Below are 58,553 nucleotides of genomic sequence, written 5' to 3' on the forward strand. Positions count from 1 at the left end.
CAGCAATCCAGTACTGTCTCTACCCCCAAAGAGATCAAAGGAAAAGGACCTATATTTATAAAAAATGTTTATTGCTACTCTTTATGAAGTGGCAAAGAATTAGAAAGTGAGAGGACGCCCTCAATTGGAGAATGGCTGAACAAGTAGTCGTATATGAATGTATAAGCTACTATTGTGACATAAGAAATGTTGAGCAGTGTACTTTCAGAAAAATCTAGAAAGACTTATACAAATTGATATAAAGTAAAGTGAGTAGAACTAGGAGAACCTTGTGCAGAGTAATGAAAAGCATACTTTTTAAACTTATTTTTCTTGTTTTTCTGTATTTTCTTTCTCAACATGATTAACATAGAACTATGTTTTGCATGATTATACCTTTATAACCTATAAAAAATTGCTTTCTCAATGAAGAGGAAGGAAAAAAGAGGAAGAGAGAGAATTTGGAAGTCAAAATTTTTAGAAAATGAATGTTAAAAATTATTTTTACAAGTAATTGGGAAAATAAGATATTTAAAAGTTATAAAAAATTACTTTGCAATGACACTGAACCATAAACATGAGGGTTCTTAACATATGTGTGTGTGTGTGTGTGTGTGTGTGTGTGTGTGTGTGTGTCTTTGATGGGTCTCTTTGGAAGTCCAATGAAGCCTTAGACTCCTCACAATAATATTTATAAATGCATAAAACAAGGCACAGTTTAACAAAGGGAAAACCATTTTATTGAAACAATTATCAAAATATATTTTTAAAGAAAATATATGGATTCTTAGGTTAAAAATGCCTGTGAAAAGATCTAATTAGTTTAGCTCATCTTTTTCTTAAAATCCTTCTCATCTTTATCTACTAAACTATGCCAATAGTTTATAACAATACGTCAATTTATGTGTAAGTACTTTTCATTTTCATTATCTTCTCCTATGTAATTTCTGTCAAATTATTTGACAATATTTCTTGGAGTGAATTGTGAAAATATACAATATTTGGAAATGTCAGCTCGAAGGTAGAGTTGTTTCATTTTTGTTTTTGCATCCCAGTGCCCAGTATAATATTTAGCACAGAGAATGTGCTAAATCAAAGCTTGCTGTGTTAATTGAATCTAAATATATGATGTGTTTTTCTTAAAAGATAAATTATATACATACATAGAAGCATGTGTGTTTATGTAATTAGAGTAGTCATATCTTTCACAATTGATCATGATTACAACATTATTGTTATTATACATAATGATCTCATGGTTCTTCTCACTTCACTTTGTATCAGCTCAAAGAGGTTTTGACATGTTTTTGTGAAGTCATTCCCATCCTCTTGTCATTCTTGTAGCACAATCTAAAAACAATCATATGCCAAAACCTGTCTAGTCATTCTCCAGTTGATGAACATCCCCTTGCTTTTCAATTCTTTGCTACCTCAGAAAGAGTTAGCATAAATATTTCTTTAGTGTAAGTCCTTTTATTCCTTTAAAATACAAACTCAATACTAGTATCAAGCCAAAGGGTATGCGCAATTTTATAGTCTTTTGAGTATAGTTCCAGATTGTTCTTCAGAATGTTTGGGTCAATTCACAACTCCAAAAGACAGTTTATTAGTGCGCTTATTTTCCCTCATCCCATTCAACATTTGATATTTCTGATAAGTTTGAGATGGCACCTCAGAGTTGTTTTAATTTTGCCTTTCTCTAATCAGTAGCAATTCAGACCATTTAAAAATATAAGTATAAAATAACTTTATTTCTTTTTCTGAAAATAGCCTGTTTATATCCTTTGATCACTTATGAGTTGGGGAATAATTTGACTCATTTCCTCACATATTTGACAAATGAAACTTTCATTAGAGAATCTTACTATAAACAGTTTTGATATTATTTCATTGTCTATAGTACCTTTTAGCAAAATGTAGCTTCCCTAATGATTTCTTCTAATTAGGAGCATTTTTGTTTTTTTGCTTTGTTTGAGATCATGATTGCTATCCCTTCCTTTTTTACTTCAGCTGAAGTCTATTAGTTTGCCTTCCAGCCATTTATTTGAACTTGGAGTGTCCTGTTTCAAGTATAGAAACAACATATTGTTGTAACCGATCATATTGTAAACAACATATTGCTAGGTTCTTGTTTCTAATCCATACTACTATTTTTTTAAAATAGGGGAGCATTGACATTCGCAGTTATGATCACTAACTCTATTTCCTTCCATCTCATTTTTTTCTGTTGAAACTTTCTCTCTCTCTCTCTCTCTCTCTCTCTCTCTCTCTCTCTCTCTCTCTCTCTCCCTCTCTCTTTCTCTCTCTCTTTTTCTCTCTCTTTCTCTCTCTCTCTCTCTCTCTCTCTCTCTGTCTCTCTCTCTCTGTCTCTCTCTCTCTCTCTCTCTCTCTCTCTCTCTCTTCTCTCTCTCTCTCTCTCTCTCTCTCCCCTGTTCCTCTTCAAAAGATGATTCTAAGGTTGACACCCATGAGAATGGAAAGATGGTTTTGCCTTTGACAATGATAGGGAAGTTTAGAAAATGGAGGAAGTTCAGGGAGAAGGATGATGAGTTGATATGCTTATCAGATACCCAGTTGGAAAGGTTCAATTGGCTATTAACGGATGATTTAGAATTGGAGAGCAGGAGAGAGACTAGAATTGGGCATACACATCAAACATGATTCGCATAGAGGATGATAACTAAACCCATGGGAGCTGATGCATTAAATAGTGAGAAAATCTAGAAATAAGAAAAGAGGATGAAGGCTGAGGGCCATTCGCAGTTATGGGTTATAATATGTATACTGATTCAGCAAAAGAAACGTCAGTAGGAGCAGTCCAACAGACAGAAGAATAGTGTCATCAAACCATACAGAGAAAACAGTATAATTTACAGACTAATACATCAAAGGAGAAAATTTTTTACCCTGAGGAATTTTCTTTACTCAGAAAGCCTAAGATTGTAATGTTCTTCTTTCAAATATAATGTTCTCTGGGAGCAGATTTCTTGGGGGGGTTTCTGGGAGCAGCCTTCATTTCAGTTGAGAGTAATAATCACCTCAAATGCAGCCAGGGATTAAAGTCCAAATCCTTTATTGTCTCCATCCAAGTCTTGTCCTTCCTTGGGCATTAGTTTTCTGAAGGCCTTCTGGATCTTGGTTTCAGTGTTCTCCACGGGATGGCCTGCCACCACTTCTCTGTCTTCCTTCGCTCTGCTCGACTGAATCCTGGCTTCTCAATCTCCCAGAGTCTCCAGCCAGCACAAAGGTGGAAGTTGGAATGAATCTGACTCCATCTCCAAGAATGGGCTTGTGGGCTTCTGTCTAGTGAATCTCCTGGACTCCATCCTAGTTGAAAGCTTATATATGCTCTCTTAAAGATGTGAATCTTAAAGGTGTGAAAGGTGCAAACTCTAATAAGTACTAAGTTCATTAATGAATTAGAGAACTGTTAAGTACCATGCTAAATTAGATAATTATTGTCTCTATCAATTCCAGTGGCTTAGCACCTTGTAAGAATTCTAACATAAGATCTAACAAAAAATTACTTTGCAATGACACTGAACCATAAACATGAGGGTTCTTAACGTGTGTGTGTGTGTGTGTGTGTGTGTGTGTGTGTGTGTCTTTGATGGGTCTCTTTGGAAGTCCAATGAAGCCTTAGACTCCTCACAATAATATTTATAAATGCATAAAACAAGGCACAGTTTAACAAAGGGAAAACCATTTTATTGAAACAATTATCAAAATATATTTTTAAAGAAAATATATGGATTCTTAGGTTAAAAATGCCTGTGAAAAGATCTAATTAGTTTAGCTCATCTTTTTCTTAAAATCTTCTCATCTTTATCTACTAAACTATGCCAATAGTTTATAACAATATGTCAATTTATGTGTAAGTACTTTTCATTTTCATTATCTTCTCCTATGTAATTTCTGTCAAATTATTTGACAATATTTCTTGGAGTGAATTGTGAAAATATGCAATATTTGGAAATGTCAGCTCGAAGGTAGAGTTGTTTCATTTTTGTTTTTGCATCCCAGTGCCCAGTATAATATTTAGCACAGAGAATGTGCTAAATAAAAGCTTGCTGTGTTAATTGAATCTAAATATATGATGTGTTTTTCTTAAAAGATAAATTATATACATACATAGAAGCATGTGTGTTTATGTAATTAGAGTAGTCATATCTTTCACAATTGATCATGATTACAACATTATTGTTATTATACATAATGATCTCATGGTTCTTCTCACTTCACTTTGTATCAGCTCAAAGAGGTTTTGACATGTTTTTGTGAAGTCATTCCCATCCTCTTGTCATTCTTATAGCACAATCTAAAAACAATCATATGCCAAAACCTGTCTAGTCATTCTCCAGTTGATGAACATCCCCTTGCTTTTCAATTCTTTGCTACCTCAGAAAGAGTTAGCATAAATATTTCTTTAGTGTAAGTCCTTTTATTCCTTTAAAATACAAACTCAGTACTAGTATCAAGCCAAAGGGTATGCGCAATTTTATAGTCTTTTGAGTATAGTTCCAGATTGTTCTTCAGAATGTTTGGGTCAATTCACAACTCCAAAAGACAGTTTATTAGTGCGCTTATTTTCCCTCATCCCATTCAACATTTGATATTTCTGATAAGTTTGAGATGGCACCTCAGAGTTGTTTTAATTTTGCCTTTCTCTAATCAGTAGCAATTCAGACCATTTAAAAATATAAGTATAAAATAACTTTATTTCTTTTTCTGAAAATAGCCTGTTTATATCCTTTGATCACTTATGAGTTGGGGAATAATTTGACTCATTTCCTCACATATTTGACAAATGAAACTTTCATTAGAGAATCTTACTATAAACAGTTTTGATATTATTTCATTGTCTATAGTACCTTTTAGCAAAATGTAGCTTCCCTAATGATTTCTTCTAATTAGGAGCATTTTTGTTTTTTTGCTTTGTTTGAGATCATGATTGCTATCCCTTCCTTTTTTACTTCAGCTGAAGTCTATTAGTTTGCCTTCCAGCCATTTATTTGAACTTGGAGTGTCCTGTTTCAAGTATAGAAACAACATATTGTTGTAACCGATCATATTGTAAACAACATATTGCTAGGTTCTTGTTTCTAATCCATACTACTATTTTTTTAAAATAGGGGAGCATTGACATTCGCAGTTATGATCACTAACTCTATTTCCTTCCATCTCATTTTTTTCTGTTGAAACTTTCTCTCTCTCTCTCTCTCTCTCTCTCTCTCTCTCTCTCTCTCTCTCTCTCTCTCCCTCTCTCTTTCTCTCTCTCTTTCTCTCTCTCTCTCTCTCTCTCTCTCTCTGGTTTCTCTCTCTCTCTCTCTCTCTCTCTGTTTGATTGTATAATCTTGTTGTTCTCTTAGTTCTACTCATTTCACTTAGCATCAGTTCATGTAAATGTCTCTAGGCCTTTCTGAAGTCCACCTGCCTATCATTTCTTAAGACTTCTTAAGAAAATAGTAATCTATTTTTTCCCCAGGTACTTTACAAGAAAATTTTTAGCATTCTTTTTTGGTAATATTTTGAGTTCTATTTTTTTTTCTCCCTCCCTACCCCTCTTCTGAAGAAGATAGGCAGTTTGATCTTTTTTTATACATGTGCTATGTTGTAAAACATGTTTCCATATTGGTCACAGTTGTGAAAGAAGAAACAGATTTAAAAAAATACAAGAAAGAGTAAAGTAAATGAAAGCAAATTATGCTCTGATCTGCATTCAGAGTCCATCAGTTCTTTACCTGGGTATCAATTTCATTTTTCATTATGTATTCAGAGTTGTATAGAACCATTATAATACTGATCATTGTTATGTCATTTACAGCTTATCTTCTTACAATATTGCTGTTATTTTGTACACAGTACATTTTACTTTGCCTCAGCTCACAGGAGTCTTTTCAAGTTTCCTGAGAGAATCCTGCTGATCATTTCTTATATAGCACAATAGTATTCCATTATAATTACACACCACAATTTATTCAGCCATTCCCCAACAGATGGGTAACCCATTAATTTCCAATTTTTTGCCCCCAGAAAAAAAAAGCTATAAATATTTTTGTACACATAGGCCTATTTTTTAAAAAAAAAAAAAAACTTTTTTGCAATTTAGACTCAGCAGTGGGTCAAAAGGTATACATGGTTTTTATAACTTTTTGGGTATAGTGCTAGAAAGATTTTTTTACCCTGGGGCTGTCAACTGAGGGCCTTCCTAGCTAGCTAGCAGATCAGAGGATTGGCTGCTATGTGAATTTACTGCACATAGCTGTCAATCCTATGATCTGTTAGGGGCCATTAAGACCAATACAATGGAGAGGTATTGGTGAAAGGAATGAAATCTTGGAGCTCTCAAAACAGGGAAACATTCAAAGGCAGCTAGATTGTAGAACATTGTGTTTAAAAAGTATTAAATGGATTAATTTCTAAATGAACATGAATTTGTGAAAATAAACAGAGCAATATTCATGTAGAAATAGCTTTATTAAAACTTAACAGGTTTTTAATTTGGAAATTGTCAAAATAGGAGTCTATTTTCAGCATTCAGTTCAAAATGGCATAGAAATATATATATTTTCTGAACTGTTAGGGCAGCTAGTTTTTCTGTAAAATTTAATTTTGCTCATTCCAAACTCTGTTATTTGACCATGGTTTTTGAAAATGAACAACTTATATGAATGGATCATCTCCTCAGTTTTGCTTTTGTGTTTCCAGTATAGTGTCTGGCACAAAAATATGGGGAATAAATGCTTATTGTAATGAATTGAAATATATGATGCAATCAATAATAGCAATATTGTATAATTATCAACTCTGAATGACTTAGCTATTTTCAGCAATACAATGATCTATGACAATTCCAAAGGACTTATGATAAAAAAAAATGTTATCTACCTCCAGAGAAAGAATTGATGAAGTCTGAATGCAGATTAGAGCATACTTTTTTCATTTTCTTTTTTTCCTGTGTTTTCCCCCCTTTGGCTCTGTTTTCTCTCACAGCATGAAATTGTCTTTACATATAATTGGGAAAAATGTTATTTCAAAAGAGAAATATATGATGTACTTTTCTTAACTTAATATATATGTGCATACATAAACACACATATTTCAAGATAGAAGTAAATAAATTGTACTGTGTAATAAAGCAGTTTTTTTTTTCCTTAACAGATTTAATTTACTTTTAAATTTACGATTTCAAACTATCCATCTTTTTTGAAGCATAAAGGAAATGAAGAAGGGAGAAGGCAGGCAGACGCTTCTATCTTGAAAATTCTTTACAAGCATTTCATTGTAGCACCACCTAATAACATATAATAAAAGCTCCAGAATCCTAGAAGCAATAGTTTAATTCTCACTATCTTTGAATAAAGGATATTGAGATTCTACTTAGAATTTTACTTCAATCAAACATAAGGAAAGCTCATACTTTTATCTGTGCTTTGTAGGATAATTTATATTTTTCACAGTAAAAAACCAACAAGACTAGCACTTGCTTCTGTCCCAAGTAAAGTAAATTATGACAATGACAATCTTAATCTTTAAAAATGGTGCCTGTATATTCCAACAAATTTTATTTATGTTTTGTGCTTGGCCCACTGGCGAGAAGCATACTCTTTCATTATTCTATGAAAGTGAAATCTCAGAAGAAGAACCTAGGATAGATCACATATATCTCCTTTATTTTAGTAGCTCACATCATTAGGACTATTCAAGTGTTGAAATAGAAAATTAGAATTCATGTTAATAGCTTATTTTCAAAGCTTTCAATCAGGAATATTTTAGCACCAGATTCTCCTTAAAATTACCATATGACTTTCTATGTGTAGTGCATATTAGATAGTAAATGAAGTAAAGAAATAATGGACCTGAAGAATTAACTTTCACAAGACATTGCAGAATCCGAGAAGAGATTTGGGACTAAATTCGGTTTGAATATATTTCCACTGATTTTAAGATCAGTAAGGAGTAACATGTTTTAGATCTAAAACTAGATCTTAGTTTTCATACCTATAAAGTAAGGAGGTAGGAATAGATGATTCCTAAGGTCCCTTCCTGAGCAGCTAGGTGGTGCACTGCCCTTAGAATCATATGACTTATAGCAGCAACTAAATATAATAATCTTATTTATCAAGTGTAAAGACAAATTTCTTTTGGAGGGAATCATTAAATTATTAAGAAAACTAGAAAGCAACCTGGTAGAAATTGGGCATAGACAAATAACTTACATTAATATAGAGATATTACAAGAAAATTTGAAGAACATAGTATGTATAACTGTCATAATGACCTATTATGAATAATTGAACATTTTAGGAATAAAAACAAGAGACAGAGAGCAATGTGAGGCTGGATGATTTGGATTACATTAAAAAGTTTTTATACAAATAAAATAAATGTCATTAATATCAAAAAGAAAGCAGAAAATTAGGGGAAAAATTTTAAAGACAAATTCTCAGATAAAGGTTGTAAATCTCAAATATACAAAGCATTTTGTCAAATTATAAAAAATATGAGTCATTTCCCAATTGAAAAAAAAGGTCAAAGGATTTAAAAGAATTTGTAATCATAGGAAAAATGCTCTAAATCATTGATTAGAGAAATACAAATTAAAATAACATCAAGATATTATTTAATACCTGTTCTATGTTATGGAAATGCTTGTTTTATTTGAGTAAATTTAAATAATTTAAGAATAAAATTAATAGAATTTTTTAAAATGGTGAGTTGGATGCTTTCAGAAAAAACTGGAAAGACTTACATGAATGATGCATTGTGAAGTGAACAGAATCAGGAGAATATTGTACACAGTGACAGCAATGTTGTTTAATGAAAAAGTGAATGACTTAGCCATTCTCAGCAATACAGTGATCCAAGACAACTCCAAAGGGCTGATGATGAAATATATTATTTCCTCCAGAGAAAAAAACTGATATTGATTAGAGACTGGAGCATACTATTTTTCACTTTCTTTCTATTATTAATTTTTTTTCCTTTTTATTCAAGTTTTCTTATACAAATTGACACAGAAATGTTTTATATAATTGGATTACTTATTACCTTAGGGAGGAGGTGGGGAAGGTGTAAGGGTCAAGGGAGGAGTCATGCATAATAGGAAGCACAGAGGCATTGAAGTCTGAGATCCCCGGAAATAGATTTCTGTGAGCCAGCACAGGCCACCTCATGGGCAGGAGCTCTGGTCCCATTGAGATCCACACCACCAACAGGAGGTCTCTTGTCTAATTGGCTGTGCGTGTGACCTCATAGACCCTATTTAGCTGTGGGCATGAGAAAGTAGGTCTCTTTGATCAGGAGTTCACTGGGAGTCAGCGGGAGGTCAGCTAAGGGCAGGATGTGAAACACATGAATAAAAAATCTTGAGCTTGCATGTAATGGTTCTCAGGCACTCTATAGGACATTAAACCACCGCTCCATGAAGTGGGGGCCAGAGATCTCTGAAGACCTCAGACAGAAGTAAGGTGGTAAAACTGCTATAAGCACTGCAAGAGACAGTGACCAGAGATTTCCCTGAGGGCCTGGGAATTTGGAGAGACTGACAGTAGTCAATGCTGAGTTGGCATTCACAGGAAGAAGAGAGGGATAGAATTTGGAACTCAAAATTTTAAATAAAAATGTTATTTAAAAAGTGCTTATGTGCAGAAGCATTGTGCTAGGCACTAGTGATGCAAAACAGAAAAGTAAAATAGTTCCTGTTCTGAAGGAGCTAATGTTCTAAAGAGGGAGATAATATATTTTTCAGAGGTAAATCAGATGGAAAAGGTTAAGAGCAGATGATTTTCCAAATGAATTTCTAATATTGTACTACTTGTGTTTAAGACTGGTATCCAGAAATTTCTTTCCTGGGTCTTAAATAGTAGTTTCTGTGCCATCTGTAGCAACGCTTATCTCCACAGAGGTTGCTTTTCAGGGTGATAACTGAGGGTACTGGGCTATTTCTAAGAATCCAAGGTTCTGGACTGATTCCATTTATTTCTGAGAGAAGATGGTGGTCAAGGCAGTGATGGCTGTCTGAATTGCCTGATACAAGTGATGTGGCAAAATGAATGTAGGAAAGAAGGCATCTGTAATGGATGCTGTCAACATTCTCACTTAAGTTGAAATCAAAGCCTTTTTTAGAGAGAGGAAAAGACATGCACATACAAAAATAATTGGATCTGACATGGGGTTCTTAGGCTTTCCCAGACTGCTAGAGTGCTACATCAGACACATACACACACACACACACACACACACACACACACACACACATTATGAACTTCTGCACCAATGGAATAAGCCAAAGATTGAGTTGAAAGAATTGAAAAGGCCATTTTCTTAATCTACACATCATTTCTTCCTTGACCTAACTTCTAGGATTTGACTGGTTATATTGTGTTGCTCTTGAATCCTTTGTTCTTGTGTCAAATCACCATTTTTACTCTGTCCAACCTTTATCCTGGTGAATGAAATCAGGTGAAGTTTTCTCAAAGAGTCTATGAGATAAAATAGGTCAGACTAGGCTTAAGTCACATGATCTCTCTTCCCAGAGGTCTGCAGAGCTGAAAGATCAGGCGTTGCAGAGGTTGCAGGAAATCAATGATCTCTAGGCCTAGAGATCTGTAAAGGTCAGACCCTAGATCAACTTCAGGAATTGATAGGAAGTGATGTGACCCACAGGAAGCAGACAACATTGGTGACCATTGGTCAATAATAGTTACTTCCTTTTTAGTCTATCTAATGAAAAGACTTGGGTCTTTGCTATTTAACCAGCTTTACCATTTCTGGCTTGCCAGGTCAAGCACATGTTGGGAGTTGAGATGTCTCCCACATGTGCTGGGCTTCTCCCTGCAGGGGAGGGACGTCTCTGATTAGTTAATTTGGGGAAGGGGGTCCAGCACCCATCCCACACACTGGGGAAACCGTACCACAAACTTTCGGTTTCGCTTAACTTGGGTCTACAACAAATTTACATTATTCAATTTTAGCTGGACTCTCTCTGTTGCTATATGACAATCATTTTATTATCCCCTGATTCATTTAATCACACTGGCAGTTCCATCTCTTCCAAACTGTTTTGTCACTCAGCTTCTATGCTATGTCACATATCCCCTTTCTCCTGATTCTGTCTCTGCTCTGTCTCTCTGTTGGTTTGTCTCTTTCTGTCCATCTCTGTCTTTGCGCTCTCTAAAAAAAAGGCTTTGATTTCAATTTGTGAGAATGTTGAAAGTATCCATTACAAATGCCTTCTCCCTACATTCAGGAGTATACTAGAGCTATTCATGAGTTGATTGTTAAGTTTTCAGTGTGAGAATTCACATCTTGTAAACTGGCAAAATAAATTTCAATCAGGGATTAATTGTGGCATTAATTTTATACACTCAAAGAAAGCAATGAAGGAAAGGGCATTAGTGCAGATAAAACCTAAGAATTTATCATAAATATTTTTCCCCCAGTGCTTAAAGCACACTTCAAAATTCATCTCCATTTCTCTCTCTCTCACCCATACACCTCTTCTTTTGTTTCAGTCTTTGAGAATGAAATGATCTTTCTCCTTGCCAAGATGTACTCTTCTACTTATGCCCTCCATCCTATCCTCTTTCATGTCCTCTGGGATCTTGCTCTTTGATCATTGACTCTCTTGTTCTCTTTGTCATTCCTTTGTAATTTATCAGCTATTTTTCAGCTGTCAATAGCCAAGCTCTGATCACAACCATTTTAAATAAAAAAATCAGAAAAGTGATCCTTGCATGTCTCTCAAGCTATTATCCTGAATTTCACCTCCTTTTTTTTTTTTTTTTTAACTGAATCCCAGTATCTCAAAGTTGGAAGGAACCTAAGAAGTCACACCCAAACAAAGATCTCTGACAAGTGACTATTAAACCTTTGCTTTAGGACTTTAAATAAAGCTTCCTACTTCTTACTTGAGCAGCCCATTTCGTTTTTAGATCATTTTAATTATTAGGAATATATTCTTAATATTGCATCTCAATTTGTCACCGCAACAATTTCTTTTGCTTGTATTCTTGCTGGCTGGAAACATCTCAATCATATCTAATCCTTCTTCTAGGCTTTGCTCTGAGAAAAAAGCCATCCAATCTTGTTACCAAGTATGCTATTGTTGTTGTTGATCCTTTGTTTTCAAAGAGGACCAATGACATCATCAGAAGATGTCTTAACTTGCTAGTGAATTAAATTTAAGTGAAGTTTATAAAGTTGCACAAAGTCATCAGCTTCAAACTCTTTTCCAGAGTCATCTAAATCCACTGGCAAGACAAAAATCAAGATGATCAGCAATGGCCTGGCATGTAGTGGACATCTTTCACATCTTCAATGTCTGACCAATTTCTAATCATTTCAAAGTGCCTACTTCAGCCACTTCTGTGGCCATTGGAACAAATTGTTCTCATCTGCCCATTCCATTGGGGGGAAGTCTTCATATGCTTGGGTAGACATTCCCCTGTTTTACCAATGGGTTTGAGGTCTGTTGATTATACCCAGCCTAGGTTAGTCCATCTGCCTAGACAGTTTTATCAGGGTGTGGCTGCTGCAATGTGGCTTCTTGAGGCCATAGATGATGGGTGATTATGACAAGTAACAAGTGACAACTACAAATTCTCTATGGTTTTATGATGGGCTATAGAATCATCTAAAATCAGATAAAGTAAGTTAAGCATCTTAAATTTGAATACAGGAAATATTTGGATCAATTACATGGACATCATGGTGCCACATATTAATCACAGATCACAGAGACAATAGGCTAAAAGCGACTTCAAAGGGTAGTTAATTCTATTCCTTTGTTTTACAGATCTGCAAACTGAGACTCACAAGAGGTTATGTCTTGCTCCAAATCATTTGGAAAATAGGAATCAGAAACACAATATAAGCCCAGGTCCTCTGATTCTCTAGCCAGCTCTCTTTTACTTTACTACACTTAATATTCATAGTCAAGTAAATAAATGACACAAATTCATCTTGCTAATAGAATCATAGAATCTCCAAGTTGGAATGGACCTAAGTCAATCATTTGGATCATCTCATATCTTTTTACAACATATTAAGTGGCCATCCAGTCTCCAGTTGAAGACCTCCATTCTACTTTTGGATAGATCTAATTGTTTTACCTTATATCAAGTCAAAATAAGTTCACCATTTTCCTCCTATTCTCTATATTTTTTGTATCTTCCAATCTAATCTTTAGCATACAATAAACAATATCTTCAAAGGTGAGATAGAATCCTAATTTTGCTATATCATCCTGAATAATGAAATGACTAAGCCCTGTAGAAATGCAAAGTCACACTGAATCACTAAGATAAAGCTTGAATCATTAGAGAGAAGGTGGTACTAGCTTCTCCACTTCTGACTACTCCAAATGTTTTCCCTTCCCCACCTTTTCTCTTCATGAGGGGATAGCTATAGGAATAGAATATTCTTAATAGAAGGCACAGAATGAAAGAAAGATTGAGAGCCACCAAAAAAAAATCAATTTTTTTCCCCCAGGCTAATCTTCTTGTCTAATTCTCCAAATAAACATTAGGAAGCAATCTCATCAGAGACCTGCCACAATTCATTGCTGATGTCAAGGGTCATGACACTGTGGAAGAACACCAGCTCTGAAGTAAAAAGACTTGGGTTCAAATCTCACCTTCAATATTTAATACCCATATGACATTGGACAAATCACTTGATCTCCCTTGTTCTCAATTTCTTCCTCTGCAAAATGAAGGATTGAATTAAAAGGCCTCTGATTCCTCTTAGTTCTAGCACTGTGATCTCGGCTATTACCTCCCCTCAAAACTCCAAAACAAGGCTCTCTTCATTTTTTTAAAAATTTGTTTGTTTTGTTGGCTCTCTTTATTAAGAAGACAAAATTCAAAGGGGGAATAAATGTAGTTCTGCTCCAATAGTCTAGTTTCTGTTGATCCAGTTTTGAAGAACAATTGCCAAGAATGAGATCCAAACCATAAAGATATGCGTAAGTCCTGGCACTTCTCAAAGTCTTTCTTTGTCACACAAACTGATTCACACAGATGCTCCAAAACAAGCTGAAGCCTTCCCAAATCTTCTTTACAAGCCTTCCCATGACTCATTTCATCAATTAGCATGAAGCCAGAGGGGGTTGTTCACAGAAGTCATGAAAGGACTTGGCCCCTGAGCATTGTTGATAAGTCCAATGTTTCTCTAGTAATTCACATCTCTATACCACTTTGAAGTTAATATAACCCATTTCTCATAATATCCCTGGGAGGTAAGTAGTTTAAAGAGTGTGAACCTCTTTCTGCAGATATTTAATATTAATCATAGCTACTATTTCTATAAAGATTTAAGGTTTACAAAACTATACATACACATATTAGTATATATATATATATGTATACATACATATATGTGTGTACATATGAATAAAAATTTGATCCTCCCCACAACCCTGTGAAGTGAATGTTATTATTATCTTTATTTTATAGATATGGAAACTGAAGCTCAGAGAGATCTTATTATGCAACCTACAAACGGATCCAGAGAGAATTGGTTCCATTTAAAAAGAAAATTTTAAAAAGACATTTGCTTAGAAATATGCATAGCTAAGAGGGGGAGTCTTGCAGAATATGAAAATTTAGGATTAGAAAGGACCTTAGTCAACTAGTCTAACTCATTAAAAAAAAGAAGAATCACCATGACAACAAACCATATAAATGATAGAAAGTAGTGGCCTGTATAATATATTATGAGATAAGCTGCTCTGATAGAATGTATTCTCCTTGAGGGTAGGGTATTTAATTTCCTCTCCTATAGCACCGAGCACAATGTATATAGTAGGCATATAATAAATGCTGACAATAGGGAGGGCCACTTTAGCATAAAATTACATGTCACAGAATCTTTGAACAAGAAGCAACCTTGAAAGTTATATTGTCTAAGCCACTTCCCAAAAGGCCCGTTCCCAATGTTTGAACTGTTCTATGAGATCTTGTTATCTGTTTTCTGTTGTAACATTTCCCATAATGAGAAACTTTACCTCAAGAGATAGTTCATTCCATTTTTAGATGAGGAAAATTTAGTTGGAAATTTGGAAATTCTTTATATTTTAATCTATAATCTGTCTATGTATATCTTCTTTATTCTCCCTTGTGATTTCAAATTAGATGAATTAATTCCCCCTTCTATTTGACTAGTGAACATAACTATTATATAGCCCTCCATATTCTTTTCTCCAAGCTAAATATTGTTATTTCTTTCACTGATATTTTATATGATACTTTCAAGTGCTGTCACTATCACCATCAATCTCCTCTAATGTACTCCAGATGGGTTCTCCTGAAATGTGGAGCCCAGAAATGAACATAATGTCTAAGTGTGGGCTGTCCAGTACAATGTACAATGAAACTATTACCTTTCAAACCAATTCATTAAGTATCTACTATGTGCAAGACACTGATCTTCTATGTGCTAGTGACATAAAGCAAAATCAATTCTACTAAAGTAGTATAACTGCATTAATTTTTCTTTTTGTCTTTTGAGTGATATTTTGTTCTTTCAAATTAACCGATAAGTCAACAAAACCGCCTAAGTACTTGAGACTTATGCAAAACCATGTCTTTTTCATCTGGTACTTGAGGCATGACACAAACCTTTATAAAGTACATCAAAAAAGGTGTGTAAATCATTACTCATCTTAACATGAAAATTGTTAGTAGCAGGTTTACCGAGAATTGGGCAACCAAAGCTCATCTTGTGAAATGTGTTAGAGGAAGGGAAGCAGGGTTCTAGTTGTCATTCAATTTCTCCTTCGTTTGAAGGCTGAGATCTTAGCAAAACTACTGACTTTTTGGTCATAGAATCAAAGATATAACATTGAAGGGATCTTAAGAACCATGCCATCCAACTTCCCATTTTCACCAGAATTGTGAAGTGACTTCTTCAAATACTTAATAGCCAAATCAAAATTTGAACCGAGACCATCTAGCTCCAATTTTAGGGCTTTTTTTTTTCTTTAAACACACCAGATTGTTGTAAGAATATTTCTATGTTCCTCATTTTACTATTAGGGCTAAAGAAAATGAGGGTCCCCATTGTAGAAATTTCAACTCTAGGACTGAGAAATTTTTTTTTAAATTTTCATTTCTGGATAGGAGTTGTCATTTCTAGATTAAACAGAAACTTGGACTTTGGGTTTCTCAGGAAGTTTCAGTATTTAATGGAATGATACAGTCTGAAGAGCCCTAAAGAGTTGAAGTTTCCAAAAAACTGGAAACTTAGGAAATTAATTTACAGATAGTTGGGACTAAAAATCTTTCCTATTCTTGGCATCTAAATTCTTGTACTGGCAAGAAGTGGTGTCATTTCACTGACCCATCTAAAAGCAACTCTGGGCTAATCTGAATAACCTTGACTAGAGCTCTGGAGGATGACAGGAGATAGAGGAATAATCAAAAAAAAAAAAAAGATGCTTCCTTGATCCCAATGGAAAGTGCTGCTTCAATGGGAGATCTATCATCCAGACAAGAAGTCTAGTGGTCTTAGACCACCATGATGGTTTCCCCTTAAGGAAGGCTGTAAAGTTATAGAACATATTCATGGAAAAATGATGATAACAAAGCTTATATCCCTCAAATAACATTGTCTACTACCAAATTGCTTTTTTCCACCCTGATAACATCCCTCCCCCAATATTTTGTCTTGAACCTTGATATGAAACTCAGCCACCAACAGGGGGTTACCCAAAATGAGAGTATAAAAAAGCATACCCTCAGAAGGGTATTTTCCAGCACATTCTTTCTGCAAAATTGGTCAAATGGAGAAAAGACATACAAAGCTCACTGATGGAAATAATTCCTTAAAAAATAGAATTGATCAAATGGAAGCTAATGACTTTATGAGAAAACAAGAAACAAAACAAAACCAAAAGAATGAAAAAAGTAGGAAAAATGTGAAATATCTTATTGGAGAAACAACTTACCTGGAAAATAGATCCAGAAGAGATAATTTTAAAAATTATTAGTCTATCTGAAAGTCAGGATGAAAAAAAGAGCCTGGACATCATCTTTCAAGAAATTATCAAGGAAGACTGTCCTGATATTCTAGAACCAGAGGGTGAAATAGAAATTGAAAGAATCTACTGATCACTTTCTGAGATTCCAAAATGAAAACTCCTAGGAATATTATAGGCAAATTCAGAACTCCCAGGTCAAGGAGATAATATTGCAAACCATAGTCAGGATAACACAAGATTTAGCAGCTTTTACATTAAAGGAGCAGAAGGCTTGGAATATGATATTCTGAAGAGCAAGGGAGGTCGGATTACAACCAAGAATTACCTACTCAGTAAAACTGAGTATTCTTCAGGGGAAAATATGGAAATTCAATGAAATAGAGGATTTTCAAACATTCATGGGGAAAAGACCAGAACTGAATGGAAAATCTGATTTTCAAATACAGGACTCAGGAGAAGCATAAGGAGATAATCAGGAAAGTGATATCATAAGGGTCTTCATAAGGTTTATCCATTTACCTTCCTATATGGGAGCATGATGCTTGCAACTCATTAAAACCTTCTCATTATTATAACAAAAATACTTTATATAGAAAAAGGGAGTGGAATATTAAGGGATAATATTTTAAAAAATAAATTAAGCAGTGAGAGTGGGAGGTGCTGGGAGAAAGGGAAAGGGAGAGATGGAGTGGTGTAAAATATCTTCCATTAAAGAGGTAAGAAAAAGATTTTCATTATTTTGAAGTGGATGTGGAGGACAGGATGAGTGAGTGAACTGTAGTCTCATCAGAATTGGCTCAAAAAGGAAATAACACACACAAATCAATATAGGTGCAGAAAACTATCTTACCCTGCAGGAAAGTAGGAGAGGAAGGGGATAGAAGAAGGGAGGAGAGTGATAAGAGAAAAGACATTGGAGGAGGAAGTAGTCAGGAGCAAAACACTGTTGACTAGGGAAAAGATGAAAAGAGAATGATAATAGAATAAATGGGGGAAAATACAGTTAACTATACTAATTGTAAAAAGAATTTTGAAGGAAGTTTCTCTGATAAGGACTTATTTCTCAAAATGTGAATGGAGTCAAATTTATTTTTTTAAAAAAGAATCATGCCCAACTAATAAATGATCAAAAGATATGAACTATGCTCAGAAGGCTATAAAATTATGCATATCCTTTGACCTAATAATACCACTAGTAAGCATGCATCCCAAAAAAGATTTAAAAATGGAAAAGGACCTATATGTACAAAAATATTTGCAGCAACTCTCTTAGGGCAAAAAATTGGAAACTCAGGAGATGCCCATCAATTGGGGAATAACTGAGTTAATTGTGGCATGTAGTTATGATGGAATATTATTGTTCTTTGGGAAATGATAAGCAGAATGTTCTGAGAAAAACCTAGAAAAACCTCCCTGAACTCAAGCAAAGTAATAGCACAAAATAATAGCAATACATGTTTAACTTATATTGGATTGTCCTGTCCTGGGGAGAGGGATAGGGGAAATGGAGAAAAATTTGGAACACAAGGTTTTGCAAAGATGAATGTTGAAAATTATCTTTGTATTTGGAAAAATAAAATACTATTTAAAAAAGAAAAACATAAATAGATTTGCACAAAATAATGAAGAGGAAAATGAGCAGAACCAAGTGAACACTGTATACAGTAAAAGCAATATTGTTTTAGAAACAACTTCGAGTGACCAAGTTATTTTGACTATTAATTACAAAGGATCTGTGAAGGAAAATGCTATCACATAGATATATGTATATAATGATTTTACATATATAAGTGTATGTATATATACATATATATACACACACATTTCTATCTAATGGTGGTCATCTCTAGGATAAGAATGGGGAAAAGAAGAAAAAAGTTACATGATAACTTTATTATATATTTTAAAAGAATAGCAAGTTGTATATAATAACTTTGTAATTTCATGTGCAGTCATGTTTTTTCTTTATGCTGCTGTTATGAAAATGCTTGTTTTATTTCAAAAATTAAAAATAAAGTAAATAACATTAAAAAATATTAGATGTGATTTCTCATTCAGAAGAACTTATACCCATATCAGCAAAGCAATTTCAATACAGGATTGGCTTTATTAAAATTGAACTGCACATTCATTTGGAAATTACTAAAATGAGTGTCAGAATATGTTTTTGTCATTCAATTCAAAATAGCAAAAATTTTTTTAAACTTTGACACTCAGTCTTTGTAGGAACAATCTGTCTTCTTTGGTTCCTTATTTTAAAATTTATATCAAAGTGTTTGTCAACGTTTCTTGAAATGAATTACTAAAGTCAATGAAATGTATGAAAATATTGTCAGCTCCTTGAAGGCAGGAATTATTATTTGTAGTAGTGTTTTTTGTTTTTATATCTAAGATGTATTAGATAGTTGAAATGAAGGATGTGCTTTTTAAAAAATATACATTCATGTTTCTTAATTGAAGCAGGTAAAATATAAACATAAACCCTCTTACTTGATGAATTCAATTTATTTTTAAAAAGAGATTCTAAAAAGTATTTATATTTTTTGAAACAAAGGGATAAGACAAGAAAGACAACAGATATAGATTTTTTGTTTAGTATATTTAAGATATTTATTAATACATATAAAGATATAGAACATATTTGTATGTTTATATATATATATATTATTTGAGAAGCCTTTCAAGAGTTTCATTGTCAATACTTCATATAAAAGATAATATTTGGTTTAAAGTATTACAATAACATTATCCCATATGACTTGCCCAACTCATTTTAATTAGATAGAATCCTTTAAACTCTTTATTAATTTGATGCATGGGTATTCTCTTTTCCCTTATAATTTCCCCTTCAGTAAAAAGTAAGAAGTGGTTATATCTTTACCTTATATTCTCTAGTCCAATATAAATTATTTCAGGTTAAGCATCAACAATCCTATTATTACTAGTAGCATCCAACTACTATTCCAGATAAATTAAATCCCAACAATATTAATCACTAATTTAAAAAACTGTTTATTTGTTCTAAAATACTTAATTTCTATCTTTTGTTTTACCCCCATGAGTGATATGTTCTCTTTGGTTATTATATGTAAGTAAAATATAAGAGAAATTGTTGATGGATTCATAGCTACCTCCTATAACTTCAGAGTTCAAAAAGTCAGGATTGTTCGAATGCTGAAAGAGAAAATGTTAATTTCTGTTAACAACTTGTTTCTATATCACCTAATAAGGGTAATTCAACATTGGGGCTTCATTATTATATTTAGTGTGCACAGAGGCAGTATTTAAAGTATTGCTACTTCATTTCAAATGAACTACTGCTCATTAAATCAGTGATGAATCTGAAAGATCAATTTGCAAAACCTGGAAGAGGAAAAAAGGGGACCGGGAACCCAAATGGGGTCAGTGTGGCCTAAGGCCATTTCCATTAATCATTTTTTTAAATTAAAGCTTTTTATTTACAAAACATATGTATGAGTAATTTTTCAACATTGACCCTTGCAAAATCTTCTGTTCCAAATTTTTCCTTCTTTCCTCTTAGGCCCTCAGTTAGAGGGCATTCTAATACATTAAATATGTTAAAATATATGTTAAATCCCATATATGCACACATATTTATACAGTTATCTTGCTGCACAAGAAATATCAGATCAAGAAGGAAGAAAAAAAGAATTGTAAAAGAAAACAAAATGCAAGCAAACAACAGAGAGTGAGAATGCTATGTTATGTTCCACACTCAGTTCCCATGGTCTTATCTCTGGGTTTAGATGGCTCTCTTCATTACTGAACAATTGGAACTGGTTTGAATCCTCTCATTGTTCAAGAGAGCTACGTCCATCAGAATTGATCATCGTATAGTCTTCTTGTTGCTATATATAATGACCTCCTGTTTCTGCTCATTTTATTTAGCATCAGTTCATGTAAGTCTGTCCAGGACTCTTTGAAATCATCCTGCTGGTCATTTCTTACAGAATAATAATATTCCATAACATTCATATGCCATCATTTATTCAGCCATTCTCCAATTGATGGACAACCATTCAGTTTCCAGTTTCTAGCCACTACAAGAAGGGCTGCCACAAACATTTGCACATGTGGGTCCCTTTCCCTCCCTAAGATTTCTTTGGCATATAATCCTAGTAGAAACACTGCTGGATCAAAAGGTATTCATAGTTTGATAACTTTTTGAGTATAGTTCTAAATTGCTCTCCAGAATGGTTGGATCCGTTTATAGTTCCACCAACAATGTATTAGTGTCCCAGTTTTCCCACATCCCCTCTAACATTCATCATTATCATTTCTTGTCACCTTAATTGATCTGACAGATGTGTAGTGGTATCTCAGATTAGTCTTAATTTGCATTTCTCTGATCAATAGTAATTTGGAGCACTTTTTCAATTTCTTCATCTGAAAATTGTCTGTTCATATACTTTGATCATTTTTCAACTGGAGAATGGCTTGAACTATTATAAATTTGAGTCAATTCTCTATATATTTTAGAAATGAGGCCTTTATCAGAACCTTTGCATTTTCATTAGTCTTAAGAAAATGTATGTTTTAGATATAAAAGCAAGTCTTTGTTTTTACACCTCTAAAGTGAGAGAGCAGAAATAGATGAGCTCTATTTCCTTCCAGAAGTAATACCTATGAACTTGGGATTCTTTGTTTTATAGGAAAATTAAATGTATAACATTATACTGAAGTAGTTGGCAAAGAAGAGTTCAGACAGATTAGCAGATTCATATAAAGAAATCATCTCTCTTTTTTAACGACATAAGAAGAAATGTATTTTCAAACTTTCAGATTTTTCAGATTCAGAAGATGGTCTTCTAATCCTAATCTAAGATGGCAGAAAAAGGTTGGGATCCAACTGAGCTCACCCAAAATCCCCTTCTAAACAACTTTTTAATTTTTTAAATAATATTTTTCTTCCAGTTACATATGAAAAAATTTTTATCATTCATTTTTTTACCAGATTGTTAGTTCCAATTTTTTTCCCCCTCCCCTTTCCTCTTCTTAAGATAGTTGGCAGTTTCATTCTCCAATTGATAAATGGTCAAAGGATATGAACAGACAATTTTCGGATGATGAAATTGAAACTATTTCCACTCATATGAAAGTGTTCCAAATCACTATTGATAAGAGAAATGCAAATTAAGACAACTCTGAGATACCACTACACACCTGTCAGATTGGCTAAGATGACAGGAAAAAATAATGATGAATGTTGGAGGGGATGTGGGAAAACAGCGACACTGCTACATTGTTAGTGGAATTGTAAACACATCCAGCCATTTTGGAGAGCAATTTGGAACTATACTCAAAAAGTTATCAAACTGTGCATACCCTTTGATCCAGCAATGTTTCTACTGGGCTTATATCCCAAAGAAATCTTAAAGAAGGGAAAGGGACCTGTATGTGCCAAAATGTTTGTGGCAGCCCTGTTTGTAGTGGCTAGAAACTGGAAAATGAAAGGATGTCCATCAATTGGAGAATGGCTGAGTAAAATTGTGGTATATGAATGTTATGGAATATTATTGTTCTGTAAGAAATGACCAGCAGGATGAATACAGAGAGGACTGGCGAGACTTACATGAACTGATGCTGAGTGAAATGAGCAGAACTAGGAGATCATTATACACTTCAACAACAATACTATATGAGGATGTATTCTGATGGAAGTGGATTTCTTCAACAAAGAGAAGATCTAATTCAGTTCCAATTGATCAATGATGGACAGAAGCAGCAATACCCAAAGAAAGACAACACTGGGAAATGAATGTAAATTGTTTGCATTTTTTGTTTTTCTTCCCGAGTTATTTTTACCTTCTCAATCCAATTCTTCCTGTGCAACAAGAAAACTGTTCGGTTCTGCACACATATATTGTATCTAGGATATACTGTAACCTATTAACCATGTAAAGGACTGCTTGCCATCTGACGGAAGGGGTAGAGGGAGGGAGGGGAAAAATCGGAACAGAAGTGAGTGCAAGGGATAATGTTGTAAAAAATTATCCTGGCATAGGTTCTGTCAATAAAAAGTTATAATTATTAAAAAAAAAGATAGTTGGCAGTGTGATAGAGATTATACATATGCTATCATATAAAACATATGTAAATATCAGTCATAGCTGTGAAAGAAAAAACAGATCAAAAGGGAAAAAAACACAAGAAACATTAAAATAAATGAAAAAAATACTTTAATTTGCATTCTGAGTCCATCAGTTCTTTATCTGGTTTCTGAAAAGAACTTGTTCAATCATAATTTATCATCATACAATGTTGCTGATACTGTGTACAATGTTTTCCTGGTTATGCTCATTTCACTTTGCATCAATTCAAACAAATATGAAATCTGCCTGTTCATCATTTCTAATTGCACAATGATCTTCTTTTATATTCATATAATACAGCTTGTTTAGTCCTTCTCCAATTGATGAGCACTCTAAATTTCTAATATTTTGCCAACATGAAAAAGACTGCTATGAATATTTTTGTATTTGTAGATCTCTTCCACCTTTTTATGATTTCTTTGGAGTACAGATCTACTATGCATATGCACTCTTCTGTATCTCTTTGAGCATAGTAACAAATTGTTCTTCAGAATGGTTGGATTAGTTCACACTCCAGAAGTGCATTAGTTTTTCACATCCTCTCGAACATTTATTGTTTTCCTATTTTGTCATATTGGCCAATCTAGTATGTGAGGTGGCATCTTAGGGTTTTTTTTTGCATTTTTTATTTGCATTTCTCAAATCAAAAGTTATTTAGAACACTTCTTCATATGCCTTAAGATAATTTTAATTTCTTCACCTGGAAACTGCCTATTGTTATCCTTTGATCATTTATCAATTGGGGAATGGATTATATTCTTATAAATTTGATTCAGTTCTTTGTATAATTGCCAAATTTAGCATATAGTTCAATGTAAAGAAATAGACTAAGAAACAACTAGAAAAGAATGACTATAAAAAGCTGTTATGTTGTCAGGGAAGACTGAGATGCAACGTCAGAAGACAACAATGTGAAAACAACTAAAAGCAAAGAAAAATGCTAATTGTACCCAAGATGGGTAAAATTTGCTGCAAGAATTAAAGAGATAATAGTGATAGAGGGGAAATTGGGAGAAGAAATGAGAGTGAGGTAAAAAATTTTATGAAAGGAGAACTAACAGCTTAGTAAGACACACAAAAAATACTGAAGAAAATAATTTAAAAAGCAGAACTGGCCAAATGGAAAAAGCCCAATAAAGACAATAAATGCTTAAAAATTAGAATTGGGCAAGTGGAACCTAATGATTCCATGAAGTTTCAAAAAAAAAATCAAAAGAATGGAAAAGGGGTAGCTAGGTGGTGCAATGGATAGAGCACCAGCCCTGAAGTCAGGGATCTGAGTTCAAATCTGGTCTCAGACACTTAATACTTCCTAGCTGTGTTACCCTGGGCAAGTCACTTAACTCCAATTGCCTCAGCAAATACAAAAACAAAAACAAAAGAATGAAAAAATAGAAGAAAATGTCAAATATTTTGTTGGAAGAACAAGTGACTTAGAAAATTCATCAGGGAAAGATAACTTAATAAAAAGTTATAAAAGCAATAAATAGAAAAAAAAGTCTAGACATATAATTCAAAAAATTATGAAGAAGGGGCAGTTAAGTGTTGTGCTGGATAGAGTACCAATCCTGAGTTCAGGAGGTCCTGAATTCAAATCTGACCTCACACCTTTGATACTTACTAGCTGTGTGATTCTGGGTAACTCACTTAATTCTGTCTCACCAAAAAAAAATTATAATTATCAATGAAAATTGCTCAGAAACCCAGAAGAGAAGAAACCAAAATAATCCATCAATCACTTCTTGAAAGAGATCCCAAAATGAATACTTCTGGGAATATTATAGCCAAATTCCAGATCTGCCAAGTCAAGAAGAAAATATTGAAAACAGTAAAAAGGAAACAATTCAAATATCATGGAATCATAGTCAGGATCATGTAAGATTTGGGCACTTCTATGACAAAGGATTGCAGGGTCTAGAATGTGATATGCCACAGGACAAAGAAGTGCAATAATGTACCTCACAAAATTGCGTATAATTCTTCAGGGGAAAAGATGGATATTTAATGAAATAGGAGGAGTTAGGTCAAATTTGGCCTCAAAGACTTATTAGCTGTGTGACCCTGGGAAAATCACTTGTTCCTGGTTGCCTGAGTTTCCTCATCTATAAAATGAGCTAGAGAAAGAAATGGTAAACCACTCAAGTATCTTTACCAGTAAAATCTCAAAAGGATTCACAAAGAGGTGGATACAACAAAAAAACCAACTAAATAATAAATAAAATAGAGGAATTTCAATCACTTCTGATGGAAATCCCAGAAATAAATATAAAAAATTAACACTGAAACACAAAATTGAAAGAAATAATCAGGGAAACTACATTTTGCTAAAAAGGTATCATAGACAATGGTTTTTTTTAAAAAAGGCATCATTTCTCAAATATATAGGCAACTGACTCCAACTTATAAAAAATAAGAGCCATTCCATAGTGGAGAAAAGCTCAAGGGATATGAATAGGCAATTTTCAGGAGAAGAAATCAAAATTCTTTGCATGATTATGAAAAAAATGCTCTAAATTGCTACTTATTAGAAAAATCCAAATTAAAACAACTCTGAGGTACCATCTCACACATTTCAGAAATGACAAGTTCTAGAGAAGATGAAGGAAAAAAATTATATTGATAAGCTGTTGGTTGAATTGTGAACCAATCAAACCATTCTGTAGAATAATCTGGATACCATGCACAAGAGTTATAAAAGTATGCATACTATTTGAATCAGCAATGCCACTAATAGTCTTGTACCCCAAACAGATCAAGGGACAAAACATATATACAAAGACATTTTTTTTAATTTTTTATTTAATAATTACTTTATATTGACACTCGTTTCTGTTCCGATTTTTTTTTTCCCCTCCCTCCCTCCACCCCCTCCCCTAGATGGCAAGCAGTCCTTTATATGTTGGATATGTTGCAGTATATCCTAGATACAATATATGTTATACAAAGACATTTTTAGTAACTTTTGTGGTGGTGAAGAATTGGAAAGTATGGGGATGCTTTCCAATTGGGGAATAGCTGAACAAGTTGTGGCATATGCTTGTAATGGCATACTATTTGTACTATAAGAAATAATGAGAGGGAAGGTTTCAAAAAAATATGGCAAGACCTTTGTGAACTTATGCAAAGTAAAGTGAGAAAAACCAGGAGCACAGTATCAGCCATGTTGTAATGAAGATAAACTGTGAAAGTTTTGGCTACTTTGATCAATACAACGTTCCAAGACAAACCAAAGATTCATGATGGAAAAAAATACTATTCATCTTCTGAGAGGAAACAGATGAATTCTGAGTGCAAATTAAAGTATAATTTTCTCACTTTTAAAATTGTTTGCTTTTTTGGTGATAAGGCTAATATGTATGTGATTTCACATGTATAATTGATATCATGTTGGTTGCTTTCTCAGTGAGGGGGGATGATATGGGAGTGAGGTAGCAAATCTGGTATTCAAAATTTAAAATGAAAAGAATCTTTAAAATAAATAAATAACTAATTTTGAAAGTTGATCCCCATACTTAAGAAGTGAGTTAGAAAGGAGGCCATTTTATAGTTTACTTTTAACAGTTCTACCCATAAAGCAAACTTTTTATTTAATATTCTTGACTTGTTGGACTTCATTAATTCTTTTCTGTACTTTCTATAGCTGTTATTGCTGCAGATCAAAATTGAAGAGATTCTGTACTTTTACAGCACTCTATAATATTGTTACCATTTTATTGTTCCTCTAACTCATGTTTAGTTGTCTATTGTTATATATTGAATAACAAGTATAATACTATTTTTATCTATACACAATCTCAGATGAAGACAGATGTCAAGATTGTCAAGATTACTTTTGGCAAGTCATTTAATTTCCCTGGGCTTCAGTTTCCTCAATTGTAAATGTAAAGGTTAGGCTAAATGGTCCCTAAAGTCTTTCTCAACTATACAGTAATGTTACTATGATCCTATGATTTGGTCAAACAGCTGATTAACTGGAAAACAACCAGTTTGTCTAAATCCAACTGTTTTCCAAATGTAATAATTGGTTGTTTAGAATATTCAAACCATTTCTAGGCATGGTTTTAGACCAAAACTCATATGTAGACATGTATTCTTTTCTCCTTGTGATCTGACTCTAATTTTAGTATATAAAGAAGATATAAAAACTAGAGAAGGAGGAGAGAGGTTCAGAAAAAAAGGGAAGGAAAAAACCATAATTCTTCCCAGATCAATGGAACTTGCTTTTTGAACAATGAACCAAAAATATTGTTTGTTCTTGTAATCTGTAATGCCATTGGAACCCAGAGAAATGCCTGATGGGAAATGGAGCATTGTGCCAGAATAGACTTTTTTAGTTTGCTATAAGTAAGGATAGGAACTAGGATATGGGGCCAGAGGAAATATGATTTTAAACCAGTCTAATTTTTTCCAGTTTGTTATTCAGTGCTCATCCTTGAGACCAAAATTGAAGAGATTGCCCTGCAACAACAATCCGATTCCATGCATTTGCTTTTGTCTGAGAAGCTTTGTGAGTTACATCTTGTATAAAAAGATTCTCTTGTCCTACTTCCAGGGTTGAGACAGTTTTGGTATAACACTCAAGTCATTCACTATTCATATTCATACTCTTCCTTCATCTTTTTACATTTGGATTTAATGCCAAAAACTCTCAAGATTAATGCACACAAAAACTGATTTAGAGTTATCAAATGCAATCATATCATTTTAAAGAGAAAGAAGTAAGGGCCAGAGAGATGTAGTTGCCAATGATCACATGATTTGTAAGTTACAGGACTGGAATTTGGACCTACATTACTGGAATCTACTTCTTTGTGCTACAGTGAATCCAAGACATCAGCAAAGTATACTTCCATTTTATGAGGAAAACAGAGACTATTATGTTGATCTGTGACAATGTAATATCGATTTTCATTTTGTACAAGTCAGAAACTAAAATGATATATGTATATGTATATATAAACAAGATGATTGTTTAAAAAAATTATACAAATTGTATTTTTGACTATGACAAATATAAATACACATACCTTTCTCCTTTGTTGAGTAGATCAAATCCATCTTTGATTTTATTAAAAGGTAAAACATGGGTTATTATTGGGTCCAAGTCAAATTTCTTTGCCATAAAATCAGATACGAGTTTTGGGAGATCATTTCTGGTTTTCCAACCTTAAAAAATTAAGCACCAGCATTTTACTTTATTTATAAAGCAGTGAATCAATCAGTCAATAAGCATTTATTAAGTACTTAATATATGCCAGGCCCTGGCAGCATAAAGAAAGAGAATAACAGTTTCTGTGCAAAAAGCTTAAATTCTAATTGGGGGCAAAGCATTAAGTGGATTGTCTAGGGAAATAAATGAACAATACTTGCACAACATGAGAAAATGGGGGAAGAAGGAAGGCAGTGGATATTAGGTTGCCACCTGTACTAGTTGTATACTTAAGTGGATGAAATCATGGATCCATAGGATATTAAAGTATATTTAACTTTAGACTTAAATTTGACAACCTTTATTTTGTATAATTTTATCTTTTTTGTATGAAAGGAAAATGTAATGACATACTTATAGGATTAAAAAATGTCTTTTTCACAAGAAAGGGAGGAGGGGGGCTCAGAACCTTTTATAACCATCATGTTCTTTACCAAAATCTCACTTCATCCAAGAAACCTTTCCTAGTTAAGTTCATTCTGCACTGCATATGCTGTCTGGGAACTTAGCGGATAGTTATAATAACCCATATTTATTACATGGAGCTTTATAATTCATAAAATAGTCATATTCAAACAATCCTATAATGGAACTAATAAAAGTATTTTAAAGTTGAGAAAACTAAATTTCAGGGAAACCACATGGATTCCTCAGTTATCTAACTAGTAGATGTTGGGAACTGAGTTCCAGGCTGAATTCTTTATATGGCACCAGATTCTGTTAAAAAACTAATATTATTTTGTGTTTTTTTCTCTAATTTCTCTTTTAGTGAGTGATTTACGGAATGCATCTTAGGTTGCCCTTTCTTGTGTGGTCCTCATAATAATCCTATAAATTTGCTTGTATACAATTGTCACCATTTGCCAGAGATCAAAATTGACTTTGTCCTACTCCTCAAGCAGATCAGGTAACAGAGAGTGCAAATTATTCTGTCATCCTAATATAATTACATCATAAGTTGGCCTTTTCTCCTGTCTTTCTCTATAGATATTTTGGAAAATAGCCCTGGTGAATAATGTATCCCAGTTACTCTAAGAGATGGGGAACTATAGTAACATTAGTAACTATAGTAACATTTGGAGATTAAGAGGGAAACTTCCCTCTTCTCTGAAGTTGAGCAGGAAGTGCTAGAATGATGGAGGGAGATCCTTCCTGGCTATATGAGGAGAGAGGAGGCAAACAGAAATAATTCATTGCAAGCCTACATAGGGTTAAAGCAGAGACATGGTGAATCCAAATCACATTAGTTCACTGGAGACAGCTATGACATTTTCAGTGTGAGAATTTACTCTTCAGAAATCAGCATACACTACAAACTGGGTTAGGTTTTTTGATGGTTTGTGTGTGTGTGTGTGTGTGTGTGTGTGTGTGTGTGTATGTGGTATGTGTGTGTGTGTTGTTGATTGTGTATACTTAAGACAATGATGGAAAAAATATCAAAAATCTGCACCATGCAAACATTTTCTTTTTAAAAGCTGCTTGTTAAATCTTTGTTAGAACACTATTGGGTTAAAGGCAGAGACTGAGCCAAGAAATACAAGAATAAAGAGTTCTTATATTTCCTATCATCATGAGTCCTTTTATCTAAAGATTGGTATTATGGGAACTCTATATAAATGATGGCTTAAGAAGACTGGATGAATGAACTACAGGAAAAATTGTAACTGGAAGCATTAAGGGGCAGCAGTAACTGGTGCCATTAGCTGAATCCAGGACTATGCAAATCTCTTGGAAGAGAAGGTTGTTCACTTTGGTTTTATTGTTTACTCTCTGGATTCAGATGCAAGCCCTATCAGTTTCCATTAATTTGTAAATATAAATATTAATGTTTTAAAGCTTATAAGTTTGTGTGATTTTAAAATTTTATTCATCTATTTATTTTAAATTCAATTTAATTTTTGGAGAGGTTACATTTAAGTTTTGAATGGTCTCCTTTCCTCCTTCCCTACTTTGCACTAGAAAAGGTTACCACTATTTCTCATACTCATACACAAAACCACATAAAACCATACAATTCATGCTTCTGTTTATCAGTTCTTTCTCTGGAGATAGCATCTTATTTCAGAGATCCTTTGTAGTTGATGTGAGTATTTATAATACTCAGAATGACTTGATTGTTCATAGTTCTTCAAACAATATTCCTGTTGCTGTATACAGTTTTTTTTGGTTCTGCTTGTTTCACTCTTCATTATTTTATGCAAGTCCATGTTTTTCTAACATCAACTTGCTCATAATTTCTTACAGCACAACAGTCTTCCAACACAATTGTATTCCAACATTTATTCAGCCATTCCTCCATTGATGGACATCTCCTCAATTTACAAGTTCTTCACTACCACCAAGAGAGCTATTATAAATATTTGAGAACAGAGGTTCTTTCCTTTTTCTTGGACGAACCTTGGAAAACAGACCTAATAGGGGTGTTCTTGGTCAAAGAATTTACAAAATTTACAAAATTTTAGAATATTCTCCCAGTCTGTATGATTTCAAGATATAGTCAGTGTTTATCTTTTGGGAGTATCAGATGCTAAATTACCCAGGTTACCTAAGTGGGGCAATAAATCACTATGGTCTCTCAAATTCAACCAAGACTTTCTTCAAATCTGATCCCCTAACACCTGCTGATTTTGTAATTTTCACAAGGGCAGGGATGCTATCTTGTATTAGTTTCTATTTTCTTTATCTTCTCAAGGTATTAGTATAGTACTATGCATGATATATGTGCTTAATAGTGCTTAACTTAATGACATTCTGAGCTAACTTGTAGAATGTGAGACCTGCAACAATGAGGATGAAAATTAGCGCATATTATGATTAAATTTTAATATATCTTGTTCTTTGGGTTTCCCCTTTTTCTTTTTTGGTTATTTATTTTCAAGAAGTTCTAAAAATAATTTCTATTAATGAAACTGTTTTAACATTTTTACAAGATAGAAAGTAGAGTCATAATGATTTAGAGCTGAGATAGAGTTGAGATCATCTAATCTCTTTTTACAGACAAGGAAGCTGAAGCCCTTAAAGTTTCAAGTGCGCAACAAGTAAAAACAGGTAACAAAATGGGTTCCACATTAGCCCAGTTCTTCATTAAACTACATTGTGCTACCTCTCTGAGGTTTCAATTGTGATTAAGAGTATTAATAGAAACAGAGGATACAGGAGAGATAGTGGATTTAATGGGAAAGATAATGTGACATAAATATATTAAAATAATATTTGATGGAAATTAAAAATCTTAGGATTAGATGGAGTAGCTGAAAGCAATACAGTGAGGTTCTTTCCACCCACCATCCATCCTGCAGCAAACCAAACAAATAAACAAAACAAATCTAGAAAATGCAACAGATCTTGATATGGAAAGCCAGAAAAAAAATCACAAGTCATTTGTCCATCCTGGATCAGTATAGGGAAACAGAGAAAGGTTTGAAATTCCTGGGGATGGGGCAGCTCAGTATACTAGCGGCATAGGACTTTGATTCTCAGGAACAGAGTATAAAATTGGACAAGGGAATGTTCCTAACCCATACTGGGTCACCAATAACAGTAGAGAATTACAATGGGATCAGGTTTGTCACATTCTACCCTGTTCTGGGTTACAGAACTAGGGTGGAATTCAATTCCATGAGTCAGAAGTGAAAAGTCTGAGTTTTGCTAATTGAAAAAAAAAAGTAATTAAAAAAATTAGGAATTTAAGAACTACATTGCCTGATCCAGATGAAAAAACAAAACAAAACAAAACAAAATCCTCTTTCTCAGATACTTCCCCTCTGCCACTAGCAGCAGAGTAAAGCTCACTCTGTATTAATCTATTCAGGACAACAGGTAGAAAAATCAAAAGAGAGGTACTATTTAGCAATTTTACAATTGATAAGTTATTCAACCTCTCTAACCTTCCATTGTGACATCTGAAAAATGGCGATAATACTTGAATTAGTGATCTTACAGGATTATTGAAGGAAAGTGTAATGTAACTTTGAAACACCATATAAATGTGAGTTTCTATTATGGAGATCAATTCATCTGTCATGATATAAATATATAGTTTCTGTTATTTCTAATTTACTCTAAATTTAGAACTGAACATGCTACTTAACAGTCTAGGAAATGTTTGTGCATGGCCCTATATACTTTGCAAAGTCATAAAGCAAACCAGAATCACACTCAAGAAAGTAATTGAATATCATTTACTGTGAGGAATCATTATTATACTGTTGTACTTGGTGATATGTTAATTTAGCTGAGCTTCTTTGTCTTCTGCGCTTCTTTTTATTATTCTTTGTTACAAAGAATGGCTCTCTATGTAGTGGAGGGCAGAAGTATAGTTTTGTGAATTAAGTTGATATTAAAAAATTAACAAATCTTTGCTTGCATTTAGTTTTTTTCTCATTTTTTCCCTTTTTGATCTGATTTTTCTTGTGCCGCAAGATAATTATATAAATATGTATACATATATTGAATTTACCATATATTTTAACATGTTTAACATATATTGCATTACTTGCCATCTAGGGGAAGTGGTGGAGGGAAAGAGGGGAAAATTTGGAACACAAGGTTTTGCAAGGGTTAATGTTGAAAAATTATCCATGCATATGTTTTGAAAATAAAAACTTTTTAAAAATAAAGATAAATTACAAAAGTTAACACAAATTCAAAGAAAAAGAACTTCTAGCCATAAAAATTCCTGCTAAGTTTGGAGTGACATTATTGGATAGTAGTCAAGGTAAGATATGGGTAACTTTTTTTTCTTTTTAATATCTTTTTCAAATTTGTCCTTTATTTTGTTTTCTGAACTTTATTCAAAATCTACCACCACCCTCTCACACACTATGAACTATTTTTCAAAATATTGTGAGATCATAGGCTTTCTCTCTCTCTTTTGGCAAAGAACATGTCAGATGTCCAGCCCCTTCCGTTTATGTGTCAACAGCTTCCTCATCCATCCTCACATGCTTCCAACACTGTTGTCTCTCCTGTGAATGGTGAATACCTGCCCAATTCCAGATTTCTTTCCCAGGACCTGGACTGAAAAGCCAGGTCCTCTATTTTCATATATCTCCTAATTCTACTCAAGAAAATCTGAATTTTTTTCTCCATCTCACTTTTTCTTTTAGCTGTCTTGAATGTGTTATCATATTTCATTAGAATGTAAGCTTTTTAGATTCTAAAAGCAATTAATTTTTATTTTACTTATATTTGTATTCTTAACACTTAACATGGTGCCTATCACATAGAAAGCATTAATTTCTATCTGAATGAATACCCCTCATTTTTCAGCCACATACCACCAAAAATACATCCTTTCCAGGTGCGTCCAGTGAACAGTATATTGGGGTCGTAGGTGAGCATTGCAGATGATGGAGGGTCGCCTACTAGCACACTGGTCCCATAGTTCTTATGGCAAGAAGCCAGAGCATCAATCTGATGTGCAAATGAAAGAGAAAATATGTTTCTTATGGTATCCATCAGAATGGGAAGAGATCTGTGCCTTGTTCCATTGCCACCAATTAGGAATCCCTCATGAATGGATCAATAAGAATTTATTAATATTATTCTAGTTATAGCAAACAAAAAAGTCCTTCTCAAGAATCCTACATTCAGTATGTATGTGAAGAGCACTAACCTATATGTATAAGTATAAAAAAATTAGCAAGTAAATTCAAGGTAAATTGAGTGTTGGAGTAGGGGAAAAGTAAAAGTTTTTTTTTAAAAGCCTCCAGTTGGAGATAATATTTGAGCTTAATTGGGGGAAACTCGGACTTCAGTAATATAGAGGTAAAATGGGAGATCTTTCCAAGCATGGAGGACAGTCTGTACAAAGGCAGAGAAGAGAGATGGAATGTCATGTCAAGAAATTGAAGTATATATTCCAACATATTGGAATAAATTTGGTTTCTTATGTAGTAAAACTTGCTTTGAATATTGTATAAACTCTGCAGTTCTTAGTATCCCATCAACAGACATCCTTCCTGCAAAGGCAGGAAACAGAAAGCAGAATAGGAGAATCATGGATTTAAAGCATAAATAGGCCTCAGTCCCAATGGTACTCTACACTAACCTTTTCATTTTATAGATGAGACTGAAAGACTATGCTTCACAGTACATCTTTAACTGGGACATCAGAGTCCACCTCCCACAGGAATCCTTGTATTTGCCCTGCCACCAGGAATTATCCTCTTTCTTACCATTAACTTTATACTTTTTGCTATTGCTTAGAGAAAAATAACCAAATCAATACTAAATATGGCATTAGAAATAATATGAAAATCAATAATATGAAAAGCAGATGAAAATCTGTTCCTCATTCCCTGTGACTCACTTGACCAAGACACCCTGTCATCACTCCTTTTTTATATGTTATTTCTGCCTAGTAGAATATAAGTTCCCTGAAGACAAATGCTGTTTTACTTTTTTATTTGAATTCTTTGAATCTAGCCTAGTTCTTGCACATAATAGGAATTTGTTAAATTCCTATTGCTTAATTTACACTAGTTTATGTAAACTCAGATTTTGTCTGGATCACAGCTGCATCCTAAGGATACTCGTAATAAATTAAACCATTGAGAGGTGAATTCTACCATTAGATGGGACTGAACATTTATCATGACTCTCAAATTCTCTCTACCTATTTGATTACTTACTATGGTATCAATGTGTCCAATGGCTTCAAAGGTATATTTCACAGAATTGTCAGTCATTTCCTTTAGCACTTCACTGATGGGCTTTGTGTAATCCTTAGGGTTGATGCATTCAGTGGCTCCTACAGCCTTGGCTTTCTCAAATTTAAGTGGGTTGATGTCAATTCCAATGATCCGAGAAGCCCCAGCTGCTTTACAGCCTATAATAATTGACAGGCCTACTCCTCCCAGGCCAAAGACAGCACAAGTAGATCCAGGGGTGACCTATGGTGATGAAAAAAAAAATACCGGCCTTTAGTAATTAATGATTGATCCAGTAAAACTGATATTATAATAAGTTTGGGATTTTGGGAAACATGAATTCTAGAATACAAATAGTCTAATGAAACTATTGGCAAACTGATTCTGGTAGTGATATTTTGAGTGGATGAGAAACATAAACAGTTTAAAGATCAGGAGTATATATTAGGAAGTGATGGTCTGTCACTTCAGAAAATTCATTTTTAAAAATGCATATATATAGATTGATGAGAATGGATAAAAAGGGAAAAACATATATTTGAAAAGCTATAAAAGTCTTCTAAATTTAGATGAAAACAAGAAGTCAAAGGGTAAAAGTAGGGAGAACGATAAGGGAGAGATTCTTGGAATGAAGCATAGATTAAGTAATAAGAGGAAAAAGTAATAGGTAGAAGTAAAGCAGAAGAGTCAGGAGGATAGGAAATAAGAGACACACACAAGCAAAATAAAGATCAGGAGTAGAATTCTTTATGTAAAAAAAAGGGGGTAGTAACAAAGTTAAAGCTAAAATAGATTTAATCAAAAGAGAAAAATGGGGAAACTACACTGTTAGCCATATTAATCGAGATTTCATTAGATTATTTAAAATAACTAAACAGTATAAAGTTGGAATATTGCTGTGGTATAGAAAATAATGAGTTAATGGAGTTAGAAAAATATGGATAGACTTGGATTTATGAAGGAAGATGTTGTCTACCTTCAGAAAAATAGACCTCTCAGCCCACAGATACCAAGCATAACTTGGAAGGTTGTCAGGAAAAGTTTGTCCCACTTGATGTGTGAGTAGAGCCCCAGAAAATTAGGAGTGGGACCACTGAATCAACAGCTGTGTTGGCAGCAGCAGTGGCAGGCAGGAGCAGTGGTGAAGGCAAATTCCAGAGATCTCCAGAGATCAGCCAGCAGATAAAGGAGCAAAACAGCTAGTCAGAAGGAGATTATAGGTTTTTTTTGCTAGCATTGAAGTAGGACTCTGTGGCTTTGCTCATACTCAGGTTAAAGTTGCAGTGCTGGTTCATAATACAGGTCCCTAGAAGGATCTTTGAAGATAGCTGTGCAAAACCTCTAAAGCTTGAGACATTACACCTTCCACCCTAAAAGCAGAGCCCTATTTTAACAGAATCAAAAGTCTGAGCAAACAACAAAAAGAGATTCTGACCATAGAAAGTTACTATGTTGATGAGAAAGACCAAGACATAGACTCAGAAGATGATAACAAAGTCAAAATTCCCACACCCAAAGCTTCCAAGAAAAATAAGAATCAGGTTATAGAAGTGCTCAAAATGGATTTTGAAAATCAAGTAAAAGAGGTAGAGAAGAAATATTGGAAAAAAAACAAAAGTGATGCAAAAGGAAATACAAAAGGCTAATGAGGAGAAGAATGCTTTAAAAAGCAAAATTGGTCAGATGGAAAAGGAGGTACAAAAAGCTCATGAGGGAAATAATTCCTTGAAAATTAGAATTGAGCATAAGGAAGCTAATGATTTTATGAGAAATCAAGAAGCAATAAAATAAAATCTAAAGAACAATAACAAAGAAAACAATGTGAAATATCTCATTAGGAAAAAAATTACCTGGAAAATAGATCCAGGACAGATAATTTTAAAATTATTGGTCTGATTGAAAGCCATGATCAAAAAAAGAGCCAGGACATCATCTTTCAAGAAATAATTATGGAATACTGTTCTAATATTCTAGAACCAGAAGTAAAATAGAAATTGAAAAAATCCACTGATCACCTCCTGAAAGAGATCCCAAGATGAAAACTCACAGGTATTTGATAGTCAAATTCTAGAACTCTCAGATCAAGGAGAAACTATTGCAAGCATCCAGAAAGAAATAATTCAAGTATGGTGGCCACAGTTAGGATGATACAAGATTTAGTGGGTTTTATGCTAAAGAATCAGAATGCTTGAAATATATTTTCGAGAACAATAAAACTAGGAATGCAACCAAAAATCACTTACTCTGCAAAAACTGTCTGCAAAACTGAGCATAATCCTTTAGGGAAAAAGATGGATATTCAATGAAGTAGAGGAATTTAAAGCATTCATGATTAAAAGATCAGAGCTCAATAGAAAATCTGACTTTCAAATATAGGACTCAGGAGAAACATAAGGAGGTAATCAGGGAAGCAAAGTCATAGGGGACTTAATAGAGGTTAATTTGTTTACACGCCTATATGAGAGGATGATACTTGTAACGCCTAAGAATTTTCTCATTATTATGGCATTTAGAATTAGTATATATAGACAGAGGGCAAAGATATGAGTTGAATATGAAGAGATAATATCTAAAAAATTAAAATTAAAGGGTGAGAGTGGAAGGGAGAAAGGGAAAGAGAGAGGTAGAATGTCATAAATTATCTGCCATAAAAGAGACAAGAAAAATGTTTTACAGTGGAGGGGAAAATAGAGAGGAGAGGGGAAATAAATGAACCTAACTTTCATCAGAATGGGCTCAAAGAGGAAAAAAGATACACATTCTTATCCTGTAGGAAAGTAAGAGAGAAAGAGGATAAGGAAAGAGGGGGAGGGTGATAGAAGAGAGGGCATATTGTGGGGGAGGGAACAAAACACTTTTGAGGAAGGACAGTGTAAAAGGAGAGAGAGAATAGAATAAATGAATATTTTTATGTAACTATATAAATAGATAGCAATAGTAATTGTGGAAAAAACTTTGAAATAAGTTTCTCTGATGAAGGTCTCATTTCTCAATATATAGGGAACAAAAACTTAAATCCAAAAAGGAAAAGGAAAGTGATAAATTTTGAAGAGGATGTGGAATACGAATGCACTGTTGGTGGAGTTGTGAATTTCTCCAACCATTCTAGAGAGCAATTTGGAATTATACCCAAAGGGCTATAAAACTGGGCATACCATTTTACCTAGCAATACCTCTACTAGGTCTCTGTCCCAAAAAGATAATAAAAAATGGAAAAAAACCCCACATATGTAAAATTATTTATAGCATCTCTTTTTGTTGTGGTAAAGAATTGGAAATTGAGGGGATGCCCATCAATTAGGGAATGGCTGAACAAATTGTGGTATATTAATGAGGTAGAATACTACAAAGTTGTTGCTGTTTCTTTTTTATGGTTTTTCCCTTTTGTTCTGATTTTTTTCACAACTTGACTAATGTCAAAATAGGTTTAATATGATTGTACACATATAATTTATATCAGATTGACAGTCATCGTGAGTAGGGATAAAGGAAGAAAAAGAAAAATGGAAATCAAAATCTTATAAAAGTAAATATTAAAAACCAATAAATAAACTTAAAAAAGTTAAAAAGTACTTTTCAGCCTATATTCAGATACTATTAGTTCTATCTTTAGAGGTAAATAGCATGTTTTCTTCACAAGTCCTTTAGAATTATTTTGGATCATTGTAGTGTTGAGAAGGCAACAAGTATCTGAAGTCACAAAGATTTGAGTTAAAATTCAGCTTGAAACATTTCATTAGTGTTTCTAATATGTTTCTAAACTGGGCAAGTTATTTAACTTGTTTTTGCCTTAATCCACTAGAGAAGAAAATAGCAAATCATTTTGGTATTTTTGTCCCCCAAAACACCCCATACCCATATAGGATCCTGAAGAATCAGGCACAGTTGAATGATTGAACAAAAACAATCATGTGATCAATAACTAAAAGGATGGATGAGCCTATTTGTATAACTCTGGACATCAAAGCATGTAACCATTCTTCTGAGGTGACTACGTGGTACAATGGATAAAAAACTGAGTTAAGAGACAGAAAGATGAGAGTTTAGATCTAAACTGATCTGAATGGAAACTGAACTGAATCTGATAGAAAGTTGTTCCATCAGTTCATGAAGAGGTGGACATGACTGAACAACAAAAAGAATTGTCAAGAATAGCTAAGTTGTTCACAGTTGATTATTGTACAATATTGTTGTGCTGTGTACAATGTTCTTCAGGTTCTGCTCATTTCCCTCTGCATCAATTCATGTAAGTTTTTCTGAAAGCATTCTGTTCAACATTTCTGTCATATACAACTTGTTCAGTCATTTCTCAATTGATGAGCATTTTCTTAATTTCCAATTCTTTGTGGCCACAAAATGAGCTGCTTTAAATATATATTTTTTCATAAATAGGTCCTTTTCCTTTTCCTTTGATATCTTCAAACTAAAGACCCAGTAGTGTACTGTATTGCTGGGTCAAAAGATATGCACAGTTTTATAGCACTTTGTGCAAAGTTGCTCTCCAGAAGGGTTGGATTAGTTCACAACTTCACCAACATTAGTATATCTAATGTTCCACATCTCCAGCAATATTTGACATTTTTCTTTTCTGTCATGCTGGCCAGTCTGGTAGGTATATCTCAGCATTGTTTTAACATGCATTTCTCTAATCATTAGTGAATTAGAACATTTTTTTCCATATAGTTGTAAATGGCTTTAATTTCTTCATCTGAAAACTGCATAAGTATCCTTTGTTCATATTCTTATATATTTGACTAAGCTCTCTTTGTAATCGAAAAGTGAGGTCTTTATCAAAGAAAACTATAAAATCCCATTCCCTTCCCCTTCTCTACTCTTTCACTTTTCTGTTTTCCTTTTTAATCTTGATAGCATTGGTTTTGTTTGTGGAAAAACTTTTGAATTTGATGTAGTCAAAATTACCTATTTTATATCCCCTAATTCGTAATATTGCTTGTTTGGTCATAAATTCTTCTTTTATCAAAAGATCTGACAGGTAAAATATCTCATGCTTCCCTAATTTGTTATGATGTCACTTTTTACATCCAAATCGTGTACCCATTTTTAAATAATGGTATATATACACAGGTTCTGCCAAACTGCTTTCTAGTTTTCCCAGGAATTTTTCTCAAATAGTGATTTCTTATCCTAAAATCTCAAATCTTTGAGTCTGTCTAACATTAGAATATTATGGTCTTTTTTTTTTTTAAACTGTGTATTGTGTAACACCTAATCTATTCCACTGATTCTAATTTCTTAACCAGTACAAAATGTAATACAGTTTGGAACCTGATAGTGCTATGATTTTCCTTTACATTTTTTCATTGATTTTCTTGATTTTTTTTACCTTTAATTCTTTCAAATTAATTTTGTCATTTTTTCTAACTTTATAAAATAATTCTTTGATGGTTTGATATGGACTGAATAAGTAAATAAACATAGGTAAAATTATCATTTTAAATTATTTTTTCTTAGCCCACCCATTAGCAATTGATATTTTCCCAATTGATTAGATCTGATTTTATTAGTGTGACCTGTTTTGTAATTGTATTCATATAGTTTCTGGGTTCATCTTGGCAGTTTGATACCTAAGCATTTTATGTTATCTGCAATTATAAAAATAATTGGAATTTCTCTCTTTATATTTTTCTCCTGGACTTTGTTGGTAATATATAGAAATGCTGATGATTTATGCATGTTTACTTTGTATCCTTCAACTTTGCTGAAGTTGTTAATTATTTCAACTAGTTTTTTAGAATTCTCTAATACCATTATAATACCAATATATATTATATATAGATAGCAAAGTATAGGCAGCAATGAATCAAAAAGTGATAATTTTGTTTCCTCATTTTCTTTTGATCATAATCTTACTTCTTTTGATCATAATCTTACCTTGGCAGTGTTGATTGCAGCCCCATATCCAGTGGAAAATGCACAGCCAAACAAACAGACCTTCTCAGGAGGAGCAGCAGCATCAATTTTTGCAACTGAACTTTCTTCCACCACTGTGTACTCCGTGAATGTACTGGTACTCAGGAAGTGGTGTACAGGCTTTCCTTTGCAGATAAATCTACTAGTGCCATCAGATAATACTCCTTTACCTTCAATACTATTGAATACATCAAAACCATAGTAAATGATTTCTGCTCAAATATAAATAAATGGGGCAAATAAATGAAATCTCAGCAAAAATGACAGAAACTCACTCAAGCTTTTCACAGAAATTGGAATTGGGGTTTATGCATGCAGAGCAAAATCCACACTGTGGGACACAAAGTGGGATGATCTTATCTCCTGGAAGAGGAAAAAAAATATTGCCTAGTAATAAGTTTTTTAAATGCCAAATTAAACATTTTCGGAGTGGGATATGGAAAGTAGAGATAAGATAGCAAAGTATAGGCAGCAATGAAGCAAAACTCTCCCGACATTTCCTTCTAAATAACTTTTTTTAATTTAATTTTTAAAATTTTGAACTTAAATATAAGAAAGACAAAAAAGAGAACATTTCCAGAGGAATATAAAAAGAAAGATTCCAAATGGACTTTTCCTTTAAAAAGTCAGGAGCAAATATTTAAAACCATCAATAAGCATCATATGCAGTGGGGAAAAACTGGGACCTTTCCCAGTAAGATCTGGAGTGAAGCAAGGTTGCCCACTATCATCATTATTATTCAATATCATATTAGAAGCACTAGCTTCTGCAATAAGAGTCGAGAAAGAGATTAAAGGAATTAGAGTAGGCAATGAAGAAACCAAACTATCACTCTTTGCAGATGATATGATGGTATACCTAGAGAACCCCAGAAATTCTACTAAAAAGCTATTAGAAATAATTCATAATTTTAGCAAAGTAGCTGGATACAAAATAAATCCCCATAAATCCTCAGCATTTTTTATACATTACCAACAAAATCCAACAGCAAGAGATACAAAGAGAAATTCCATTCAAAATAAATGTTGATAGCATAAAATATTTGGGAATCTATCTACCAAAGGAAAGTCAGGAATTATATGAGCAAAATTACAAAAAACTTTCCACACAAATAAAGTCACACTTAAATAATTGGAAAAATATTAAGTGCTCTTGGATAGGCCAAGCAAATATAATAAAGATGACAATATTCCCTAAACTAATCTATTTATTTAGTGCTATACCAATCAGACTTCCAAGAAAATATTTTAATGATCTAGAAAAAATAACAACAAAATTCATATGGAACAATAAAAAGTCGAGAACCTCAAGGGAATTAATGAAAAAAAAATCAAATGAAGGTGGCCTAGCTGTACCTGATCTAAAATTATATTATAAAGCAGCAGTCACCAAAACCATTTGGTATTGGCTAAGAAATAGATTAGTGGATCAGTGGAAAAAGGTTAGGTTCACAAGACAGAATAGTCAACTACAGCAATCTAGTGTTTGACAAACCCAAAGATCCTAACCTTTGGGATAAGAATTCATTATTTGGTAAAAACTGCTGGGATAACTGGAAATTAGTATGGCAGAAATTAGGCATGGACCCACACTTAACACCATATACCAAGATAAGATGAAAATGGGTTCATGACCTAGGCATAAAGAACGAGATTATAAATAAATTAGAGGAACATAGGATAATTTATCTCTCAGACTTGTGGAGGAGAAAGAAATTACTGATCACAAAATAGAAAATTTTGATTACATCAAATTAAAAAGCCTTTGTACAAACAAAACTAATGCAAACAAGATTAGAAGGGAAGCAACAAACTGGGAAAACATCTTCACAGTTAAAGGTTCTGATAAAGGCCTCATTTCCAAAATATATAGAGAACTGATTCAAATTTATAAGAAATCAAGCCATTCTCCAATTGATAAATGGTCAAAGGATATGAACAGATAATTTTCAGAGGATGAAATTGAAACTATTACCACTCATATGAAAGAGTGTTCCAAATCATTATTGATCAGAGAAATGCAAATTAAGACAACTCTGAGATACCACTACACACCTGTCAGATTGGCTAAGAAGACAGGAAAAAACAATGATGAATGTTGGAGGGGATGCGGGAAAACTGGGACACTGATGCATTGTGGGTGGAGTTGTGAATGAATCCAACCATTCTGGAGAGCAATCTGGAATTATGCCCAAAAAGTTATCAAATTGTGCATACCCTTTGATCCAGCAGTGTTACTACTGGGCTTATCTTAACTTATGATGACGGAATTGCTGATTCAAAAGGCACACTCAGTTTTATAACTCTTTGGGCATAATTCCAGATTACTCTCCAAAATGATTGTATCAGTTCACAGTTCCACCAATAGTGAATCTGTGTCCCAATTTTTCTACATTACCTCTAACATTTGTTGCTTTCCTCCTTTATTGTTGTAGTCAATCTTATAGGTATAAGATTTCTTCCCCCCCCCCCTTTTTTTTTTTTTTTTTTTTGCAAATCAAATGGATTAATTGACTTACATAGGATCAATACACAGGAAGTATTAAGTGTTTTGAGATCAAATTTGAACTCAGGTCCTCCTTTGCCATCTAACTGCCCCATGTAGTTTTAATTTCTGTTTGTTCATATCCTTTGAACATATAGCAATTGGGGACTGGCTCATTCTTTTGAATTTGACTAAGTTCTTTATATATTTTAGATATGAGAAAGAATGTTCTGTTTTTCTTTTAATCTTAGTTACATTGGCTTTATTTGTACAAAACTATTTTAATTTAATGTAATCAAAATTATATATTTTATACCTCACAATACTAGCTATCTCTTGTTTCTTCTTTAATTGTTCACCTATCCTTAAGTCAGGCAGGATAATATAGCCTTCATTTTTTTTTTTTACTATCTCCCTTTATATCTAGGTCATGTATCCATTTTGATCTCATCTTGGTAAATAGTGGGAGATATTGGTCTAAATTTCTGCCAGATTTCTTTCCTGCTTTCCCAACAAATTTTTACCAAATAATTCTTGTCCTCAAAACTTAAATCTTTACATTTGTCAAATACAAGGTTATTATAATCATTTTCTACTATGTATTATGTGCCTACTATGTTCAATTGGTCCACCTCTTTATTTCTTGGCCAGTACGACTTAATATATATATATGCATATATATATATTATATATATATCTTTTTATTGACAAAACATATGGGTAATTTTTCAACATTGACCCTTGCAAAAACTTCTGTACCAACTTTTCCCCTTCTCCCCCTCCCCCACCATGGCAGGTAGTCCCATACATATTAAATATGTTAAAGTATGTGTTAAATACAATATATGTATACATATTTATACAGTTGTCTTGCTACACAAGAAAAATCAGATTTAGAAAGAAGGTAAAAATAACCTGGGAAGAAAAACGAAAATGTAAGCAAACAAACAACAGAAAGAATGTAAATGTTATGTTGTGGTCCACACTCATTTTCCCGTGTTTGTTCACTGGATGTAGCTGGTTCTGTTCATTACTGATCAATTGGAACTGAATTGGATTCTCTCATTGTTGAAGAGAGCCACTTCCATCAGAATTGATCCTCATATAGTATTGTTGTTGAAGTGTATAATGATCTCCTGGTTTTGCTCATTTCACTCAGCATCAGTTCATGTAAGTCTCTCCAGGCCTCTCTGTATTCATCCTGCTGCTCATTTCTTACAGAACAATAATATTCCATAACATTCATATACCACAATTTATTCAGCCATTCTCCAATTGAGTACTCATTTTTAACCCCAATTGTTGTAAAACGTCTCTTCCCCACAGATTGATGGGGATTTTTTCAACCATAAAAAGAGTAAAAACTCCTGTTTTGCCTTCAAAAGTCCATCTCATAGGAGCAGCACTAACTTCAGCTGCTATTGATCCTCCTACTCCAGACATATAGGTATCTGCTTTAATCTTTGGCCAGTGACCGGGCCAACTGGCACCTCTAATAACTGTACAATCCGCACCTGTGTCTACCAATCCTTCCAATGGTAGGCCATTTATATAGATAGTGAGCATAGGTCGGTCAGCCGTTACTGCTGCTGTCCAGTATATTGCTGGTTTTTGTGGTCTGGAGTCAGAACCTGGGTGACTATGACGAGGCTGCTTATTAGGATTCTGTATGAGTAAACAAAAGAAAGGGGGAGATGTTGGAATCCTTACTAACTACTAACTAATTAGAGTTGATCTAATCTTACAAGAAGATGTTTTGGCCAGAACCTGAAACAAGGTACTAAGTAGAACTAATCAAGACAAGGCTTGTGTTCCCACCTTTACTCATTGGAGTTCACAAGTATGCTAGCTTCACAAAGTAGACTTTCTACTTTCAAGGAGTTCACACCTCCCTTAAAGCTCATTGGGCCAGAGAGCACTATGGGAGAAAACCCATAATCCCATTCTCTCAGAAGAGGCAGATAAAAGGCCAGCGATGAGGGATCTATGGCAGAATACATTTTTTCCTCTTGGCTGACTGATCGCGCTGGACTCGAGAGGAACAACTCTAGTGCAGAGAACACTTTGACGGATTTCAGTGGAGCTACGCCAGAAGCCCTCTCTCCGCGGCAAGTTGGTGGCTGGGCTCCCCAGAAGGAGATAAGAGAGACCTTCCATCTCTGTCTTGGTTGGAGGCAGAAGAAAGCAGAGGCAGAGGCTGAAGGACAGACCCTTTGGATTTGGAGACATCTGAAGGGCTCCAAGCCTCTAAACCGGCTTTGCCTTGAGAAGAACAGGAACTCCAACATTTGAACTCATAACAGGTAAGAATTCTAGCCACAACAAAAAGGGCTGCCACAAACATTCTTGCCCATACAGGTTCCTTTCCATTCTTTAAGATCTCTTTGGGGTATAAGCCCAGTAGTAGCACTGCTGGATCAAAGGGTATGCACAGTTTGATAACTTTTTGAGTATAATTCCAAATTGCTTTCCAGAAATGTTGGATCCATTCACAACTCCACCAACGATGCATCAGTGTTCCAATTTCCCCGCATCCCCTCCAACATTCGTCATTATCTTTTCCTGTTATCTTAGCCAATCTGAGAGGTATGTATGGTATCTCAGAGTTGTCTTAATGTGAATTTCTCTGATCAATAATGATTTGGAACAACTTTTTATAGTTTCAATTTCATCTGAAAGTTGTCTGTTCATATCTTTTGACCATTTATCAATTGGAGAATGACTTGATTTCTTATAAATTTGAGTTAATTTTCTATATATTTTGAAAATGAGGCCTTTATCAGAACCCTAACTGTAAAGATCCTTTCCCAATTTATTGCTTCCCTTCTAATCTTGTTTGAGTACCACTTAGTTTTGATAATTATTCTTACATTCAATTTTATTAATCTCATCTTTAATTTTTAATATTTCCAATGTTGTGTTCATTTGAGGACTTTTAATTTAATTCTTTTCTTAATTTCTTTTAGTTGCATACCCAAATCATTGGTCTGTTCTTTTTCTATTTTATTGATATAAGCATTTGGTGATATGTATTTTCCTCTGATAATTATTTTCCCTGCACCCTATAAAATTGGATATGCTCCTCTCATTGTCATTTTCTTTAATGAAATTTTGATTGTTTTTATGAGTTATTCTTTAACTCACCCATTCTTTAGGATTAGGTTGCTTAGTCTTCAAGTCATTTTAATGTGTTCCCATAGCCCTTTATTAAATATAATTTTTATTGTATTTTATCTAAAATGTTTCTGCTTTTTCTGCATTTGGCTATAAAGGTTTTTGCTCTAATATATGGTCAATTTTTGTAAAAGTATCAGGTATCACTGTGAAAAAGGTACATTCTTTTCTGTTCACATTAAGCTCTTGACAGATATCTATCATATCTAGCTTGTGTAAGATTCTATTCGCCTCCTTAAAATTAATTGATAAATTGTCAAAGTATAAAACAGGCAATTTCAAAATAAGAAATGGAAGCTATTTATAGTTATATGAAAAAAAATCTTCTAAATCACTGTTTGTTGAGTTAGAGAAATATAAATTAAAACACCTCTGAGATAGCATCTTACATGTATCGGAAATGACAAACGCTGAAGGGACTAAGAAAAAATAGGTACACTAATAATCTATTGGTGGAGTGGAACTATGTTCAAAGGGCTATAAAAATGTGCATACCCTTTGACTCAGTAATATTACTACCAGCTCTGTACCCCCCAAAATAAAAGAAAACGGACCTATATGTACAAAAACATTTATAGCAACTCTTTTTGTGGTGGCAAAGAATTGGAAATTGAGGAGATGCTTATCAACTGGAAAATGGCTAAACAAGTTGTAGCATAGAAATGTGATGGAATACTGTTGTGCTATAAGAAATAATAAGAGGATTGGTTTCAGAAAAACATAGTAAAACTCATATGAACCAATGCAATTTGAAGTTAAAAGAACTGGAATATCATTGCGCACAACAATAGCTATGATGATCAATTGGGAAAGACTTGGCTACTTTAATCAATACAGTGATTCAAGATGATTCCAAATGACTCATAATGGAAAAAAAAATACTTTCCATCTCCAAAGAGCTCTAAGTGTAAGTTGAATTAAAATTTTTTGCTTTCTTTTTTCTCTTCTTTTCTTTTTTTTTTTTATAATATTGATATGGAAATGTGTCTTACATGATTTCACATATATAATTGATAAAATTTCATTGGTCTTCTCAGTGGATGGAGAAGGAAAGAAATGAGGGAGAAAATTTAGAACTCATTTTAAAGAGAAAAGAATGTTAAAACATAAATAAATAAATAATGAATTTCATGAGTACCCATCATATGTCAGGTACCCATGTTTGTTATATGGAGGTTAGGTGATTGTTGAGACTGATAAAATGAAGTATAAAATATAGACTTTGTCTTCAAAGAACTACTCTGTGGGGAATCCAACCTGTAAGTGAATATAAGTTGAGAGAGAAGTCCCATGATGGGGATATACTAGTACAAGGGGCTATTCTATGAGCTAGAGTTTTAGAGAATTTAACTGAGAGGTTAAGTAACTTGCCTAGGATTCCATAGCCAGTTTATGACAAAGGTAAGGCTTCTATCCAGGTTATGCAGCATCTCACTACCTCTTTTAGAAATACTGACACTTTTTTGTTATAGTAAAGAATTATCCACAAAATGGATGCCTTTTGATTGGAAAATCATTAAACAAAATATTACATATGAATATAGTGAAATATGATAATGCATCAAGAAATGAATATGAAGAATTCAGAGAAACATGAGAATATTTATATAAAAAAGAGAATTGCACTTTGAATGTTCCCACAAAGTGTTAATGACATATTAATCAGAACACAGATAAGTCTACAACTAGGTTCCTTAATGAAATTTTTTAAGGGGGTGTCAATAGAAAGCAACTAGATTGATGACATTGATCACAAATTAACTATGCCTCTAAGTGGTTTGAATAGCTGAGATCTGGAAGAATTCATAGTTCCAGGGTAGAAGTCATAACCTCAAAGCTGTTTTTGGAGGACATTGGAATTTGGGAAGAGGAAAAAAAGTGAATTTCAGTCTGCTCTCCCTCCTCCAACCCATAAGTTCAATTAGCATGAAGTTTTAAGACAGAACTGCTTAACCAGTAGGAGAAGCTGAATCTGAAAAGGAATCGAAACATACATGCCTCACAGATACATAGACAATTAATTTTCTGAGGGAGGCAGCAGATGCAAAAATTGTTTCCCCTTCTCCCAACAACAACAAAAAGAAAATAACTTTAATACAGAGACCCAACCCTGAGAATTCAGCTGAGTAATCTCTCTAACAGAGATGTTCAACCAGAGGGGAAATACATGAGGACTAAGAAAAAAAAAGGATATCTGAGAAACAAGAAGTAATTTTTTTTTATCATTTATGTAATCTACATTTAATGTTACTGCCATTATATTCTAAGTATAAAGCCGCTATTTATATGAATAATGTGTGTTATTGTAGGAAAATATGCCTCTGGTTTATGGGGCAAAGGGAGAATGTTTTTCTTGCTATGTCATTTAAGTGACTGCCTTTCCTGAGAATTAATGTGTGTTTGTTGGCTAATGGCAAATGGATAAAAAAATTGATGGAGATGGGGGGGTGCGTTTCATGAATTATATGGTATGCACAATTCCCAAAGGGTTATTCATGAACAAGGTATTAGTCAATTTTTGAAAAATATTCTGGAGGTAGATGTTATATTTGCATAAATACAACTATAATAATATAAATGAAAAGAATAGTAAAAGGAAGTCAAAATCTTTATACCTGTTAAAAAAATAATATCGATCTTGGATAACAAAGAATAAAATATCCCTCCCATATCTTGCTAGAAACTATAGGGTTAGATTATTGTATTTCTCCAGATGTGGTACTATATCAATCATAATTGCTTTTAACTGTTTTTCTGTTTTCTTGCTTTTAGTTGTTTCAGTCATGTCTGACTCTTCACGACACTATTTTGAGGTTTTCTTGGCAAAGATACTAAAGTAGTTTATATTTCCTTCTCCAGTTCATTTTTACAGATAAAGAACTGAGGTAAATAAGATTAAGTGACTTGTCCATTACAAGTGGGCTAATAAGTATCTGAGGTCAAATTTGAATTCAGAAAGCTGAATCTTTCTGATTCCAAGACCAATGCTCTCTCCACTTAATTGCCCTATATTTCTGTTAAGACTTTGGGATTGGAATATCCTCAAAAATGACTATGTTGTAGAAATGAAATGCAAAAAACCCTAATTGTTATAAATAAGATTTCTGTTAAAAGATAAAGGTTATTCTATTTCTATTCTCTTCATTTAAAACTTGTATCATGGCCAATATCCTCATATTTCAGAGGATTCTTATTCTGTGTGTGTGTGTGTGTGTGTGTGTGTGTGTGTGTGTGTGTACTTTGGCAGTGTGGTAAATAAAGTCCATGGACCCAATCTCAGAATAATGTTTTGAAATGCACATAAAATAAATTTAGGATTATGAAGGAAACCAAATTATATTGAAATACAGTTTTCAACACATTTAAAAAGCAAATTCATGGACCCCAGTTTAAAAACTCCTCCCTTACCTGGTTTCACTGTAGTTACTTCTTCTCCAATACTTTCTACAATTCCAACTGCTTCGTGTCCCACAATGACTGGAAACTTAGCATGGAAGCCTCCTATGATTGCATTGTTATCTGTGCGACATATGCCTGTAGCCAAAATCTACAGGAAAAAGAAAATCAGCTGCACCAAGTGGGTAACAAGGTACTTTGGAAGTAGCAGGAAACGGGCATTTAGAGCCTTGATTGAGCCAATGTTTACATAGAGAGGATTCTCTTTGTGCTTACTTTATGTTGGGTTCTTTGCCTACCATTTACCAAAAGGTTCCTACTCTGAAGGAGAAGACATTTTGAGAGAATATTGCTCAATGTGGTCAACATATTTCACATGCAATGACATGCAGAATATTGAGCCAAAGTATCATACCAGCCAAAGTATGACTGATCATCTCATCAAGAGTGACCATATGACCACATTTTAATCTTTTAAAAGCTTTTCCAGAAGACAAAGCATAAAATGTCTGAGAGAGATGGGTCTGCAGAATAAGGGACTTTTTTTGAAGCTCTTACTTGTATTATTTATCCCAACACTGGGCATGAGACTGCAAAAGCTTTTTTGGCCCCAAACACTGTTTTAAGGTAACAGGAAAAAAGTTAAATTGAAATGTAGAATGATTCTACACACTAGAGAAAAATAAGAAAGGATTATAACTTAGTTTTGGGAAGATGCACAATGGAACATGGTCACAAATGGAACAAGGAAATATTTTTGGTGATTAGTTATTACTCATGGCATGAAGGATTATTCTTTGTTGATGAAAAATAATATTAATAAATTAGCATGATTTTATATCAATTCTTTATTATGTTATTATAAAAATGAAATATCACCAATTGTTAAGGGTATATCTTATTTTAAAAATTCCAAGAAAATTCAACAAGAATTTATTAAAATCTTGCCTTATGAAAGGCACAATGCTAAGTGGTTGAGATATAAAAATAAAAGAAAATAAAACCCATCCTTGTCTTCAACAAGCTTACATTCCATCGAGAGGTTAAAAACACATATACAAACAAGCAAATATGAAATATACGCTAAGTGAATATAAAGTGTTTTGGAGGATTGATAGAATAGTGAGATAAGAAATTCAAGGATAGAGAAAAGAGTATTTACAATTTGCATAATTTGTTCCTAATTTAGTCAATGTGTTCCTATTATCAATCAATAGAAAAGACTTCATGGCTAGTTAGTTCTAGAAGATTTTGTAAAAGAAAATTTACTTACCGTATATTATGATGCTTACTCAATAAATATTTAACAAAGGAAAGAGAGATGTCAAAATCTAGCTCAAATACATAAGAGGAAATGTGATCTCACTGATAAGATGCTGTCTCCAACAATGTAGATTGCAACCCATCCAAGCCTGTCTACCATATTGTATGATTCCTGTCTATGTCCTCCTGCTTGTCTCACCTGATGTACTGGGGTCTTAATGGAACACACAGTGGGTTGTCCCTAGCTCTCATTTTGGAATCAGCATATTTTTATTTTAGACCACACATTTCCCTAAAGGATCCTCTGCTCTCTCAGCTAACTTTCATTTCTTCATTGTCCTTTGATATCCATTTTGAATTCTTCTATCAGATATTCATTTAAAATTTTTCATTTATGAGTCATAGTTGAACAAAAAATCTGTGAGAGAAATTATTATTTTGCTATTATATTAACCATCAATCCTTAGTTAGGATCCAAACGAGACTAGGGTCTAGCCCTTTCTCTGAAGGACATGACTGATAGATGAAATTACCTTAATTCTCAGGGAACATGCTCTTTAATCTTGTATGAGGCCTTAAAGTATAAACAGAATTTAATTAGGTAAATTCTTGCCCATGTCCTTGAACTCTTCCATTGGAATTAAGGGTGACCTATCCAGCTCATGAAGAAGAAAAACAAGCCAAATGGTCTGAGTACAGATGGATTTCTCTGACCAGATTGCTAGAGGCAGCTGAGTCTCATGATCAAGCCCAGTTCTGAGCAGTAGTAACTGAAGACTTTTAGTCCACCTCTTCATTTATATGTTTACCAGTCAGGGTTGATTTTTCCAATCATGAGCAGTCGCTTTCTAAAAAATATTTAAGGCATTCAATGTTTCTATTAAGCAAGTGTCTTTGGTTATTGAGAGAAACTGATCATTAATTTATTGATTATTAGCTAGCCTGATTAATACATTGATTATTAATTAGCCAGAAACTTGTCTCTTGGGTTTTTCATTCATCACAAATGATATGATACTAGTTTTAATAACAGTCATTTAGGTAATATTTTAGGTTAGCAAAGGGCTTTACAAATGTTAACTCAATTGATCTTTACAATAATCCTTTGAAGTAATGGTTATTATTATTTACCCCCATTTTACATATGGAGAAACTGAGTCTCAGAAAAGTTAAGAAATTTTCCCAGAGTTGGCAAATGTCTGAAGCAGGCTTTAAATTGAGGTCTTCTTCAGTTCAGGATTTGCACTCTGTGATCAAGAAAGAAGAGTTGAGAATGACTTTGAAGTTCTAAATCTGGCTTATTGGGAGGGTGATGATGCCCTCAACAAAAATAGGGAAATCAAAAAGAGGGATGGATTTAGAGAAAGACAACAAATTCTGTTTTGGGTATACTGAGTTTGAGAGGCCTCAGAACATCCAGTTTGAAATGCCAAATAGTTGGTGATGTGGGCTTAGCATTTATGATTGGGAAGAGCAATCTAGGAGTCACATGTCAAGAAATAATTGAAGTCTTGAGAGCAAAGGAGAAAATCTAGTAGGAGAACAAAGAGAGAAAAAGGGATTTTTGGGAGTTTGCAAATATCTTTATTTTTTCTTTTTAAATAATATTTTATTTTCTTCCAATTACATATAAGAACATATTTAACATTCCTTTAAATTTTTTTATTTAAAGTTTTGAGTTCTAAATTCTATACCTCCCTTTCTGAGATGGTAAGCAATCTTTTTATACATGTACAATTAAGTTATACATGTAAGTAAAACAGTTCTATATTAGTCATTTTTATATCAGAAGACTTGAATAAAATTTGAAAAGTAAAATAAAGTTAAAAATAGTATGTTTCAGTCTGTATTCAAACATCAGCTCTAGAGGCAGATACAGTATGCTTTATCATTTGTCATTTGGAATTGTTCTGGTTCTTCATCAAACAATTTTGCTGTTACTACATACAATGTTTTCCTGGTTTTGCTCTCTTCACAAACAGCTTACTAAGAGAACTGTCATAAAAGGAATTATTGAATATATAATATTCAATTTCATTTATAAAGATTTAACATCATATTGGAAAAAAAACATGACTAATAATTTAGCTGCTTAACTATGACAGCAATATATGCCTCCTTAAAATGTGGGATTTACAGGCCTGGCTTATTTTTTTATGATGATATTACACTTAGAATCACTTAAGACTCCAGCCCCAGCCCCTTCTCTGGCATATTGAAGCTGTGTGACCCTGGGTCACCTGATATTAATGGAACTTTTTAGTGCTCCCAGGCAACCTAGAAGATGCTGAGATGGAGAGAATTGCCAGTCTCGTTGGTAAAGAGGGTTTCCTCTTTGGGAGTTCCCTAAACCAAAAAAATTTCAGGCCTTCTCTTAAATGAATTAAGAAGTAAGAATTTCAGTACCTTAACTCGAACTTCATAGGCTTTTGGTGGAGCAACTTCCACTTCCTCAATGGAAAAGGGTTGCTTCAGGCCCCATAGTACAGCAGCTTTGCATTTAATTACCTGAGAAATAACAAGATCTGTGACATATTCATATGCCCTTAACTCCTGATCATTTCACTAATATAAGCCAGGGAAAATCTCATACAAGAATCATTCTATCAGGGTGAGCTATTGAGCTAAAACTCCATCAAACCCAGAACTTTTTCATGCATTTACAAGCTAAAATAACAGAACTACTCCCTTTGGAGAAATATTTGCTTCTTCTTTAGAAGACTATAATCTTAACGTATATTTCTATTATGTTTAACATATATTGGACTACTTGCCATGTAGGGGAGGGCATGGGGGAAGGGGGAGGAAATTGAAACACAGGATTTTGCAAGGGCTAATGTTGAAGAATTGTCCACGCATGTTTTGAAAAATAAAAAGCTTTAATAAAAAAAAAAAGAAGGCTGTAATCATTGGCACGAGGAAAAAAAGGCTTGCAGCTTTCAAAGAATCTGTGGGTCCAGATGTGGAGAAAAAGGGAGAGACTGTGCAAATTAGAAATTAAGTTGTAGCAGGACAAGATCAGGAGGAAAATGGGAAAAATCTTTACTACAGTAAGTCAGGAGACAGAAGAACTAGGAAATGGGTTGAGGGTAAGGACAGGAATTCAGACCTCCACCAGCACCAGTCACTCTAATATCTTAAGGACAAGGAAGAAGAATTAATGCAGCAAGTTATTGGTACTCTAGTATGAATCAGGTGCTGGTAATTGAATGTTTGATTCAATACAATAATTTTGTAATTTCATTATTTTCTCTGAAAGTCTACCTCACAGCCCCTTCCAACACTCCATAATGCAGGGCTGACTTGGCAAACTTTTAAGGTAGACAAAGTCTATGACATTTTCTCATCTTGAGTTTGGGAGCTGACTTCCAGGTACAAGCTGGGAATCTCTATGTCCAAGGGAAATCCCTTGGACACAAAGGATTTTACTTGCTTTCTTTGTATTATGCTGCTTGCTAACTGTTGTCCGATATCTCTTCTGCTCTTTATGACTTAATCCCCCCAAAAGGCCATTTACACTGGATTCTTCTTCTTTCTTCTCACACTCTTCTTAACCCTCACATTCCAATATTATCATTTCCACCAAATTCTCAAGTTACTACATCTCTTTGTTGCTAAATTCAATAACTTTCTCAATCCTCATTATCCCCAATTTCTATGGATCGCTCTCTACTTCTAAATATTTCCTTCTCTCCAGGTTTTTGGGACACTCCTCTCTCCTCGGCCTCCTCCTACTCATCTGAATGTTCTTTCTTAAGTTCCTTTGCTGGGTGGAAATGCCAAAGAGATATTGGACAACAGTTAGTGAGCAGGGAAGGATCAGATGAAGGTTTATTTTTGTTTGTTTTATCCTTGCAGTATGGGGGAGACATAAGTGTGTTTAAAGGTTGTAGAGTTTGCAGCCAGAATCCAGAACACCTGTAAGGGAAAATTCCCACAAGATTGAAGGAGAGTAGAAGTGAAGATTCCAGTTTCATCTAGTCCATATGTTTATGAACCAATCACAATCTATTTTAGATCCTAAGGTTAAGATTATATTTGAAGATGTAACAAAACTTAAAACATTGCCTCTGGCACAAAAAGCTTTCATAAAACAGGAATAAAAAAATCACTTGGTAAAAATTAGCACTGAATGCCAAATAGAGAAAATAATTGACTGACATATTGATGGTGCTTTAATTACAGCACTGATGGTATTTGTAGTTGTTCATTAATACAAAATTTTGCTTGATCTTTTGAAATATTTTTGAGTTTTGATCCTTCTTTTACCTTCTGGGACCATTTTACCAAATAAGTGGCCAAGTTTTTTAAAACAGGACCAATCTCTATGTTTAAACACAAGCCTGGTTTAGAAAACTAGGAATGAGTATACTTATTGGTTATTTATATGACAGTAGATAGGAAAAAAACTAGATGGTGATGTGTGCCTGATTAGGAATTAGGAAGACTCATCTTCCTGAGTTCAAATGTGACCTCAGAGACTTAGTAGTTATGTGACTAGGGGCCAGTCACTTAACTCTACTAACCTGAATTGGAGAAGGAAATGGCAGACCACTCCTTTGCAAAGAAAATCCCAAATGGGGTCACAAAGAGTCAGATCTAATTGAAAAATGACTGAAAACCTTAGATAAATAATTTTTTCCCTCTGTCTTTAATTACTTTTTCTTTGATTCAATTACCTCATCTGTAAAATGAGAAAATTGGACTTTTATCTCTTTCACATGGTTTTGTGAGAATTACATTTAACATCTGGGAAATTTTTGTTAATAATTATAATACTCCACAAAGGGTTCATGACTTTTAAAAATTATTGCTTTTAAAAAACATTTTGATAACTCTTTTTGTAATTCTTAGCTCTATCCATATGCTCAGTTATCATTTTTTCATAAAAACAAGTCCTTAAACAGAGCCATCTTCACTTCTTGTTGTCACACAGGTAATTTGTAAAAATCACATCCTTAATAGAGCTTCAGCGTTAGCACATTATGCTTTGCATCTCATCATTTTTTAAATACAAAGTTGAGAGCAGAAGGTTTTATCTTTCTAATGAAAGGAAATAAACTATATTCCTTCTAATACTATTAAAATATCACAGCAAGAATATCCCTTCCCATGATTCTCTATTTATAATCTCCATTTTCTTCCCACAGTACTGAAAGGTTCCAATCAATGGTTTTGCTAAATGCTTGCCTACATAGGCAAACTTTTCTTCTCTCAAAGATTTACTTTCCCAAATAAACAGAAAAAAACCCCCAAACCCAAACTCTAAGGGTGCAGTTATTTATCTCATTAGTTTGTGATTGAAGATACAAAAAATACTTTGCTTACTTTTCCTGAAGTGCTCATCCTGCCTTTCTCTTGGTTTCTGATGTTCACCAGGCTTTGATGTCCTGTCACCAAAGTTTGAACAATCCTATTTTGCAAACCATTATATGTTGAGATAAATAGTCCTATTTCAAAACAAGGCCTTCAAAAAAGGAAAAAAAAAATCATTATTCAGAACTTTCAACTCTTTATCTCCCTACCCGGTCCCACCCCTTTGTAATGTTTAACTTCTGAAAAAAAGAAAAACTAACAACTATTAAGTGTATCTAAGGCAACTGAGAGTATCACCAAATAATAGTGAGTAGGGATAAAAATATTATTTATCTCAGACTCACAGTGACTAGATTATAAATTGACCACTTCAATCTACTCCCAAATTGTAAAAAGAAAATAATATAAAGAAATTCTGTTCAACAAAGGAAGAAAGAAAATGGGGGGAAAGGTTTTGTCTTCAAGGTTGATCTCCTTTGTCCAGAGAAGTATGAACAATATGGATTTATTTTGTTCCTGTTGGTTGGGCAGGACTTCAGGATTTCTCAAGTCAGTTCCTCCATTTTGAAGCCATAAGTTTGGGATAAGTTTGTTTCCCAAACTATTTGTGAGGTGGGGGAAAGAAAACATAACTGTATTTATTCAGGAATGTTCTCTGGCTGATCTTGTTCATCTTATAAATTTATAATCCATTTCCACCATGATGAAAGGTTCAACTATATCAATGCTGCTCTTTTCTTGTATCTTTTAATGTGGTGAATCACTGAGACCTGAGGTAAACTTTAGATGTTCTCGTGTTTTGTTTTGTTTTGTTTTCAGACTGAGTGGTAAAAAGTTATTTTATTTTTTAATCTATTTTTTTTTTTTTTTGCTGAGGCAATTGGGGTTAAGTACTTGCCCAGGGTCACATAGCTAGGAAATATTAAGTGTCTGAGGCCAAATTTGAAATTAGGATCTCCTGACTTCAGGGCTGATGCTTTATCCACTGTGCCATCTAGCTGCCCCTAAAAAGTTATTTTAAAAGACAAAATACCTTTTAAAGGTTCCTATATAAAGCTAAAGTTCATGAGTTTAGGAGAAGGAGGAATTTAGATAATTTTGAGGTTTCTAGTTCTGGTGTATGCTGAAATTCTTTTTGCATGTTTAGAATCTATTGATGGGTTCTCAGGTTGGATTACACAGAAGCACAAACTGCCAGCATATCAGCATCTTGAGCAATATAATCCCTGCTAGCAAACCTAACTGGTACAACTATGGGAAATGTCTTCTTACCCTGAGTGATTTTTTTTGGTTATCAAAAAATGCTTACCTCATGGTCTCTTTTCTATTTCAGCTCTTTTACTAGAGCACTTCAGTGTTCCTTCAGTTGCTTTGACTTCTTAATCCCTTAATCTTCTATATTTTCATGACCTACTTGTAAATTTGCTGGAGTTTATTAATTTGAGGTCAATCTTCAGCTTTAGAAAAATCTACTACTCTTACTACTAGTACTCCTAGTAATGCTTCTAGTTCTAGTAGAAGTACTAGTACTTCTATTACTATTACTACTACTACTACTTCTATTATCACTACTACCATCACCTCTACCTACTACTGCTACCTACAAAAACTACTACTACCACTGTGAAGTACTACTACTACTAATAGTAGTAGTAGTAATAGTAATAGAAGTACTAGTATTTATACTAGAACTAGAAGCACTACTACTACTACTATTACTACTAGTAGTACTTCTAGTTCTAGTACAAGTACTAGTACTTCTATTACTATTACTACTCATATTACTTCTTTTGTCACTACTACCATTACCTCTACCTACTACTGCTATCTACAAAAACTACTACTACTACCACTGTGAAGTTCTACTATTACTACTAGTAGTACTACTACTAGTACTACTAGTAGTGCTTCTAGTTCTAGTACAAGTATTTGTACTTCTATTACTATTACTCTACTACCACTTCTATTATCACTGCTACCATCACTCTACCTACACATAGGTAAAATGGCTGAGGCTAAGCATTGAACTGTAAATTCAAAGACAGAAACT

General features: G+C 33.7%; 1 protein-coding gene across 1 annotated transcript; it reads right to left on the bottom strand.

The window, feature by feature from the left end:
* Positions 1 to 19,543: 19,543 nt before the first annotated feature.
* Positions 19,544 to 56,639, bottom strand: LOC127541246 (all-trans-retinol dehydrogenase [NAD(+)] ADH7-like). The gene is made up of 9 exons (XM_051966485.1): positions 56,516 to 56,639; positions 53,594 to 53,695; positions 49,937 to 50,075; positions 41,145 to 41,232; positions 40,831 to 41,047; positions 34,921 to 35,181; positions 33,565 to 33,700; positions 28,104 to 28,242; positions 19,544 to 20,137 (listed from the first exon to the last, which is right to left on the bottom strand). The coding sequence occupies exons 1-9, from the start codon at positions 56,531 to 56,533 to the stop codon at positions 20,113 to 20,115; spliced, it is 1,125 nt and encodes a 374-aa protein (XP_051822445.1). The 5' UTR covers positions 56,534 to 56,639; the 3' UTR covers positions 19,544 to 20,112.
* Between the last annotated feature and the right edge of the window lie 1,914 nt (positions 56,640 to 58,553).

This window comes from Antechinus flavipes, chromosome 6 (assembly GCF_016432865.1).
Source record: "Antechinus flavipes isolate AdamAnt ecotype Samford, QLD, Australia chromosome 6, AdamAnt_v2, whole genome shotgun sequence".
Taxonomy (NCBI): domain Eukaryota; kingdom Metazoa; phylum Chordata; class Mammalia; order Dasyuromorphia; family Dasyuridae; genus Antechinus; species Antechinus flavipes.

What these genes read in the sequence shown, in the direction of transcription:
- LOC127541246 (XM_051966485.1), bottom strand. An exon ending in AGTAACTACAGTGAAACCAG is followed by an intron (nt 41,233 to 49,936) that starts GTAAGGGAGGAG and finishes TTCCTCTTCCAG; the next exon opens with GAGATAAGATCATCCCACTT. An exon ending in CTGCAATCAACACTGCCAAG is followed by an intron (nt 35,182 to 40,830) that starts GTAAGATTATGA and finishes TCATCACCATAG; the next exon opens with GTCACCCCTGGATCTACTTG.